This window comes from Schistocerca americana, chromosome 8 (genome assembly GCF_021461395.2).
Source record: "Schistocerca americana isolate TAMUIC-IGC-003095 chromosome 8, iqSchAmer2.1, whole genome shotgun sequence".
Taxonomy (NCBI): Eukaryota; Metazoa; Arthropoda; class Insecta; order Orthoptera; family Acrididae; genus Schistocerca; species Schistocerca americana.
The window spans coordinates 302,825,930-302,898,018 of NC_060126.1; the positions used below are offsets into that span (position 1 = coordinate 302,825,930).

The 72,089-nt window shown below is 40.3% G+C and overlaps 2 long non-coding RNA genes across 2 annotated transcripts; both read left to right on the top strand.

Moving 5' to 3' along the window:
* Positions 1-3,231: 3,231 nt before the first annotated feature.
* Positions 3,232-14,545, top strand: LOC124545469. Its single transcript, XR_006967633.1, has 4 exons — positions 3,232-3,278; positions 5,458-5,544; positions 7,062-7,198; positions 14,371-14,545. It is a non-coding gene; the product is annotated as an uncharacterized LOC124545469 (long non-coding RNA).
* A 41,867-nt stretch (positions 14,546-56,412) lies between these two features.
* LOC124545433 lies at positions 56,413-66,375 on the top strand. The gene is made up of 4 exons (XR_006967629.1): positions 56,413-56,459; positions 58,638-58,724; positions 60,241-60,377; positions 66,090-66,375. It is a non-coding gene; the product is annotated as an uncharacterized LOC124545433 (long non-coding RNA).
* Positions 66,376-72,089: the final 5,714 nt, after the last annotated feature.

Below are 72,089 nucleotides of genomic sequence, written 5' to 3' on the forward strand. Positions count from 1 at the left end.
TATTTTCCTATTCATAACGAATCCTACACCTGTTATACCATTTTCTGCTGCTGTTGATATTACCCGATACTCATCTGACCAGAAATCCTTGGCTTCCTCCACTTCACTGACCCCTACTATATCGAGATTGAGCCTTGCATTTCCCTTTTCAGATTTTCGAGTTTCCCTACCACGTTCAAGCTCCTGACATTCCACGCCCCGACTCGTAGAACGCTATCCTTTCGTTGATTATTCAATCTTTTTCTCATGGTAACCTCCCCCTTGGCAGTCCCCTACCGGAGATCCGAATGGGGGACTATTCCGGAATCTTTTGCCAATGGAGAGATCATCATGACACTTCTTCTAATACAGGCCACATGTCCTGTGGATACACGTTACGTGTCTTTAATGCAGTGGTTTCCATTGCCTTCTGCATCCTCATGTCGTTGATCATTGCTGATTCTTCCGCCTTTAGGGGCAATTTCCCACCCCTAGGACAAGAGAGTGCCTTGCACCTCTATGCGCTCCTCCGCCCTCTTTGACAAGGCCGTTGGCAGAATGAGGCTGACTTCTATGCCGGAAGTTTTCAGCCACCAATGCTGCTTATTTATCAAAACTTACGCAGTGGCGGCGATCGAACCCGAGACCGAAGAAGTTTTGAATATGAATCAAAGACGCTACCCCTAGACCACGGGTAGCTTACAGCTTTTTCTCTGTCCAGTTCACTCTGTTGGTCCAGGTAGTCGCTTATGGTCTGTGAAAATACATCCACATTTGCTTCATTACTCTGCAATTCACAATGAAGTGCCTGACACAGGGCTCACCGAACCACCGTCATTCTTTTTCTCTAACGCACCATTTTGTTACAGCCCGCGGGAAACACAAATACATACGAGTACATCTGTCCGTGAGTGCTCTGATTTCTCATATTTCATTACGATGATCATTGCGCCCTATGTAGGTGGGCATAATCCCAAATCTCCACACTCTGAGGAAAAAAATTGTTATTGAAATTTCGTGACAACATCCAGCCACAAAGGAAAACGACTTCCGTTCAGTGATTGCCGCACCAGTTCACGTACCATATCCGTGACACTCTCTTCGCTATTTCGTGACAGAACAAGACGAGGTGCCCTTCTCTGAACTTTTTCAGTGTCCTCCGTAGATCCAATATGAAGCGTCTCCTACACCGCAAAGGACTACTCCGGAAGAGCACGGACAAGCGTAGTGTGCGCAGTCTCTTTAGAGGCCCCGTCACACGTTTTAAGTGTTTTGTAAATAAATTAGGGTTTTCGGTTTATTTTACCCACAACATTATATGTGATAGAACCAACTTAAGTTATTCGTAATAGATATCCATAAGTAAGTAGTTGAGTTTACAGCCTTTATATTTGCGTGATTTTTTAGTATAACCGAAATTTAGTCGATTTCTTTTAGTACTCATGTGGTGGACTTCATCTTTTTAATTATTTAGAGTCAATTGCCACTTTTCGCACCGTACAGATACCTCGTTTAAATTGTAGTGGAATTTGTTTTGAGCATCTGATGACTTTATAAGACCATAAATGACAGCTCCATCTTCCCACAATCTACGAGTGCTACTCATATTGTCTCCTAAATCGGTCATGTAGACGAGGAACAACAGGGGGCCTATAACACGCTACAGTCTGGAACCGCGCGGCCGTTACGGTTGCTGATTCGAATACTGCTTCGGGCAGGGATGTGTGTGATGCCCGTAGATTAGCCAGGTTTAAGTAGTTCCAAGATCTAGGGAACTTATGAACTCAGAAGTTGAGTCCCATAGTGCTCAGAGCCATTTGAACCATTTTTGGAAGCCTATAATACTTCCTGGGGAACGCCAGGTATTTTTTCTGTTTTACTCGATGACTTTCCGTCTGTTACTACGAACTGTGACCTTTCTGGCAGGAAGTCACAAATCCAGTCACACAACTGGGACAATCCTCCGCAGTCACGCAATTTGAACAGAAGCAGCTCCTGCCCGTGGAGAACGGTGTCAATAACTTCCAGGAAACCTAAAAATACGGAATTTCTGGAAACCTGTAGCTACGGAACACTATGACAACCCCGTCAATAGCGCTCATTACTTCCTGACAGTAAATTGGTAGCTGTGTTTCACAAGCCATTATCCGTTTTTCAATAAATTGTTTGCTTTGAGGTAACTCATAATCTTCGAACAGAATATATGTTCCTAAGCACTACGGCAAATCGACGTTTACGATTTGGGTCTGTAATTCAGCGGATTAAAGCCATTTCCTTTCTTAGATATTGGTGTGAGCTGCGCAACTTTCCTGTGTTTAGGTAAGAATGACTCGACGAGAAAGCGCTTGTACATACTTCTATAAATATGAAACTACTTTATCAACATACTCTGAGAGAAACCTGTCTGGTATACAGTAAGGACCGGAGGCTTTGCTTTTATGATTTAAATTGCTGTGTTACACCAAGGATATCTGCTTGTAAGTTACTCACGTTTCCAGCTTATCTTGATTCGAATCTGGAATATTTACTTCGTCTTCTTTGGGGAAAGAATTTGCTAAATCCGCTTTTAGTAACTCTGCTTTAATGGCACTGTCATCAGTAGGGTGTTATAGTGTAATCGAGATATTCATTGCATATTTCCGCTTGCGTACTTTATATACGACCAGAATGTCTTTGGATCTTCTGCCACATTTTCGATTGAGTTTCGTTGTGAAAACTATTAAAAGTATTTGTCATTCGAGTTCGGAGTAAATTTCTAGCTTCTGTAAAACTTCACCACTCTTGGAGGTTTCGCGTTCATTCTAATTTGATATGCTTTTTTCGTCGCTTTTGCAACAGTGTTCCAACCTGTACTGTGTAATGTAGGGGATCAGTAGCATTTCTTATTAATTAATTTGGTATATGTTACTCGAGAGCCGTCGATAGTATTTCTTTTAATTCAAAGCATTATATAAATAAATAAATGAAAAACTAAAAACTTTACGTAACCAGACTTCGTATCTCGTAAACGTTTTTTTATCGAGTAGCCACGCCTCCCTCAGCCGGTGACATGTAAATTCATTTCCCTTTTCCTTGTTCGACTGCTATTAACATCCACAGGAGGGAACAACGGATAATTTTCTGTGAAGTACAAAACGCCTGGTAGCTTTTATCACTACAATTCGCACTTAACTGATGACGTTCGCTTTACGTAACAACGGAAGCTTACTAGCTTATAAAAGGCGATGTTCCTAACTCCTGGCTACTATTCGCCATGCAGAAGACACTCATTGTCATCGTCGTGGTCGCCGCCTGTGTCGGTAAGTCAATTCTCCGAACAGAACCACGTAACTTCGTTTGTAATCGACTCTTAGACGCATTTTCAATTTGTAACAGATATACCAATAACGATGTTTGACCTCTAACTACGTTTCGAAGAGGTGAACAGCTGGAAACGAATTACTTGTTGCTAATCTTTGAGACACTCCGTTCATCCATTCGTTCCTTATATGCATCCCCTTTCATCGAACTGCACTGTATGCGTTCACCAGTATACAAGCCTTTATTCATTTGTTCTTGTACACTGACTGACGGGACGGACTCAACAGCGTCATAGTTTTTGCTCTCACCTCATATTGCTTGACAGAAAATATTAAAGGTGGAACCATAGGCATAACTTTTTCTAGTAATATCTGATATGTGAAGAAAGGGAAACGTAAAGGATAAATGAGGCAAGCGTCGCGTACAGCAGAGTGACACTATGTGCACTTAATTACCTAGAAATAAACTCTGGGAAAGAAGATTTATGTTACCAGTCAGTAACTGCTAGCTCCAAAAACAGCACCCATTTGGAACAAAATGCAGCATGAAGTTGCTATGTTCACATATTCAGAGCTGTGATAGCATTCCCGTTTAGATGTTTAAGTAAGTGGAGTTCGTTTGACCAATATCTAACAGACGTTTCCTAAATTACAATAACTCAATGAACGCTGTGCTTACATATCGTTGCGATGACAAGACTATAGAAATGAATTTTCTTCCAAAATATACGGGCTATACTACGGATTATTTATTGTGATAATTTGAAGAAGCAGTTACGACATAGATATCATACAAATTTCCACAAGCTAAACAGTAAATTAACTACCTTGATATTTCGTAAATAACTTTAATGAATACATAAATTTTTGTCGTTTTGTGCTCCATGGCTGCGTTTACATTCCAGTTTCGTTAAATTAAGAGTTAGTTCCATTTTAATGGGATGCAAAGAGATGACGCGCGATTATGGTAACTGTATGGTATTGTTCGTAGCGTTCGTCACATAGCTCGACAGGCGATCCTGCGGCAGTCAGTTCTAAAGCTAAACCCATTTTGCACATATTGGGTCATCCGTGAGGCAGCGTGGCTCATGTGCTGCTTCTTAACCGGACAGGGCTTTTTACTGAGTATTAACAGCTTTACGATACAAGGTCTACATCTTTGGTGTCTCTTCCATTGTGTCGAATAATTTTCGTTCTCACGTATGCAGATAAAAGATTCCCATATTCCTCCCGCCTTGATTTGGAACGAAAAGGATATTTATTATGAAATGGACCACTACTGCTCCTAAAAAAGACAATCCTTGCGCCAGAATTACTTTACGAATATACTCTAAGACAAAAAGTGATGCATCACGAAGGGCTGGGACGGAACTCGGTTGATGTAATGTGCGTGTACAGTCAACAAATGATTGCAACTTAAGAAAAAATTCGATAGTTAATTCAAGAGGAAAAGCTTCATAAGTTAAGGAAGTCGTTTACGCTTTTGTCCACCTTTGGCGCTATGTAAGCAGTTATTAGTATTGACATTGTTTGATAGAATGGTTGGATATCCTCTTGAAGGATATCTTGGTACATGCAGTCCCAATTGCTCTTTATATCTTCAAAATGCCGAGTTACTTGGAGGGTCTTTCCAATAATGGTCGAAACTTTCTCAACTGGGGTGAGATAAGGTGACCTTACAGTGTAACGTATGTTTTGGAAAGCACGAAGGCAAGCAGCTGAAAGTGTCACCGTGTGCAGGAGGGCATAAAGGGCAATAAAACGGGCTTAGAACATGCTGTAAAGTTGGGTGGATGACACTCAAAGGGGTCCTGCTATGATATGATATGGCACATCCATCCATGCGTGTCTGCAAGTACGTCTCCACTGGTCATTAAGTTAAATTACTCTTATAGACACAGAAGTGAATGTAATTCCCATTGAATGGATGACAGTTTGGTAAATTATTACAGATTCTGGAACTGTTTTCTCACATCTCAGAGGTCAGTTGACCATAGTAAATACAGGAAAAGCATCGAGATATAGTACTGTGAGACTTTTGATGTGTAAAGTGAACATTTAGTAACTGTTTAGGTCTCTCATCTAAATAAGTTCAATTTTCTGTTGTGAATGATGAATGTACTGGTGCAATTGCGTTGTATGAAACATATTAAAACTACAAAACAATTCCTTTGCGCAGGAGCCATCTCTGCACAGGTGGTATGTCCCAAGGAGTGCCTAGGGCTGGCAGGAGGGCCTCCGGTTGCAGAAGACGAACTGCAGTCTGGTTTGTATATTAGCACTACATATGTCTGAAAAATATACTAAAAGAAATATTTTTTAAAATTAATTGAGTATTCCAAAAATTATGCGATTTTTATGCTCATATTCTTTTCAATTCTTCGTTGCTATTTTTATACAATTAATAAGTACTGATATTTGTTGGTGCTTGTGGTAGTTTAATATATTTACTGCTAAGTTTTAAATATATTTCCAAGGTCATATTTTATGATGAAAAATTACATATGTTACTTTGCTTTTAATCAGCGATTTTATTTTCAAGCGATGAATTTATGTCAATCCTTACAGTTTGAGCACGACTATTAATTAAATAAAATTTGCAGCACCTTTAAAACGTAAAGAAGTGCCCTAGAAAAAAATGTTGACACTAACTTGTGAAACTATATTTGCAAGAAAGTAAAATTCTGACATAAAAGAATACCAAATAGTAAGGCAGACAACACACTTCAGTTACTTATCTTATAGTTGGTAATTATTAGTGTCCGCAAATCGGTCTAAGCTGTTTCGAACAAACACAGCTGCCTCGTGGTATTGATTATAACATGGGTTAAATGGTTATCACAGGTAACAATTAACACCATCAATAGCCGAATAAGTTGCACACTTAACAGGTATTACCTGAGCCCGGTTTGTCGTAATCGTTGCTATGAATTAGTAGATACACTAGTGGAAACTCACCGAACTACAACCAAACTAACTCTTGACGTATCCGCCTCTTACAAGTAAGGCCGTTTGTCGTAAGATATGACTTACAATTTTCGTACAAAAACCCATTTACCCAAAGACGGCACTAACCTTACCTTATCCAGCTGAACCGCAGTGACCAACATACGTCTTTCCTTATTGCCACATTTCAGTATTTGACAGTAAATAACGTGCAATGCGAAACCACAATGCAGTTCTTATCGTACTCTTGCCAACAAAAGGTAACACTTAAATACGCACGACTCTCTCCGTCGGAGGTTCGCGTCCTCCCTTGGGAATGGGTGTATGTGTAGTCCTTACCGTAACTTATTTTAAATTATATTCAGTAGTGTGTAAGCCTAGGAACCGATAACGTCAGCAGTTTGGTCATATAGGAACTTACCACAAATTTCCAAAAAATAGAACATCCTTGCTCAGTCCCGGTTCCTTAACCGTTTAAACAGAACCACAGAGTGATGTGCGTAATTGATTCCCCGTCAGTACACTCTCTCAACTAATCATGCAATCCCTGATATAGGCTATCAGTACAAGCTATCAGGCTAATTCCGCAAATCCAGAGATCTCAATGCACAATTGATAGTAAAAAACACCAGACAGACAAACTAATGATAACTTATACTCCGGGCAATTTGCATGCAGAAAAGAAAGTAGAGCTGGTAGAATGTAGCTGATTGTAGCTCCTGCTTTCAGCATCCGTAAGTGGATTACCACGTCATCGGGTAGCTGAATAAAGCGATTGTAAACACTTTTACTTCCAGGAAAATACTCAGCAGTAACTAACTCAACTTTCCTGCTCAGGACGCGATGGGAGGGACCTGCCCCGTCAAAGTCTACGAGCGCCACTTCCCGCCTCAGCGACCAGAGCAGATAGCAAGCCGATACCCCTGGAAAACAACGTTAGCGAAGTGTATAATCCAGCGTCTTGGTATTATCTGGTAATTAGTTTATCACTAAGTGCATGTGGTTTTTTTTAGGAGTAGTCTGAACTTTACTTGTTACTCATTGAAGGCGTTGTGTCCCAAACTCGAAGGTAAATTTAAATACCCTGACGGAAAAAATGTCACAATACCAAGAATAATTAATGTGGAGGACGGTGGAGCTGTTGTGTGATGATGCTCCATATGGGTTCGATTGGAGACAGATGTGATGATAGAGCAGGCTGGGGCAACATGTCGACACTTTGTAGAGCATGTTGAGTGAAAACAACTGTATGTGGGAAATACACCCTGGAACGCTGTTCATGAATGGCAACACAATAGGTTCAATCTACAGGTTGACGTACAGATTTGCTGTCAGAGTGCGTTGGATAGCCATAAGAGTACTCCATCTGATATATGAAATCGCATCGCAGACCATAACTCTACGTATAGGTCCACTGCGTCTAGAAAGTAGACAGGTTGGCCGCAGGCCCTCAAATGATGTCCCAGTAACCAACACACAGCCGTCACTGGCAAAGAGACAGAACCTGCTTTCACCAGAAAACACGACAGACTGCCACCGCGCTGTCCAATGGTTTGGGCACAGCGGAATGCACGCTACAAGGCGTCTGGCTCAGAGCTGTCCTTGAAGTAACAGATTTATAACAGCTTTCTATGGCGCTATGATGTCAACCGCCGCTGAAATATGCCCCAGAACTACACGCCGAACGTATGGTCTTCGTCGTGCCACGTAGCCATCCGGAGACCGATCTTCTTGCGACTGTTTAATCTCGTGACGACCGATTTCAGCAGTAGCGCAGAGTGGCTACGTTCCTGCCAAGTCTTTCTACAGTATCGGAGACGGAGCATCCAGCTTCTAGTACTATATTACACGACCTCGTTCAAACCTAGTCACCATAAACGCGTCCTTGACTAACAGCAGCACACCGTGTCCACTATCAAAAGTAACTAGTGCTCACGGCTGCTACAGCGTGTATTTAGAGTAGCTCTGATGTCTCACAACTATTTCTTGGTGTTGCGACTTTTTCCGCCAGTGAAGGTTAGCCGAGGCTCGCACGATGCCGTGTGGTATATTTTGGAATATGGTACGCCTAATAGTGTCGATACCTATTGCTTCAGAAGGGATTCTCATTACAGCTTTTCTTATTTCACGTGCTGTAACGTGGTTTAAGTAGTAAGGATCTGGGTCATTTAACCTTAATTTTCTATCAGAAAGTAGTTTTTATTAGCATTTGGGCTGATTAAAGCTGAAAAAACTTGTTCACCTTGTCAGCTGGCTTTTTCTGTCCTTCACCCAAGCTACGGAGATTCTTCCACGTAACCTAAGCTCTCGTACAGTGCCACCTAAGGTATGCCATATTTTTGCATTGCAGACTTATTGCTTTCCCCGGTTGAGCAATTTTCTGTATCCTTCGTAGCACCAGCTAGCATCATACCTGTGGATGAATATTTGACATAACTGAAAGTTTTGTATTATTCGTATATGAGCCATGAACTTATTAATAAGTTTCTGGATCTCTGCTCAGTTGTTGGTTCACTGATTATTTGATGTTACAGCGTTTATGAGCACTACGCTCCAGAGATCCACGGTCGATATGATTAATGTTCCCATAAGCTGCGTGGCCGGCCATAGGTGGCCGAGCGGTTCTAGGCGCTACAGTCTGGAACCGCGTGACCGCCACGGTCGCAGGTTCGAATCCTCCCTCGGGCATGGATGTGTGTAATGTCCTTAGGTTAGTTAGGTTTAACTGGTTCTAAGTTCTAGGGGACTGATGACATCAGATGTTTAGTCCCATAGGCTCAGAGCCATTTGAGCCAATACTATTTGAGTAATACAACCCAGTACGTTTTCCTTGTCGGCAAGTGTTTACCAGAGACAAGTGCATTGTCAGGAACATCTCTGGGGAGCATGATTTCACAGCTTTTATTCTCTATATACGTAAGTGATCGGACAGGCTACAGAGATTTACGTCTTTCTGCTGATGATTCTGTGATGTACGGCAAGGTGTCGACGTTGACTGGCTGTAGGACGACGCAAGATGACGTAAACAGAATTTCTAGTTGGTGTGATGAGTTGCAACGTGCTTTAAATTTAGAAAGATATAAGATAATGTGATCGAGTAGGAAAAAAAACAATTCCTGTAACTTTAGAATACAGAGTTAGTCATCGATTCAACATCTAGGCGAAAATTTACAAAGCAATATGAAATGGAACGATCAGGTCAGGTTTTTAGCAGGAAAAGCGAATGATCGACTTCGGTTTATTGGAAGGATTTTGGGTTAATGTAGCTCATTTATAACGGAGGCGGCATTTAGAACGCTGGACCCTTTCTTGTGTACTGCTCATGTGCTTGGGATACTCACCAGGTCGGGTTTAAGGAAAACATCGCAATAATTCAGATTCGTGCTGTTAGATTTGTTACCGGACGGTTCGATCAGCAGGGAAATATACTTTGTGGACTCAAATGAGAACCTCGGAGGGCAGACGGCGCACTTCCCTCGAGGCACCATCCCAGAAATTTAGAGAACTCGGTTTTAAGGCTGACAGCAGAACTATTCTATTGCCGGCATCGTACGTTTCGAGCAAGGACCACGAAGATGAGACAACAGAAGCTGGGTCTCGTGTGGAGGCTTGTAGACAGTAGTTTTGCCCTCGCTCAATTTGCGAGTGCAACAGGGAAAGATATGTCTAGAAGTGATGCTGTGTAAATGAATAAGAGGCTGAACCTTTACTGTGAAATAATTCTCAAGACTTATTTTGTATAAACGACTCAGTATGTGCATATGCTGAAGTGAAACCTGAGAAACATTTCTCGCAGAAGTGGTCTATCACTGCATGTGCTTCATAAATTGGCTATAGTGTCTTCTTTTTTAAAAATCTAGTAGTCACGAAAATGATTACAGCGATGTTTGAAATGCGCACGTGAAACTCTCTTGAATCGATCTTGATCGATGCTGAAAAATATGCAAATCGCGACAGGAATGACTCGAAAAAAAAATTATGTTATAATATGTTATGTATAAAGTGTATCCATAAGATCGTTTATCAGTCCAGTTACAATGAGTTCCTCGTATTCACAATAAAGTGAATGTAATCGCGTTTGAAAGGCTATTTATAAAGGAATCCTGGAACCGTATCTGTGTAACTCTGACTTCATTTCATTATGGTAAATGCAGGCACAACACCTAGCTGTGTCAAAAAATGTTGCCCAGGAGACGTAACAACACCGCAGCTCCTGTTGAAGGCTTGAACAAAACTCAGTTAAATTCATATAAGTTTTAGTGCATTGTGAAGGCTGTGATTGTCTTAGACGTTTCTGCAAACGGTATCTGATATAAGCCTGGTTTAGGTCCAGTGTAATAAATATCTCTGACTTATCGTAGCACGAAAACATGAATGGAAGTCTCGTAGTGAAATAGACTGGAGGATTACTTTGTAATTCAGGTCTCTTTAATCAGCTGCTGGCCAAACCCTTCCACATCTTTTCAGAACGGAATTACCAATGGTATCGTAAGCTCACAAAATTTACATGTTTGTGCTTTGTAAAGCTACCCTCTGGCTCGAATGTTTTATCAAATAACAGCCCAAAGTTTGCGATACTGCTAAATGACTTCCCCCTCTCACGCGGAATTTGAAGTTAAATAGTGGTATTTAATCGGAGTCGCTTAGTAATAACATCTCGTCCGAATTTTCCATCTTACATGTACCCACATCTGAAACCAATGATGGAATTTTTCAAGTTGAATCGTTATTCCGGTAACAATTCTCGCTGACTAGGGAAATTCAACAGCGTGAGTCCAAGCATACACAGCTTTTTTCCGCATATAACGCAAATGAAGGGAACAGTAGCAGTAAATCCTGCTATCCTACTGCACATATCAGACATAATAATTAAAACAGTTTCCGTTCCGTGCAGCTAGTCACTAAGACATTGCACATTTTCCCTTACGTACCAACTGGCAAACTCACTTAACATGGTTGGTACTCACTCACCCGAAACTTTTCTGCACTAATTCTATTCTCATTACCGCCCTTACCCAATGTTGTCTCTACCTACAGCTTATTAAACTCGATTCTATCTTGTTCATCAACAGCACCACGAAAACAAAAAGTTAAAAAAACGTACAGATAATCTTAGCTGTTGTGGACTTTTACTAACAGCCTACATTTTAAACAGATGACGTGTAACTAGCGTTCAGAAGTTGAAAATATTTAATATGACTGTCGTTGTAGCAAGTCGTATGGACTACTAGTATACTACTACAACTACATTCATCACTACAACTTAAATTTCTGAATTAACTTTAAATGATAAAAGTTTAAAAGTACTGTAGAATATGGCAGAAGCATTCTTGGGAACCAGTATACATTTTTTTCAAAATTTTTAAATATGAAGTACATGACTAGATTATAGTACTTACTAGAGATGGGGGATGCGCTCTTGAACTAATTCATAGAGTTGAATCTTTCAAAGGAGTGAACAATCAGTGATTCAGAAAAAAAGAACGGTAGCTCCAAACGTTTCTCACAGCAGAGAGAGAGAGAGAGAGAGAGAGAGAGAGAGAGAGAGACGGAGCATATCAGCGGGGCCTTTGCTGGTCAGAGCACACTGAACGCCACACAACACAGCCAGCGGCGGCCTCTGCCCTGCTTCCACCTTGGCTGCCTGCATTGTGCAGTGCCCCATTGGATTTTGTGTTTCACATATGCCCTGCCGTCCATGTGGGTCGTCTGCCGCGCGCAGTGTCTGGCGCAGCTTAACTTCGCATCGCACTCTGTCGGCGATCGTTTCAGTCGCACGTCCTGCCCTCTGGGCAGTTGATGCGAGCAACAGGACAGAGAGCCACCTAGCGGATAACATAGGAACTACTTGCAACAACCTGCTCACAAGAGAACAGACGATTTGTTTCGGAGCGGGTGAGTTCACCGCTCCCCCCACCCTCGGAACTCGCCCGCTCAACGCTCACCCCACCGTCTCGACTCTAGCCAGAGCGTTGAGCAAAGCGACTCAGGTGTCACTCTGCTCTCTGCGGTCTTAGCTCACGCAGTAATACAGCTCGCGGCTCGACCCGCTCGACTCAGCGCCTCTGCATCGGAGTTCGTCCCTACTGGATATTGTTCTTCATAGTAATACCGCTATGTATATTACATAATTATGTTATGTATACATCAATTGTTTTTATTTTATTTTTATTTGTTTAAACTGATTAGATTAGGTTCCTGATGACTCCTCTTACTATAGGATTTTTATTATGGACACTCGAATTTACGCTTTAATTACGAACGAACCGATAAACGTATCACAAAATGTGATACACCAATATTTTCCTTGTTTTATTCTGCGTAAGGCTATATGCAGCACTTTCGTTTTACAGTCAAATTTATATATATATTTTTTTTCTTATTCTGGTACGGATTTTGCGATTTTAGGCGTCTTCGGAAGGAAACGTTCACTTTAAAAATATATGGCTTGCGATGAATTTGTATGAGGTTAATGAAATTTTAATACATTATAGCCAAATATATTGTTAATGCAAATCTCAAGTTACAACATTTTCCGATCACCCAAAAAACCAAGATAGTGCAAAATAAATCAATAATCAAAAACTTTGTCATATCGTGGAAATTTCAATAAACAATACAAAATTCTTACTCATTATCTGTGTTACTTAAAAATAGGATCAAATAAGATCAAAATACAGGTGTAGTACTGGAATAAACCAAGTTTAAAGGACAATGTGCCTTCCATTTATTTTCTATTGTAAATGAGTGGTGAGTCATGAAAAAGAGCTAATTCATTTCAGGGAGTGAACAGTTCTGATCCAATCTCTGAAAAGAACAGTTTTGCCCATCTCTAGTACTTACGAGAGATGGGTGTAAAGTACACCTTCCCCGTTGGTGCCGGAGGAATTTAGATGTAGGGAGGACGGTTCCAGTTCTTCGAAGAATGAAAGTAATGTGAACTTGTCTACAAACGTCATTTCAGTAACAGACACGGCTGTAGTCATACATTCCTCGCCCGACGTCGGCAGCAATGCCGGTTGATACTTCGTTTAAACTTCCGACATAGTAACATTCATACTTATTTTTAATTCTGAACTCAGTTTTACTTTCCTCGAAGCATTAAACGTAACAGCTCTGAGGCAGACACGGTGAAACAGACCACTTCAAATAGAATGCCGGCCACGCATCTTAACATAGAATTAATAGAATGTAAAGCTATTACAAAATATAAGGCACATAGTGTTCTCAACCACACTCCGCTGCCACTACAGAACTCAACCAAGGAGAGTGGTAGTAGTGGTAGTACTGAGTCGGTTTTATATATATATATATATATATATATATATATATATATATATATGTGTGTGTGTGTGTGTGTGTGTGTGTGTGTGTGTGTGTGTGCGTCTGTGTGTGTTAGGTTTCGCTATATTTATTAAAATCCACTGCTTGGTATTAAAACAACCTCGCAGTCATTCAACTCCTCAATAAGATAAGCTTCAGAGACGGTAAACAGGAAAAGAAATCATACAATGGGCTTTTGAACATCATAATAAATTAAAATCCGGCACCACTGGAACGGTACCATGTCCATCGCGGCATAATTCTTGACGTTTCCACAATGTAAATCATGAATCCTTGCCTATTGTCAGTTTGAAATAGTTAATTGTTAACTCTTCACCCACGACGATAATACAACACTTACTTGAACCGTAATAGTTTTTCTGTGATGCCTCCTCGACACATAGACTTTCTGTTGTGTCAAACTAAGAAGAGATATTAAAAGACTATGCCTTGGACAAAAACGTTTACTGATATATGCCGCCTTTCGCAATTGAAAGCTATGCAGTATTCATACACTTTGCCAACAACGATGGGTGAGAACGAAGCAAACAACCCCATTTATAAAATACTGATTGACATTTGTGCACGATGAGTGTACAGACGGTCTGTTGCTGTTCCTATCTCTCTGCTATAGACGTGCACAGCAACAAAATAGCTAAGGAGACACTTCCTGCAAACGTAACATACAGGTCCTTGTGTATTCTCTGCAATTCGTATGCTACATTCGTTGATATAAAAAGTTAATTGTGGAACGTGATGATGGCTCGAGATATGATAGAAACAAAGTAATAACCAAGTTATTTTTTCTTGTCCTCCTCTCTAGCGTCCACCGCTTCGTCCATCTAGGGGCTAAACCACGACGCAAGAAGGTGGATGAGCTCTTACCAACCAACAACCTCACTGACGTACAACGGCTACTGACAATTCCAGGCCTGTTGCTGTTCACCACCGTAGTAATGATAACATCTTCACTAATAAATGCAGACTATTTGCTACGATATCTGTCGCTCTTTCAATAATAAGAGTAATAACAGCACCATATGCAGAAATAACTCGCACGAATATTAATTTCCACAATTCTATTGGAAATAAAGTACTTCTTTTCCTCATGATGATTTGATTTATTTTGTCAATTCATCCCAGAACTTCAGTCTCAATAAAGAAGCTCTACCTTTCACATTTTTCCTAACTGCCTACAACAAAGTATCCTCGTTTCCACACTAGTTCAGTCATAAACGACTGATCCTTGCTTTGTGCAATACGGAGTTAACAAAATAGAAGTTGTGACTGTGATTAACAATAACACTGGTCAATCATTACTAAGGTATTAAAAAATTGTAATGACACACATAGATACCTATATTTCACCCAGTACAACTAAAGAAGCAGCGAAGTGCCATAGAAACAGTACAACTAAAGAAGCAGCGAAGTGCCACAGAAAGAATACGACCGTTTGATGAAAGATATTATCCAGCAACAAAATACAAATTTGCATGAAAAAGAATTCGTTAGAAAAGAGAAAATTTTGTTTACGATGAATATACACACCAAGGGCATTAGTTACAGGGTCGTAAAAGGTAGGAGAACCAAAATAATGCCAATCAGAGAGTTCAGATAGAAAAATGCAACTAGAACGCCATCTGAAATCACTATTTCGTAAACAGCAGCACATCTTGCCTTGTTAATTCGCTTAAAGTGCTATTTCAGTTGACAGATCGCAATTTCATTCATGGGACCTTCTCCTCAAACTAAATACATAGGGTTTTCTATCAAACCTAAGCCCCAGTTTGGTACTAGGTCAGTTTGGGGAACCATGTAACCCTGACTGCTGCTATTATCGGAAATAATCGGAATGACGGTATACAATTAATAGTAGCTATTAGCAACGGATTATCCAGTCTCTGACGACGCCCTAATTCACACTCTATCTCTCTTCTGTCCTCTGAAACCCTACTCCTTTCTCATATTTTCATAAAGTCAGAAACTTCCTCATAACAAATCTGAAATACAAATCGTCAAGTAGGAAGGTATTTACTGTATTGTACTGTAAAAATCATCCGACATTACGGTAAACAACATTGTGAACAAAGTATATGAGATAGGATAATTGGCGATTTGGGAGAAGAAGATATTCCAGGTCTTGTAAATGAAACCGTTTTAAATCCAAACTACACTGCAAGGCCAGCTTATGTAAGAGAGTCGCTAGAAGCTGCACCATAATGACACTCGGCGCCCAATCTCATGGCAAAACCACTTGGACTCCGATACCTTTTGAGGAAGGTCTGAAGCAGACACACACAACCTGCACACTCTCCATGTCTATGTTTATCAGGCGAATACAGCATTCACTATTGAAGGTACCTGGCGACTTGGCAGAAGATTTTATTCAGTGCATTCATTCTGGGATTAACACATTCATGCTAGGACTCTATTTACAAATTTTAACATCTCGCTTGCCAGACTCAGACCTGTGGTGTTGCTGTCACCTGTGGGAGCCACACGGCATGGCCCAAAGGTGAGTAAATTGTGTTTATCATGGTGTTGCATGTGAACTAATAAATTCACCTTGGTTCTTTGAACGTAAGTACTCCTTTTATATATGTATAATAAAAATGGGGGTTCCTATTCAAAAAAACACAGTTGATATCGTTTGACCTATGGCAGCGCCACCTAGCGGGCCAACCATAGCTCCATCTCGTTTCCCACTTCAAGCTAGGCGAGCTTCGTTCTTTGTAGTTTTAAGGACCACCCTTATATATATATATATATATATATATATATATATATATATATATATATATATATACGTTAGTTCATACATTCTTTGTGTGTTTCCCTTGCATTATCTAGGCACGGACTCGTGTTTCAGTAACTGTGTTCAACAGCGATTAGAATGGACAGGGACTGTGATTGCAGTGTTCGGATGAGGGCTGAGCTGGCATCGCTTGGCTCACAGCTGCAGGTGGCGCTGACTTAGGTCCTGCCGCTTGAGGCTGTTGCCAACAGGCACCACTGTGGGAAGCCGGACTTGGGTATCATGGGCATGTCAACCTCGTCCTATCTGTCCCCAGGTCGGTCTGCCGCTGTGGTTGCCCCGGTTGCTGCCCGCAGTGGGGCTGAGCAATCACAGAGGGTGGGCTTATTGGTAGTTGGGAGCTCCAATGTCAGGCGCGTAATGGTGCCCCTTCGGGATATGGCTGCTAAGGAGGGGAAGTAATGCTGTGTGCATTCCGGGTGGAGTCATTCCTGATGTGGAAAGGGTGCTTCCGGATGCCATGAAGAGCACAGGGTGCAGCCAGCTGCAGGTGGTGGCACACGTCGGGACTAATGACGTATGTCGCTTTGGATCTGAGGAAATTCTCTCGGGATTACAGCGGCTATCTGATTTGGTGAAAGCTGCCGGTCTTGCTTACGAGATGAAGGCTGAGTGCACGATCTGCAGCATCGTTGACAGAACAGACTGCGGACCTTTGGTGCAGAGCTGGGTGGAGGGTCTGAATCAGAGGCTCAGACGGTTTTGCGACCGTGTTGGTTGCAGATTCCTTGACTTGCTCCATAGCGTGGTAGGGTTTCGGGTTCTGCTGAATAGGTCAGGAGTTCACTACACGTAGCTGGTGGCTACAAGGGTGGCGGAGGCTGTGTGGCGTGGACTGGACGGTTTTTTAGGTTAGAAGGCCTCGGGAAAGTACGGGGTGGGCTGCAATCTCAAAGGGTGAATGGCAAATACAGGACGTGCTTGGATCAAACAACAGTCGGAATTGTAGTTGTAAATTGTTGTAGTTGTGGTGGGAAAGTCCCTGAGCTTCAAGCGCTAATAGAAAGCACAGAAGCTGAAATCGTTATAGGTACAGAAAGCTGGCTAAAGCCTGAAATAAGTTCTGCGGAATTTTTTACGAAGTCTCAGACGGTGTTTAGGATAGATAGATTAGGCACAATTGGTGGTGGAGTGTTTGTGTCTGTCAGTAGTGGTTTGTCTTGTAGTGAAGTCGAAGTAGGAACTCTGTGCGAATTGGTACGGGTGGAGGTTATTCTTAACAGTCGAACTAAGTTAATAATAGGCTCCTTCTACCGTCCCCCAGACTCCGATGATATAGTTGCTGAACAGTTCAGAGAAAATTTGAGTCTCGTAACAAACAGATACCCCACTCATACGGTTATAGTTGGTGGGGACTTCAAACTTCCTTCGATATGTTGGCAAGAATACTTGTTCAAAACCGGCGGTAGGCAGAAAACATCTTCCGAGATTGTCCTAAATGCTTTCTCCGATATTTATTTCGACCAGTTAGTCCACGAACCCACGCGAATTGTAAATGGTTGCGAAAACACACTTGACCTCTTAGCCACAAACAATCCAGAGCTAATAGAGAGCATCATGACTGATACAGGGATTAGTGATCACCTATTTCTTCCAAATCCACCAGAAAGAAACGCAAAATAATTTTATTTAAAAAAGCAGATAAAGTGTCACTAGAAGCCTTTCTAAGAGACAATCTCCATTCCTTCCGAACTGACTATGGAAATGTAGACGAGATGTGGCTCAAATTCAAAGACATAGTAGCAACAGCAATTGAGAGATTCATACCTCATAAATTGGTAAGAGATGGAACTGATCCCCCATGGTGCACAAAACAGGTACGAACGCTGTTGCAGAGGCAACGGAAAAAGCATGCGAAGTTCAGAAGAACTCGAAATCCCGAAGGTAGGCAAAAATTTACAGAAGCGCGAAGCACGGACTTCAATGCGAGATGCCTTTAATAGGTTCCACAACGAAACATTGTCTCGAAATTTGGTAGGAAATCCGAAGAAATTCCTGGCCGCATGTAAAGTACACAAGCGGCAAGACGCAGTCAATACCTTCGCTGCGCAGTGCCGATGGTACTGTTACCGACGTCTGTGCCGCTAAAGCGGAGTTATTGAACGCAGTTTTCCGAAATTCCTTCACCAGGGAAGACGAATGGAATATTCCAGAATTTGAAACACGAACAGCTGCTAGCATGAGTTTTTTAGAAGTAGATACCTTAGGGGTTGCGAAGCAACTCAAATCGCTTGGTATGGGCAAGTCTTAAGGTCCTGATTGTATACCGATTAGGTTCATTTCAGATTACGCTGATACAATAGTTCCCTACTTAGCAATCATATACAACCGCTCGCTCACCGATAGATCTGTACCTGCAAATTTGAAAATTGCGCAGGTCGCACCAGTGTTTAAGAAGGGTAGTAGGAGTAATCCATCGAACTACAGAACTATATCATTGACATCGGTTTGCAGTGGGGTTTTGGAGCATATACTGTATTCAAACATTATGAATCACCTCCAAGGGAACGATCTATTGATACGTAATCAGCATGGTTTTAGAGATCATCGTTCTTGTGCAACGCAGCTAGCTCTTTATTCGCACGAAGTAATGGCCGCTATCGACAGGGGATCTCTAGTTGATTCCGTATTTCTAGATTTCCGGAAAGCTTTTGACACCGTTCCTCACAAGCGACTTCTAATCAAGCTGCGGGCCTATGGGGTATCGTCTCAGTTGTGCGACTGGATTCGTGATTTCCTGTCAGGGAGGTCGCAGTTCGTAGTAATAGACGGCAAATCATCGAGTAAAACTGAAGTGATATCAGGTGTTCCTCAGGAAAGCGTCCTGAGACCTCTGCTGTTCCTGATCTATATAAACGACCTGGGTGACAATCTGAGCAGTTCTCTTAGGTTGTTCGCAGATGATGCTGTAATTTACCGTCTAGTAAGGTCATCCGAAGACCAGTATCAGTTGCAAAGCGATTTAGAAAAGATTGCTGTATGGTGTGGCAGGTGGCAGTTGATGCTAAATAACGAAACGTGGGAGGTGATCCACATGAGTTCCAAAAGAATTCCGCTGGAATTCGATTACTCGATAAATAGTACAATTCTCAAGACTGTCAATTCAACTAAATACCTGGGTGTAAAAATTACGAGCAACTTCAGTTGGAAAGACCACATAGGTAATATTGTGGGGAAGGAGAGCCAAAGGTTGCGTTTCATTGGCAGGACACTTAGAAGATGCAACAAGTCCACTAAAGAGACAGCTTACACTACACTCGTTCGTCCTCTGATATTGCTGCGCGGTGTGGGATCCTTACCAGTTGGGATTGACGGAGGACATCGAAAGGGTGCAAAAAAGTTCAGCTAGTTTTGTATTATCACGTAATAGGGGAGAGAGTGTGGCAGATATGATACGCGACTTGGGATGGAAGTCATTAAAGCAATGACGTTTTTCGTCGCGGCGAGATCTATTTACGAAATTTCAGTCACCAACTTTCTCTTCCGAATGCGAAAATATTTTGTTGAGCCCAACCTACATAGGTAGAAATGATCATCAAAACAAAATAAGCTGTTCGGGAGTGGAATGGCAGGGAGATAGTATGATTGTGGTTCGATGAACCCTCTGCCAAGCACTTAAATGTAAATTGCAGAGTAATCACGTAGATGTACATGTAGATGTAGATGTACCTACACAAACCTAGCAACAAACTCTCGGACCTCTGATACCCAGAATCAGTGATGTTTTTCGTTCCAAAGATTGACAAACAGGCTGTTAAGCAGGAAGACATATTTTGGCTCTTCAGTGTCTGTATAATTTTTATGACTATAACGAATTCGCATTTACAAACAAATCATAAAGCTAATACGTATATTATTCTGCTTACAATGTAATGACATTGATGTCTGTATATGTATTGCGCTAGAAAATAAACTTTCTACTGTAGTAGCAATAAAACGTATGTGTGGATGATCAAATGTGAAACTTAAGCAAGTACACCAAAGAACGAAACTCTTCTTTAATAACCATTGACATGAAAGTCTGAAGGCCCTGTTCGCAGTTTTTCTTTGGTTTTCAGCTAAACATGATCCAAAGACGGTGTAAGAGAGAAAATATTAATCCAAGGTTAAAAATAACCCTACCTCTGGCAGCACATCTTGCGTAAAACTACACTTATTTGTAAGAACGCTACATTGAAAGATGTGCCTCAACCACAGCTAGATGTAATAAAAAATTTATATATACACTTTTTTCTCAGACTCAAATATGGACTGCACTCATGTATATTCACTAGATTGTAATCCGACGAACAAACAACTTGATCTTCCGTGGCCCGTATTCCATCCTACTTGTTATGTAATCAAAGACAACACAATACTATATCTATTGTATGTAAGAGAAGTTTTTGGCTGAACATATAAACTGATATAAACAGAAGGCTACAGAATGTCAAAAGTACTGTTAACAGTGTAATATTTCCATACAAAAAAAAATTGACATACTTATTCGCTTTCTTATAACTCTGTAATAACTGGCTGCATTCAGGAGAGGTTTCGTAGGCTGCATGTTTATCGACGTAATTGTCCACTTTTTTTTATAACAGCTCATAAATGTATCGGACGCTCTTTAGAACACTCATCTTGTTCCTACGTCTTGAGCCTAGCAGACTGAAGTGATTTGGGGGAGGGAACCAAACAGCTAGGTCATCGGCCCCATCAGAGTAGGGAAGGATGGGGAAAGATGTCGGCCGTACCCTTTCGTAGGAACCTACCCTGCATTGGCCTGAGGCGATTTAGAGAAATCACGGAACATCGGAAGGAAGATGGCCGAGAGCGGTTTCCTAAATTTACCTTGGTTGTTGTTTAAAGTCTGGCACCATAACGTAATGTTGCTTCACAAACATCGATTTCAGCAATTGCAGTAGACTGATAGATTTATTATTTCCATTGTTGTGTATGTACTGCTATCATTATTGTTTAGTGCATGATTAGTAATGTAGTGACATGAATGAGTTTGACTGGGTTCTTTAAATTGTTATCGTAGCATCATGCTATGCATTCACTTCTGCAGTGCAATATCTGCATCAACCAACCTATTATTAGTGTTTTACGTCTTTCTAATTCATCCACGTAATAGTAAAAGATTATTAGTACGGTTAGTTAAAATTTGGTTGAACCATTCTTGTTACACCGCTTGCGAAATACGTTATCTGTCAAAAGAGCCATGTTCTTCATTTTTCACATGTTCTCCGTGTCCCACACGTTTTGCGTGTTTAGAGTGACGCATAAAGCGATGGCGTAAGTCGTGGTGCTAATTTACCTTACCCAATGTGATAGCATTACGACGCAGTTGAGGTTGACACGTTTGTCTCCTCTGATGTGGAAGAATCAGTTTCAGCAGTTGTGACTGAACCATATGTTGCTGTGTCAGCAACTGTTGTTTCTTCTTCTGCTAAGGTCGATGCATTTGTTGTGGTTGAAGAAGTTGTTAAAATGGCTCTGAGCACTATGGGACTTAACTTCTGAGGCCATCAGTCCCATAGAACTTAGAACTACTTAAACCTAACTAACCTAAGGGCATCACACACATCCATGCCAGAGGCAGGATTCGAACCTGCGACCGTTGCGGTCGCGCAGTTCCAGACAGAAGTGCCTAGAACCGCTCGGCCACAGTGCCGGCCGAAGAAGCTGTCCCCTCTGATGTTGTCTCCACAGCTCACTCAGTTGTTTCACTGGGATCAGTCCTTTCTGTTGTTGATGAAGTAGGTACTGTGTTGCTGAACGGAACTTCTTGGCAGTCACCCATGGGTCTTTACCGGCAGACGCGACAACAACGGGGAGAACCAGAGCACTTGTAAACGGTAGCCCCTTTGGAAGCAGATGAATACTCTTTATCATTTGACAACCTGCTATAGCCACAACACATGGGTGACACTTGTCACCATGTCAAATGACAATGAAAAGTCCTCTCTGGATTTTGCTAACACATGGATATTACCACACGTAGATTGAATATTCCAGAAACAGTGAAGAGTGTCGTGTGTACACAGTTCCAAGTCGCAAAAGTCACTTAAGGATCGTATAAATGGCCAGAAATCGGACGTAGTAAACATTTACAGAGTCAGTGAGTAGTAATTATGGACGCAGTAAGCGCCATCGTCTAGGACACAGCAGTTGAAGAAGGAACAGTATTACTTCACCTATGAGTGGCCAGTGCTACATCTGATAGATGAGTAGCATGAGTAGCAGACTAACAAATGTCACACACCCACCCACACACACACACACACACACACACACACACACACACACTTATATATATATATATATATATATATATATATATATATATATATATATATATATATATTTCATTTAGTGTAATGTTCACGACAACACATCATCTCAGTTAGCAATGTTTTGGACAGTACCTGTCCCTGCGAGAGTTGTGCGAAGAGGCCAGTGGTGTAATAACTGGTCAGGTAGAATCTGATTTAGCAGTTAGGCCAAGTGGCCATTGATTTATTAGATGACAGAACAGGTCCAAGCTAAGCACCCTAGGTAGTGCATTTTATATAGATTAGAACAAGAGACAGATGGCTCGTCTCTTCACAATGGGAATGCCATTTGTAATTATATGAAATCACAGTAAAGAAATTACGACAGTAAAATGTTGGTTCGAGGAGTAGCTCAGGAATGTACAGGGTGTGGAAGTTATCAATGCAGATATTTTTATATGTGGTACCTTTATACGTACATACATCAATGTGTTGGTTTTTTCTTCTGCATCAGTCTACCCACGAACAATAATTCATGTTTTCTCCATGGTCGCAACTGCACAACAAAGTGGACTATGCCTTTCGGTATATTCTATCCGTTTTGCTTCCACACGTACACAAATCGATAATTGACCTGTTACACAGGGTGAAAATGAATGTTAGTGGCGTACTTGTACAACACTTCCGGGGAGGTACTACTATCGTGACAGAAAAAGTAAGAATAATAATAGCCGTAATTATTAGTCTACAATCGACTTAAATACTGATTCAATATTCTTCAGTACACCGTCCTCAGTCACCAGTAGACATGTCTGCACTTACACCCATTTACCTTGTATAGCAGATGGTCAAACACCTCACATATAATCATGAACAAAGATACTTTTTTTAAGGAGTGCGTATTATCTTTCTACTTTCACATGTCTCCATCCTTATCAAAGATTCTTTTCTGTTTCCGCAATCCACCATACGACGAGTGGTGGAGTGTACTCCGTACCCTTGTCAGTCGTCTCCTTTCCCGATCCACTCAAACACAGTCCGAGAGGAAAATGATTGTGTATGTGCCTTCGTATGTGTGCTAATTTCTCGTATATTATCTTCACGGTCCTTGTGGGCAAAATACTGTGGCGGCAGTAGAACCGATCTTCTGTCACCTTCAAATGTTGGTTCTCTAAATAATCTCAATAGTGTTCCTGGTACATAATGTCTCCTTCCCTCCCAGAATCCTCATTTTAGATCCTGCACCTTGTCCGGAACACTTAGGCGTCGCTCGGGCCTGTTAGTAAAATATCTAATTGCCCGTCTCTGAATTGCTTCGATGTCTTCCTTTAATGTGACCCAGTATGGCTCCAAAAACAGGAGCAGTACCCAAGAATAGGTTGCACTAGCGTCCTATATGTGGTCTCATTTACTTATGTTTCTACCAATAAACAGAATTCGACCATTCGCCTTCCTCACAACAATTCTCACATGCTCGTTCCGTTTCATATCGCTTGCAGCATTGCGCCTATGTATTTAAACGACGTGACTGTGGCAAACAGGGCACTATTAACGCTGTATCCCAGTATTGTGATTTATCATCCACATTCACTTTCATTTTTCTACATTTGGAGCTAGTGCCATTCATCACGCCAACTATAAATTTTGTCTAAGTCATATTTTGTCCTCCTACAATCACTCGCGTTCGACACTTACCTTACACCACAGCATCGTTTGCAAACAACCGCAAATTGATGTTCACCCGGTCCGCCAAATCATTTGTATATTATGTAGAGAACAACGGTGGACCTGTCGCACTTCCATGGAGCACTCCTGACGATATCCTTGTTTCTGATGAAAACTGGGCGTCGAAGGCCACATCCTGGGTTCTATAACTTAAGAAATATTTGGGGCACTCACGTATCCGTGAAACTAATCCATATGCTCGTACCTTCTTTAACAGGCTTCGAAGGGGTACCGGTCCAAACGTTCTCCGGAAATCTAGAAGTAAGCGATTTGCCTGTTGCGCTTCATCCTTAATTCGCAGCATATCATGTGAGAAAAGGGCAAGCTGAGCTTCGCACTAGCGATACTTTCGGAAAGCATGCTGATTCGTTGAGATAAGATTCTCAGTCTCCAGAAAATTTATTATCAATTGAAGACATTAAGTCTGTATATGAGTCTACGATCATTTTATTTTGAGCACTTTTATTTTGACAAGTCCTTCTTGATCACATATATTTCTATCCACTTTACGACCGGTTTCGGCTTATTGCCATCTTCAGACCTGTTTTAATTATAAATACTGTCTAAGCGACGAGGTTCAATTAATTAAGATTAAATCTATACAAGGCTTAGTGATATATGAAATAGAAAATATTTACAGCCATGTACCACATTCATACATAGCGTTAAAATATTCTGATATAAATCATAGTTAAGTTAACCATGTGCTCGATAACACTCAGATTACGTCAGTATTTAAACAAAATCCTAATGCCAGCAGACGGCACCTTAGCCAGAGTACGTAGTAAACCAGTGCCGCCAATATAAAGATTAAAATTCAGTATGCATTGTCTTTAGTTAAAAAAATTTCTCCCTTGGCTAAACGAGCGTCTGTAATTAAAAACATATACTGATATACTCGTTGTTGAAATCAATAAAAAGTACCAACTATATTCAGTACAACTCTCGCCTGGTTAGGGCCATTTTTTATACTGGCATTCATAAAAGTTTTACGTTACCTAACCAGGCTAAGGGTTGTATCGCATATTATTTGTACTTTTTATGAATTTCAAGTGAGAGTCTAATTTCACATATAGTATATCAGTATATTTTTTTAATGATAGGCGCTCGTTTAGCCAAAGGGGGAAAAACTTTCAACTAAAGACAATGCGTACCGCATTTTAATTTTATATTGGCGACTTTGGTTTACTATGTACTCTGGCTAAATTTCCCACTGTCGGCATTAGGTTTTTGTATAAATACTGACGCAGTCTGAGTATTAGCAAGCACATTTTTAACTTGACGATGATTTATATCAGAATACTTTGACGGTATGTATGACTGTTATACATGGATATAAATATTTAACATTTTATATTACATGCATCTCTAAGACTTGAATAGATTTAATCTTAATAAATAGAACTTGGCCACTTACACAGTATTTATATTTACAACATATCCGAAGATCTCAATAAGCCGAAAACCCTCATAAAGTGTAAAGAAATCTGTGTGATCAAGAAGGACTTGTGAAAATAAAAGTGCTCAAAAATTAATTATATAAGAACTGAGAATGTGTTCTAGGATTTTGCTGCATACCGATGTCAGGGATAGCAGTCTGTAACTTTAGTGGTCCGTTCTTTTGTCCTTCTTAAATGTAAGAATTAACTGCGCTCTTTTCCAGTAACTGGCGACTTTTCGCTGGGAGAGAGATTCGCGGTAGATGCAAGCTAGGTAAGAGGCCAGTGCTATGGAATACTCTTTTACCCGCTCAGCGATTTTACATTAAGACCAAAATTTTCATGAGTTCTTTGTCATATGGTTTGCAAATGTATGGCGGTGGTAGTTGTTGTATACTTCAAGCATAGATCTTTTCACAGACGCTTCAATCTTTACTATCCTTTGCTAGCAGTCATTTACATGTTGTCTTTTGAACTTAGAGCTTCCTCAAATTTTCTCGAATCTTGTTATCAAACCATGGTTGGTCTTTTGTCCTTAACCCACTTACTAGGCACATAATTATCTAGATTACGTTGTATATCCGTTTAAAGGTAGTCCCAGTATGATTGACGTTGAGCAGTTATAAACAAAATGATACCAGTTCAAGTCAGTATGTGTTGCAGTGCCGGAGAAACAGAAGACATATAGGCCAGCAGACTGAGATCCATGCCAGAGGTTGCCCCAAGAAGCAGACGAGCAGAGGAGGCCCGCTGGTAGAACGAGCCACATGGCGCCAAGACATTTGAAATCCCATGTGTAAAAAGACGTCCTCCAGCAGCGATAGGAGCGGTATACGTTCTGAGAATCCGCTAGTAATAGTTTCAGGAACATTTCAGAGTAACAAAGGGGCAGTGCTGGAGTTACTGAGAATATGCATGTTGCATTTGAGGTAGCTAAAGGTAAGGACCAAGAGTTATTATTTAGATAGCTCAATTATAAAATTACTGGTGATACAAGACCTAATTTGGTAGTCAGAGGTAACAGAGAAAAAACTTCCGATAAACGTACAACAGATTGTTACACGGGTATAATATTTCAAGCCAGACAACATTCAGGGGAATTGTAGCCTGAAGGGGAAATGGGATGAATTAGCAATCAAAGTCCCTTAGGGTTGCAATAAGAGAGTGACTGAAAATGTAAATTTAAGCGCCATAATAGAATTGGTTTATGCACTAGCACGAGCAAATTTCCTTCAGTGATTGGAAAATGACAGACTACGGAGCGCAGCATGTTGGAGAAGGGCGAGAACATTAGTTTAAGTGACTCATTTCATTTCGTGCTGTAAGACGAAAGTGCGAATATGCCAAAGGAAGAGGAAAGTAAAGTGACAACAGTAAAATGTTGGGAGGCTAACAGTAAAGAAACGTGATAAGTAACATTACAGTTGTGGGAATCAGAGTCATGTATGCTGATACTGTGATCAAAGTAAGATGGGTGCAGACACATACTAAGGCTGAGTTAGCTAGATAATTTCTAGAATTCTGCTACTATTGTGACGAGTCAGAGCAAACAGATGCATAGTTGAACTATTAAAAAGTCAGAGACGTCACCGTAAGGCCTCTGAGACTTCCAGATGTTATTTATGTACTAAATACTGGCAAGCAGCACACCGGTGTGAAGAGAAACTCGGGAACACTCCTGAGAAAACGATGGGATATTCAATAGCTGCCTCGTGTGGCAGTCGTGCGTGGCCACTGTCAAAAATGGCACAATGTTAGGGTAGTAACATGCACAGCAGAAAATGACTGAGGTGACAGAGCCATGGGATACCTTCTAATATCGTTTCGGACCTCCCTTTGGCTGGCACAGTGCTAAGGCAGCTGGACCTGGCATAGACTCAAAATGTCGTTGGAAGTCCTCTGCAGAAATATTGAACCATGCTGCCTCTATATCCGTCCATAATTACGAAAGTGTTGGTCATGCAGGGTATTGTGCAAGAACCAACCTCGTCAGTATATGTCGTAAATCTTTTACGGGATTTAAGAAGGTGGCCCTAGTGCAAGATCATTCTTTCGAATTGTCCACAATCTTCTTCAAGCTAATCACGAACAACTGTGGCCCGGTGAATGGCGCATTGTCATCTATAAAAATCCCATCGTTATCCTGGAACATGACGTCCATGAATGGCTGCAAATGGTCTCCAAGTAGCCAAACATAGCCATTTCCTGTCAATGAGCAGTTCAATTTGACCAGAGGATCCAGTCAATTCCATGTCAATACAGCCCATACCATTATGGAACAGCCACCAGCCTGCAGAGTGCCTTGTTGATAACTCGGGTCCATGGCTTCGTGAGGTCTGCACCACTCGAAATCAACCGTGAGCTCTTACCAAATGAAACTGAAACTCATCTGACAAGGCGACTGTTTTACAGTTCTGCTTTTCTTCGAAATATCTCGATGGTCTCCGTTAATCCTAACTGGTAATGACCCCTCACCGCGTAGAGGTACTCCAAAAGAAGACGGACAAGCGTAGTGTAGGAAGTCTCTTGAGCAGATATGCAACTTTTTCAAAGTGTTTTTCCAATCAATCGCAGCCTTTGGTTCGCTTATCACACATTTGCTGTTGTTCTTTTGAGTTTAAGCTGTACGCAATTGTAATTCCTAGATATCAATCGAATTTACGGCCGTCAGATCTTATTTTTCGTTTAACAGAAGTTTTACCGGATTCTTTTTAGCACTCATGTGGATGATCCATACGTTTCATTTTTTATAGTCAATGGCCACTTTTCGCATCATAAAGATATTTTTTTAAGTCGTTCCGCAATGTACTTTGATCTTCTGATGACTTTGGTAGACGCCAAACGACAGCATCATCTGCAAACAACCTGGAGGGCTTCTCAGATTGTTTCCTAAATCATTTATATTGAAAAGGAACAGCAGATGTCTATAACACTACCTTCGGGAACGCCAGAAGTCAGTTCCGTTTTACTCGATAACTTTCCGTCGCTTTCCTGCGAACTGCGAACTTTCTGGCAGGGAATCAGGAATCCACTGACGTAAGCGACACGATATCCGTAAAGATGCAGTTTGATTAGGAGCCGCTTTTTAGGTACAGTGTCAAAAACCTTCTGCAGATCTAGATATACGGAATCAATTTGGAATCCCTTGTTTATAGCACTGACCATTTCGTGTGAGTAAATAGCTAGTTGTGTTTCACAACAAGGATGTTTCCTAAATCCGTGCCGACTGTGTCAATAGACAGTTCTCTTCGAGGTAATTCGTTATGTTCGAAAACAATATACAATCCAAATTCCTGCTGCATATCAGAGTTAATGATTTGGGCCTCTAATTTACAGGATTACTCCTATTACCTTTCCTGAATATTGGTGAGACTGTGCAACTTTCCAGTCTTTGGGTAAGGTTCTTTCGTGAAGAGACGGAATGTACATTGCACATTAGAGGTACATAGTACATTAGGGGTCTACTGCACCAGCGTACTCAGAAAGGGCCCTGCACAGCAAGACTTGCTTTGATTGATTTAGGCTTCTACACTAATCGGAGGGCATCTACTTCTAATTTTCATATGTTGACAGCTGTTCTTGATTCGAATTCACGAATATTTACTTCGTTTTCTTTAATGAAGGAATTTCGAGGATTAAGTCTAATAACTCCGTCTTAGTGTCGCTTTTATCGGTACCATTAGCATTTTCCAGTAAAGATACTGATTGTGTCTTGCCGCTAGCGTTCTTTACGTACTAACAGAATCACTCTCGAATTTATGCCTGGTTTCACGAGAAACTTTCGTTGTGGAAACTGTTATTAGCATCTCGCATTGAACTCTGCGCTAAGTTTCGAGCTTCTGTAGAAGATCCCAAATTTTTGAGATTTTGTTTTCATTTAAATCTGGCATGTTTCTTCCGTTGTTTCTGCAACAGTGTTCCTACCCGTTTCATGTACCCACAGGAATCAGCTCCATCAGCTCCATCGTTCGTTAACTAATGTAGTGTAAATCTCTGATTTGCAGATACTATTTCTTTGAATTCCAGCCTCATTTGGAAGGATTAGAACTTGTGTTTCAGGAATGCGTCAGGAGAACACAAACGTTTACTATTCGAGTCGGCTTGTGAACTAACAGATGGAAATAATATACAGAGAGTGCGTTTAGCACAATTCTGAATGATGTTTTATCCGTACCTCCGTATTAAACATGTATTTTAGGTAAGATATAGAGGGTAAACTGAAGTCAACACCACCTATAACGGTATGAGTCGGGTAGGTGTTATTATATTATTTGAGTTGGGCAGTCGCTAAAGGGATCCAATTAATACCTTATTCCGGTTGCCACGAATGACCTCTACCCAAATTAATTCAATTTCGGTACAAGATTAAATACTTCTAACAGCCACAGACATGCCACCACCAACTGTGTTTAGCCTATCCTTTCAAAAAACCGTAAAGTCCTTATCAATAATATCGTCCCACATTGCCTTCTGCGTCTATTTCACACAGTGGTGTTTGTCTGTTAGCACTGACAACTTAACGAAAACGTCGCTGCTCGCTGTCGTTAAGTGAAGGCCGACAGCCGATGTATCGTTCGTGGTGATCGGTAATGTCTGCAGTTTGCTATTCTTGGCAAGCTCTTGACACTGTGGATCTCGGTACATTAAATTCGCTGACGATTTGTGAAATGGAATGTCCCAGGCTTCTAAGTCCAAGCTCCACTCCGTGTTTAAAGTTTATTAATTCCCGTCGTGCGGCCATAATTACGTCGGAACAATTTTCACATTGTAAGACGTATGCGTTGCCGGCGATGGGCGAGGCATGGCAGAGTCTCTGACCAGAGAGTAGTATGTAGTTAGTTGTTGCTTGTCGTCAGTCGGCTGTAGTGTTCAGTTGTCTGCAGTAGTCTTGAGTTGTCTGCGTTAGTCTGCAGTAGTCGACAGTAGTCGGCGCGTGCCTGCGCGTGTCGGCAGTCTCCTCTGGTCTGGACTCTGGAGGATGAGTATTTTTGTAGAAGGTAAACAAGCAGCCTTGCGCATATCTAGTAATGTGTATTAACTGTCATTAATTTCTTTAAAAAAATGCCCCCAATAATAATTTTTATAATATAAAGTAATTTTTTAAAGACAAGCATTCATTTCAATTTAAAGAATATTTCCAATGCATGATCATTCCTTTTAAGAATCAGAAAAAAATATACGCCAGCATTGCTCGAAGCTGTGCCGAAAAATTTCTACATAACAGCAGATATATTCGCATTTTTATTGAGGTAAGAGTTTTTCCTTTTTTATTCAGAATACAGGGTCGAGGCGCAGCGCTGCTGTCGTAATAAAATTTACCAGTTTACTGAATTTTTTTTATTCTTTCGGTGTTTAGGAATATTTTCTGTTTCGAACTTAACATTAAATGAGAAAAGAATGTCAATGCATTTTTGCACAGAAATCATAAATGGGAGCCAATTTTATGGGGAGGCTACACTTGGTTCTTGGTTCCTTTTAAATTATTTTGTGGGGAGGCTACACTTGGCGACATCCGGCCAGGATCGTATATCCTTGTGAATCTTCTGATAAGTAGTCATATATCTGCTATTATTTACTTAAATGTAGTTTGCATCTGAAGCAACGCATTTACTAATTTGTCACTCTCTCTTGCACAGAACATCGGCAATGTGTTGCTCTTTGTTGTAATTGTGTTTGTTGCATTTTTTTTTGCTTTGTCTTAGTTTCATTTATGCTTAATTCTGATTTGTGAAATACACAGCGAAAAACTGTTAACAGTACATCACGATGTATAATGAGTGAAATAGCCGACTCGAATAATTTGACCGATAGTACTTGCAACACTCAGAGTAATAGTGACAGTCCTCCATTTACAGACAATCATTGGGTACCGACCACTAATATTGACTTTGATCCAAGTGATGACCACATAAATTCAATTGTGTCATCTGTTAATTTAACGACAATTGATGACGCGCGACGTTCTGTTACAATGGACGCTGCGCACCTTGATACACCCGGTTTGCAAAATTTACGTAATAAACAGACAAAATTTTCTAACGAAAATGAACAGTGTAATCAGAATACGTCAGATTTATTTGATTCCGAGGTAGTGACTAACAGTGCACATCCGATTAGCAAACATTTTCAAGAATCACAGAATATCCAAATGGATACACAAAACGTGACAATTGCAGATACACCATCACACAGCACAGAGAATAGAGTTGGTAATTTTAGCTTGGATCAAATTATGGCATTGTTGCTACAAATTAATGAACATAATAAAAAACAAGACGAAAATTCCAAACGACAGAATGAAAGACAAGACAACAATCACAAACAACTTAGTGAAAATTTCAAACAACTTAATGAAAAACAAGACAACCTTAATGAAAATTTCAAACAACTTTGTGAACAGAACAAACAACTTAGTGAAAATTTTAAATAAGTTAATGAACACAACAAACAACTTAGTGAACAGATTACAGCCGTTGCCGAGCAATGTCATGATACTAAAGAACAATTACATGAGGGAATTAAGGCTTGTGCTAGGAAAAAAGTGAAGAAATTAGATCAGTTGCTCAAGAATTAAGGAATATGCAAACAGCTACAACAGAATCACTTAGAGACGAAATTAGTGCAGTCGGTAAACAATGCTCTGAAAACGCAACACAGTTACGCGATGAGTTTAAACTAATGACAGCAGAACTTTCGCCCACACTGGATGCAGAAGTAGATGCGAAATTCGACCAACAGAACAGTCAAATTGACGAACGCTTTAATCACCACCTACAAATGAGTGAAACGCGTTACCGTAATTTCATACAGGAACAAAATAAAGTAAAACGACACACACAGTAGACTTTCAGACAGTGACCGACAGACTCGAACAATTAGAACTAATACAGGTTTCCGATGTCATCAAAGCAGACATTAAAAATTTGAACGAAACCACTCGTAAAATACAAAAACAAATTAATGCTTGTGACACTAAAAACGATGATCAGGTAAAAATACTGACTGAAAAATATGATGAATTGGCCAGTCGTATTGACGTTATCGAAAGTAATAATGACACCAAATCAGACGATACGTCACCAGTTTCGTTTAATCAAACACCTGAATTCCAAAATTTACTGCAGACGATCAGTGAGATAGATTTGTCCAACAATACATTACGTAGAAAATTGTCAACTTTACAGCAAGAGGTGACAGAGATAAAAAATATTTCAGTCAATAATACGTCACAGCATACGGCATGTTCCGAACATTTGTCACACTCACACAGCCAGTATAATTTAGGTAGTTTACAGAGAGTACGTGACTTAAATTCCAAACAATCAGAGACAAATAGATTCTCATACAATCCTGAACCTGTTCAGACATACAGAGACGATTAATTTGATTACAAGCATTTTCTATCCGTGAGAAAATTTAAAGTGTTTAAAAATGACAGAACACAGGTACACACTTTGAAGTGGATACGCCGATTTATTTTTGTACTTTCACCAGCTTGTCCTGCAATGCTGAAACTAGAATTGGACTGGATACAACAATTTGCTTTTGAATTTTCATCGGCATTGCTTGTAACGCAAAAACTAAAATTTATTTGCAGCTTGTAATAGACCTCAAGGGATTCATTATGCTTTAATGAATATGTGCTGTAGCGTGCACAGGGCCCCGAGCCGTAGTAGTGCCATTTCATCATTAGTTTTCTGCACTGCTGCCTTCTCTTCTACTATCCTTTATATCTATTAAAACAGCTCTTCAACTATCGATCAATCTAGAATTAAGAATGAGTAAAGAAAACCTGATAGAACAAATTTTACCGAAAGTGACAGTTCTCTTTAGACACTCCCGAAATGACAACTACCGCCGTAATTTTAATAACAGATGAAATTGTAATCATCAGTATGTACAACATTTTTAGCATTCGTCAAAATTGTCAGCAACCACATTTTGGTAACAATAGAGGTTTTTCACCGCAACAGCATCAAAGCCAGCCAGTTAGCATACCTAACCAACAATGTAATGTACAAGGTCTTTCGCCGCCTACACGTATAGCATCAGCTTCAACAAATAGTAACGCACAGCAACAAGGGAATCAGTACCTACAGAAAACACACTATCTCAATTCCTATCGCAATGAACCGTATAGAAATGACTATCATGACAGACGTAAAAGTAATGAACACAATTTTCAGCGTACGTTTAATAACAGTCGGTCTTATCAGCAGCAAAATCATCCGCAACAACATATTATCATGAATGAACCAGACAGTAGATATCATCCCGAACGTAATACGTCAGGAAGAAATAACAGAACAGTACAAATAGTTGAAATGCCACAGCATCCTCCTGAAAATAATAGCGCGTCAGATAGAATTTGACTAGATACAGTACAGGTTGCATCTTCCAGTAACGTAAGCACTAATTTTGACACGCAGAATGTTGTTCACGAAAATGTTATTACTTTTGACGACATCCGATACACACTTTTGCATTGAAAGAGAGAATAACAACGTACGTAGACGACATTCTTATTGCAGAAGCTAACTGGTCTGAGCACAATCTGATTCTTGAACAACTGTTACGAACTTTTCGTGCAGAAGGACTCACAGTTAATCTCAGTAAATCGCACTTTGGTAATACTTCTATAAAATTTCTTGGACATATAATTTCAGCAGAGGGCATTACGCCTGACCCAAAAAAACTTCAAGCTTTACGTGACATTACTGTTCCTACGACGAAGAAACAACTACGCAGCTTTTTGGGTTTAATTAACTTTTTTCGTAAATTTATTCATTACTCTGCTTTAGACACCCCTATATTATGTCAACTGACAGGTAAAAACACTATTTGGTCCTGGGATAAGCAAGCACATTCTGAATTTATGAACCTGAAACATGCTTTGTTGAGTGCACCACTTTTATCTCACCCAGATCTTACTAGAAACTTTTCCATTGCCACCGACAGTTCTAACACCGCTTTAGGCGTACACATTTTTCAGGACGTTGAAGAAGATGGTTCTACAGTAATTAAAAATATCGCCTTTGCGAGTCGCATTCTGTCACCTGCTGAACGCAATTATTCTGTTACAGAACTTGAAACATTATGTGTTGTATGGGCATTTACGAGATTTCGGCATTTCCTTTATGGAAGCCATACGACCGTTTATACAGACCATAGAGCGATACAGTTTTTACTTTCCGCCAAGTTTACACACGACAGATTAAGCAGATGGAAACTTTATTTGCAGGAATTTAATTTTACAATTGTTCACATTCCCGGCACACAAAATATTGTACCAGACGCACTATCCCGTTCTCTCAGCAACAATCAGCAAGACATCGCAACCAACTTCTGCAAAGCAAATTTCAGCGTCATGTACATTCAACGAGTTGCATTTGAAAATTTCGTTTCGTCGTCATTACAAGACATAGCACAAGAGCAGAGTAAAGACAACGTGTGGAAAGAAATGAAACACCTTTGGCAAGATAGGAATAATGTTACCATTAGAAACCATTACACTGTACGCAATGCCATTCTGTTTCGCCGCTCTCATCCTGACAGCAACAATTGGTTATTATGCATTCCAGGCGAACTTGTTAACAAATTAATCTGGTATACTCATTTAAGTTACGCACATTACGGAGCCAGAAAATGTTTTCTTATATTGAGACAGAACTGTTACTCTACCAACATGGAGAAACGTGTTCGACGAGTTTTAGCGTCACGTAAAATCTGCCAGAAAGCTAAATCACACACGACTTCACATATTCCTCCATTACATCCCATTTTACCTGTTAAATTGAGACCTATGGCCGCTGTAGACATTTTTGGTCCGATTCCCAGAACTAATAGAGGTTTTTGCTACATCTTTGTCGCTGTTGAACTCACTTCAAAATTTGTTACCTTCACTCCGTTACGCAAAGCTACTGCTAAAACTGTTTCGAAAGCATTTGTAAAACATTTTCTATTTCATGTAGGGCATATGTTGAAAGTAATTTCCGACAATGGATCACAGTTTCGATCTGCTATATGGACACGTATGTTACGAGCTAGAAACATTTCTCCGATCTATATATCCAGGTACCATGCTTCTTCGAACCCTTGTGAACGATTAATGAAAGAAATTGGTAAAGAATATACTGCCATAAAAAACATATTGATTGGGACACACACATACTCTCATTCCAGGATGTAATTAATTCCATACCAAATGAATCTACTATGCTATCTCCGTCTGTTATACTGAAAAATGTTGAACCACCTAACAAAATTAAAGAATTAGTAAAATTTCCTACATCTCGTCGACTACGACACCATGAAATAATTGACATTGCGCTGAACAACATCAAACGGCCCGCAGAGCGCCGGAGAAGACAGCAAAAACAGGTTTGTACACGCCTGTCTATCACATTGGACAGAAGATATTAGTGCGTACACACTATTTATCCAACAGAGGAAAGAGAAGATGCAGTAAATTTGAGCTTTATACGCAGGTCCATATCGAATTCGCAGCATTCCTCACCCCAATGTAGTACACGTGGAAACTTTGAGAACCAGAAAGAGTATGGGCAATCACCATGTCTCCAACAACAAACCGTGTATTGAATGAACATACTTTATGATTTATCACACTGTAATGCCATTTCCTAATTTTTTTATGACCACTTATGCAATTATATTTATGTAATTACTTACTGACGATTATCGTAATTTTTTTGTCAAGTGCCCGGCAAGGTAAGGTTAGCAGGTCGCTTTTCTTGTCGTTACACATCAGACCGTGCGTATTTTTCTAGATGAACTTACACATTTTATTACCACTTATGCAATTATATTTATGTGACTACTAACTGATGATTAACGTATTTTTTCTTGGCAAGTACCCGGCAAGGTAAGGTTAGCAAGTCGCTTTCCTTGTCGTTACACATCAGTCCGTGCACAATTTTTCAGATAAACTTACGTATTTTATGAATAATTATGCAATTCTATCTAGTGACATATTAATTTTATGAAATTCTCTCTCCATTAAAGTCTTCAATTCTCGCCTCTATTAAGTACACAACATACAAGCTGAACACAAAGAAAGTCATTTCTTGTCGTTATATATAAGACTGTGCATATTTTCCATTTTTCATGTATGTATGATTGTTTTACTATTTTGTTCATATGCATTATGAAATATTTAAGATGTAAGAAACACTAGTTGACTTTGACATTTTGCCTTATGATATCTCAACATCGTGACTACTTAACATTTTTTTTTTTTTTTTTTTTTTTTTTGCTGCTACATTGTGATACTCTGTGTACATTTTTGCCTCTGAACACTGTCTATGTTTTTGACATATTACGTTTTCTGTCATCATGCTATGCTGTGTGCTCAATTGTGTTACTATAAACCAATTTTTATTTAAGGGGTATATGATTTAAATACGAGACATTAATCATCGTTCATCATTTTCAGAAAGCAATAACGTATAATAGAAATAAATGAAAGAAACGCAGTGGATTACTATGAAATGGGAATTTCATCTTCGGAATGAACGAAAAAAGATGCAATACCTCGTCACGAAGAGTAAATGGATCAGAATTAACAAGCATTAACGAGAATATACTATACACATCGTAGAATTGCAGTCTTAACTATTTTTTTCTTTCAGAATACGAGGCGATTGTTGCAGGCTGTCAGACAGAACTACACATCTTAGTTTTAGTGAAGAAATATGATAGAAATAAGGAACTCTATACTATGAATAGTTGTATGATGAAGTGTCTTTTTGCAGATGATAATGAATGGTGATGAATAGCGATGAAGAGTATGCTACAATGGATAATGAAGTTTTTCTTTGCAGGTGATGATAATAATGGAGTTATAGTGATATGGATAATGAAGTTTTTCTTTGCAGGTGATGATAGTAATGATAATGAAGTTTTTCTTTGTAGATGAAAATAATGATGAAGTTTATACATTTACTGTTAGTTAAGAAATGCTATGTCGTTATTTAGGTATTTGTTGCAGTTCCTTTTGACAGTATGTCTTATGTCGCATGTTATGATGACTGAAGGTTTTGGAAAGGACGGCTAGAGAACATATATATTTAATACACATTTCATTACCTGTTAATTCGAAGTTCACTACTCTTCAGCATAATATGCGTTTCTTCTTTCAGTTTAATAATCCATTTTGTATTTTTTGCAGGAGAAATTATTCATGAAATTAATGTGCTATAAGCAGTTGATCATTAAATCTGTGTCATTTATGAATGTGATCACATATACTCTACTTGTTTCATAACCTTGCTACAGTTGACTCATGACGAATGACGTTACACATCTTCATTTGCAGTAGTAACTCAAAAGCAAATATTGTTATGCTCCAGTAATTAATTATCGATCCCAACGCAATGCATTGCTAGCACAAAAAAAATATTATTACCAGTCCCAAATAATGCTACCAGTTTAAGAGCGTTCTGAGTAATACTGAATAATGTTTCCTAGTCACAGACCTTGAATAATAGTTACAGTATGTTACATTTTCAATATGTCCTATGTCACTGGCATGATCAGTTCTGAGTAATACTGAACGATGCTTTGTAATAATGCATAAATACTATGCCAATAATTTCTGTAAATAATAATTTTGTTATCCTCTATAAATGCTATGCCAATAATTGACTCTCATTTTGAATGATAACTTCTGAATAATACTGAATAAGGTTTTATAAAAATATAAGAATATTTTGTAACTGGCCAATGACAGCCAACAATTATTTTAAATATGTCATATGTCACTTTAATGATGAAAAATCTTTTGAAATATTCAATACTTGCTATATGTTTAGTTACTGGCCAACGAGCGCCAATGATTACTATAACTAAGTGAATTATGTTAATACTATGCCATTCATTAGCTCCTGTTTTGAATGATGACTTCTGATGGTTTCTAAGTGGTCAATGAGTGCCGATGTTCACTGTAATCAGATTATTTATGAAAATTATTCTGTAATACTTCATACATGGTACAGAAATGTTCAGTAACTGGGCGATGAGTGCCACCAATTACTCAAATCAGTTGTTAGACTAGTGTAATTCTCAATGAAGACTTGTATGTGACTTAATGTCCTTCACCTTCTGACCTAGTTATCAGAAGTTACTGCAATATCCGTTTGTTCTGTCTATCCTCACGATCATGCAGCACTATATTTGGTTTTTGCACTAATTCTAGGTTGGTGTACCTTACAAGAACGTGATGTTGACACGACATGCTGTCCACCACCTTGAGCGATGGAGATGTTATTATGGTCCCACTGTTTGGTGTACCTAATGTACTACCAAAATGATAACATGGAATATTACTACGACATTTCAGTGTCTTGGCTACACTGATTAATACTTCAAGGAAAAGAACTTCAGATTGTCTCACTTGGTGTTGTGCTTCTGTAGAAAGATATGGACTTTCAATGCAGCTGCGTGCAACCTAAAGTGCTACAACCATGATGCAATACTTCCCTTTCCTATCCTAGTTCTTGTAAAATAGTAAAAAAAGTATATACAGTGCGTGGGCACTTTTGTCATTTTGTTAATATGGTTAGTACTCATTCCGTATACATTTGTGATTTCCTGTTCAGTACTACACTGAAAGTGCACTTTATGTCATTTGTTGATATGATTTGTACTCATTCCGTATACATTTTGTGATTTGCTGATATGTTCTGAACTACAGTGCGTGTGCACTTTTGTCATTTGTTAATATGATTCGTACTCATTGTGTACACATTTTGTCATTGCTTGATATGTTCTGTACTCAGTGCATGTGCACTATATTATATTTCATATTCTGCACTTATATATATGTATATATTCTGTGATTGTAAACTTAGTTAATTAAGAAAAATTTGTTGCTCATGGCCATTCCAATTGACTCACCATCGCTGCCAAATTTTTGCCCCCCCAGTGGAGGGTTATGTAAGACATATGCATTGCCGGCGATGGGCGAGGCAAGGCAGAGTCTCTGACCAGAGAGTAGTAAGTAGTTAGTTGTTGCTTGTCCTCAGTCAGCAGTAGTCTTCAGTTGTCTGCGGTAGTCTTGAGTAGTCTGCGTTAGGCTGCAGTAGTCGGCACGTGCCTGCGCGTGTCGGCAGTCTCCTCTGGTCGGGACTTTGGAGGATGAGTATTATTGTAGAAGGTAAACAAGCAGCCTTGCGCATATCTAGTAATGTATATTAACTGTCATTAATTTCTTTAAAAAATCCCCCAATATTAATTTTTATAATATAAAGTAATTTTTTAAAGACAATCATTCACTTCAATTTAAAGAATATTTCCAATGCATGATCATTCCTTTCAAGAATCAGAAAAAAATATACACCTGCATTGCACGAAGTTGTGCCGAAAAATTTCTACATAAGAGCAGATATATTCGCAGTTTTCATTGAGGTAAGAATTTTTCCTTTTTTAATCAGAATACAGGGCCGAGGCGCAGCGCTGCTGCCGTCATAAAATTTACCAGGTTACTGTTTTTTTTTTTTTCTTTCGGTGTTTAGGAATATTTTCTGTTTCGAACTTAACATTAAATGAGAAAGGAATTTTGTGGGTACATTAAATGTGAATGCATCTCTGCACAGAGATCATAAATAGGAGCCAATTTTGTGGGGAGGTTACATTTGGTTCTTGGTTCCTTTTAAATTATTTTGTGGGGAGGTTACAACATTCATCACTAGAGTCAAAATGACAGCTCCGCATTCACACTGCCCTTTCACCCCATGTGTACGTGGTACTACCGCCATCTCTATATGCGCATATCGCTTTACCATGACTTTTGTCATATCGAGTGTATTTACAAATTAGTTACAGGGAAGCTACATCCAAATGTGTACCAGCTGACAAGCATGATGTGCGAAGATTGAAAAGTGTGACACATGGCACTTAGAACATGCTTGGGATGGTGAATTTGACGCTTAAAATAGCCATAAATGTTTTAGGAGGAAACAAATTTCAAACCTGAAGAAGGGAAGAAACGTCCGTTATAATAGTTTAGTAGGAACATATTTTCTCACAAGAGACATAGTGGTCATTATCGATATGGATAGACAGTTAGAAGTGACTGAGAGTAATATACCCTTGTGGAAGGTACACGACGCTAAGATACTGAAAGAGCAAACGAAACCACGAAATGTTACTGGACAATTGGGAGCACGAATTGGCCATCAGGACCATAGGAATGTAATTAATGAGAAGAGGCAATGGGACGAGTCGCAGCAAAGGAATTTCAAATGGTGGAACATTGTCAGCGAGAATTACGGACCAATGCAGTAGGAAACAATCGGATCAAGGGACGGGAAGGTCATGTGGAATCGAATAAAGGAATACTGCATTAGTCCAGAAGGCGAAGAAATGATAGTGTCGAAACAGAAGCCCTACTACCAATCATACAAGGAGAATGAATTATAAATGATAAGAGTGCAAGCGAAGAGGAGTGTGATATAAGATCTGTACTGAATCAATATGCTGGGAAAAAACAGTAAGATGTAGAAACCTCAGACGTGGTCCAATATAATTATGCTCACATCGCGCAAGTCACGCACGCTTCGCGAGCAGGGCACATACAATGAAACGGAGAACATGAATGACAAAAGCTATGCCGTCCGGAGTGGCCGAGGGGTTCTACTCGCTACAGTCTCGAACCGCGCGACCACTACGGTCGCAGGTTCGAATCCTGCCTCGGGCATGGACGTGTGTGATGTCCTTGGGTTAGCTAGGTTTAAGTAGTTCTAACATCTAGGGGACTGATGATCTCAGAACTTAAGTCCCGTAGTGCTCAGAGCCATTTGAACAATTTTTACAAACGTTCTGTTGTGCAGATCTGAAAATGGTTCAAATGGCTCTAAGCACTATGGGACTTAACATCTGAGAACATCAGTCCCCTAGAAGTTAGAACTACTTAAACCTAACTAACGTAAGGACATCACACACGTCCATGCCCGAGGCAGCATTCGAACCCGCAACTGTAGCGGTCGCTCGGTTCCAGACTGATGCGCCAAGAACCGCTCGACCACACCGGCCGTTTGTGCATATCTCATTGTGCTTCATTTAAAGGGTGACAGATTGTCATTTACTGATACTATGAGGCATATACATCCGGTATCAGCAGAACATAGTGTTCAAATTATGCACTGAGGTGACATAAGTCATGCGGTAGCGATATGCACAAATCCAGATGGCGGTAGTGTCACATACACAAGGTATGAAAGGGCAGTGCGCTGTTGAAACTGTCACTTGTACTCCTGTGATGCATGTGAAAGGGTGTCCGATGTGGTTATGGTCGCACGACGGGAATTAACGAACCTTAAACGCGGAATGGTGGTTGGAGCTAGAAGCCTGGGACAATCCATTTCGGATTTCGTCACGGAATTTAATACATAGAGATCCACAATGTCAAGAATGTCACGAGAACACAAAATTTCAGGTATTACCTCTCACCACTAAGAACGCAGTGGCCGACGCTCTTCACTTAAGGACCGCGAGCAGTGGCGTTTGCAATAGTTGTCAGTGCTAACAGACGAGCAACATTGCATGAAACAGACCCTGAAATCAGTGTGGGGCGTCCAACGAACGTATCCGTTAGCACAAAGCGCCGAAAGTTCGCGTTTATGGCCACGACACGCCATCACTTGCAGCACCTCTCCTTGGCTCGTTATCTTATCGCCTGGACCCTAGACGACTGGAAAACCTTAGCCTGGTAGTTTGTCGGCAGTTCTGAATACCACATGTGGCATCGGATTGTCGTGGATGAGAATCACTTTGTCCACATTTTGTATCCCCCGGCGCCTTCGTCTGATGGCAGCCCAGAAGGCCGCTAACATCACTTTCCTGACCGATGGCTCTCAACAGACTTTTTTTTTTTGAGCTCCATGAGATCTTCGCACTCCTTGGAGTACCGATCCATATGATTCAGTGAAGACATCATTCGTTTGCCTTTCGTCATGTTATCCGACGCTTAGCAGCAGGAAACCTTCCCATCCATACCTTAGGATCTGTGAATGGTATAAAATGGGCATATCACCCTCGTACTAAGGGTTGCACTGACTAATGTAGTAAAGGAGACCGAGAGAAAGCAAAATTGTAGGTACACGTCAATAGGCAGAAGACATACTATTAAAATAGAAGTGTATGGCATAAACTTTCAATTAAATTTAGGTGAGGTGTCCTCCTATTGAATACCAAATCATCATGTTAGCATGCGCAGTGATGACTTGGCTCTGGATCATTACTTGAAGTTATTATGCCTGGGATGTTCAAGTGCACGGGTTTCCGCAGGATTATATTACCATCATCAAGGATCGTCAAAGTTATCAGTATCACCTGAAAGTTGGTAACGTAAGTAAATCTTAGAACTATTCATGAAAACTTAGTAGCGCAAAGAGAGCTGATTTGAAGGTTGTTCAACAAGACAAGGATAAACTATAGCAGCTAAATATTAGTAAAACGAATTGCAATATGTTGATTAATGGGGTCACACACAATGTGGAAAGGTTGCAAGTAACGAGATCCATAAAATCATAAATTAAAGAATCCTTAACTTTGTATGAGAATTTAGCAAAATATTGTTCGGAACCTTGGACGAAGAGAATGTCGCTTATTACAAAATGCACATGCATATGATCGAATATAGATCAGAACAACTGTGGAAATTATCAAAGAGCAAGTGACTGTAATAAATTCCCCTTGTCTAGTCTGAACTGGATGGTAAATTCGATCGGCAGAAATGGGAAGTTGCAAAAGAATAGAATGACAGAAATGGAACAGTTCACACGTACTGTCTGAGAACTACAGACGTGACTCTGAAAAGAACTACACCTCATTGAGCGAGATAAGTATAGAATATGAACAGTTGGTGAGTGCTGTAGTTCACACACAGAAAGACCACCTGCACCACATGTAGTAAATTCACTAGAGAATGTTAAAAACCTAAGGTTAATCCAAGCTGAAGAGAGATGTAAGGTTTCCATTATATCTAATTGTAGATTTTATAGGTATAGTCTAATGAATGTCATGGATCTTGATGTTTAAGGATATTTAATTGATATTCCCTTAAGTGAGAATTCTAGACAATTAAAATTTTATGTTGACCATTTGTTACAACAGCAGGTAAGGAACAGAAATTATGTATGGAGAGAGACAAAAGGAAGAAAATTTATAATGAAACTTTTGTGGAAATTACGATTTATGACCGAGAAAAGTGAAAAGACCTACAACGAGACAAGCATTATCCTAATAATTGTATTAAATAAAAACTAATTCATTAGCTAAAAGTTAATGGACACATTTATGTGCCAACAAATGGTTGTATGTAGTTTCTAGTGAGGAAGATAATACCATATTTTGTAATACGTGTTCATTTCAAGCTGTTGAAGTAAATGAAATCTGGATGAATGGTGAAAGGTGGGGTCCTCATATATTCAGTTGGACAAAGTGGTACAACAAATTATAATTGGAAAGAAGTAATACCAAATGTGGCCTTGAGCATGGATGTTGTGAGGGCCTGGAAACAAACATTACTGCCTGACAGGTACGATTATATTTGGCTTTGATATATGTAACATCGAATCTGTTGAATTAAGAAAACCCGTCAAAAGAGTAGAGAAAATTTCCAAAACCATAGGTAAGGAGTAGAACGAAATGGAAAGCCAAGAAAGGGTCTAAAAATGTCCCATTGCTACATATACTAAGTACAACGTTAGTTATAATAGATGTTGTATCTTTGCGTTGTTCCAAATGTGATTGTTGCAGCATTTGTATAAGAATTTATTTGATGATATTTGAGGTGGTGACTATTGTTTTCTCTTTCTAAGAGGACGACTGTAGTGAGTTCATCAGAGAAATCGAATTACCGTTGCGAGCAGGAGGACAAATGACAAAATAGTGACGTAAGAAAGACTTCGTAGAGAAACAGATGACAGAGTAATCCTAAGAAACTGACGATAGTGAACAAAATGTAGCTGCGTTCTTTCAGGATCATATAAACAATCCATGTACAACTTTTATGGTGCTACAGCTACTCTGTGTAGGGCCCTTTAATGTATTTCTGTGGGGAGCTGTCAGGACCGGGACTATTTTAGTTAAAAGTGAGAAAATAAGTGGGGCTGTTCCACTGGGGCTCCTTCGAAGACGCCAATGGGTGTGCGGAGCACGAGAAACAAGAACGGAACAAAGCCAAGTAATTTTAAACGAGAACGCCTTCCGAAGGAAATTTTTAGGTTAGAGGGTCTCAGGAAACCACAGAAATGTCGTCCGTCTAAATGGGGGCAGGTAAAACCACAGAAAGGTAGTTGCAGAAACGATTGGTGTTGTAAATGTGAATTGTCATAACTGTGTTGGGAAAGAACCAGAGTTCCAAGCCCTAATAGAAAGGACTGAAGCTCAAATAGTTATAAGTTCGAAAAGCTGGATAAAGCCGGAAATATGTTTAGCAGAAATTATTTCAAATGATTTAACAGTGATCAGAAAGGATATATTAAATATTCTTGTGATGGCGTAATTATTGACGTCAGAAGTTGTTTACCTTGTAGTGAAATTGAACTAGATATTTCCTGCGAAGTAGTATGTCGGACTAAACTATTAATTGGATCGTTTTACCGACCACCCGACTCAGAACATATATTGCTGAACAATTCAATGAAAACTTGAGTCTCATTTCAATAGGTACGCCAGTCATGCAATTGTAGTCGGAGGTGACTTAAATCTACCATCGATATGCTGGAAAAATTATACATATAAAGCCGGTGACAGGCATACAACGTCATCCAAAGTTGTATTGAAAATTATTTTCAACGTGTAGTTCATGAGCCAACTCGATGCATAAATGGCTGCGAAAGCATACTTGACCTCTTAGTAGCAAATAATCCCGTACCAATTGGGAGTATAATGACGAATACAGGGATTAGCGACCACAAGACGGTTTCTGCTAGGCTGAATACCGTAACACCCACAACCATCAAAAGGAAACGCAAAGTACATTTGTTTATAAAAGCTGATAAAAATGCTCTTCATGCCTCTTTAAGAGGCAGTCTCCACTCCTTCCGATCTGATCATGTTAGCGTAAAAAAGATGTGGATTGATTTCAAAGAGATAGTATCGAAGGCTGTTGAGAGATATGTACCTCACAAAGTAATAAGTGATGGTAGGGGACCTCCATGGTACACAAAACGGGTGAGATCGCTGTTGCGGGAGCAACGAAAACAGCACTCCCAATTTAAAAGAACGCAAAATCATCAAGATTGGCAATGTTTTGCAGAACTTCAAAATATAGCCTGTACTTCAGTGCGAGATGCTTTTAATAATTTCCACAACGAAACTCTGCCTCGGGATCTGGCAGAAAACCCAAAGATATTCTGGTCACACATAAAGCCCATCAGTGGCATGACGCAGTCAATACCTTCACTGCGCAATAACAACGGTGAAGCCACTAATGACAGTACCACTAAAGGAGAGTTATTAAACACTGCTTTCCGAAACTCCTGCACCAAAGAAGACGAAGTAAACATTCCTCAATTACGCTGATACAATAGCTCCATATATAGCAGTTATATACATCTGCTCGCTCACAGAAAGTTTCGTACCTAAAGACTGGAAAATTGTTCAAGTCACACCAATACCCAAAATGGAAATAGGAGCAATCTGCTGAATTACAGGCCCATATAACTAACGTCAATTTGCAAGAGGGTTTAGGAACATATACTGTATTCGAACATTGTGAAGTACCTCGAAGAAAACGATTTGTTGACATATAGAACGAATTCAGGAAACATGGTTCTTGTGAAACACAACAAGCTCTTTATACTGAGAAAGTGGTGAGTGCTATTGACAGGGGATGTCAAATTGGTTCCATATTTTTAGGTTTCCAGATCGCTTTCGCCACCGTTCCTCACAAGCGTCTTCTAACCAAACTGTGTGCCTATGGAATATCGCCTCAGTTGTGCGACTGGATTCGTGATTTCCTGTCAGAAACATCACAGTTCGTAGTAGTACACGGAAAATCATCAAGTAAAACAGAATAAATATCCGGCGTTCCCCAAGGAAGTGCTATAGCCCTCTGTTATTCCCGATCTATATTAACTACAGAGGAGACAATCTGAGTAGCGCTATAAGCTTGTTTGCAGATGATAGGGGGAGATAATGCCACAGACATTATATGCGAAATGGAGTGGAAATAATTAAAACGAAAGTGTTTTTCGTTGGGACGGGATCTTCGCAAAACATTTGAGTCACCCAATTTCTCCTCCGATTGCGAAAACATTCTGTTGGCACCCACCTAAATAGGAGAAATTTCATCACGATGTAAAAAGAGAAATCAGGGGTCGCACAGAAAAATATAAGTGATTATATTATCCGCGCGCCGTTCGAGAGTGGAACGGTAGGAACTTCTTAAAGGTGGTTCATTGAACCCTCTGACAGACACTTTATTGTGACTAGTAGAGTAATCACGTAGATGTAGATACATCCTCCCAGAAGTGATCTGCTTGCCTGTCATGGGTACAGCACATGGATGAAACTTATCAACCCATCAAATGAGTCGAGGATAGAGAAAAAAACTCATGACAGGAAAAAGCCATGTTCTAATTGTGGTTACTAGATGCGTAGATGCAGTGATCGAGAAAAATAACGAAGAGGCTCATGGACAACTATATTCGAGTGGAAAAACAGTCACTCTGAAAACCTATAAAGGGTGAGCTATGGGCCGTAGTTTCCGGTCATAGAGTCAGCTGAATCTGTAGTGGACGTCTTTTTCCAATCACCTTCTCACTCCAAGTACCAAGACACGGCTACCTGTCAGGATTTCTCGAGTGCTGGCCAGGCAGAGACCGGAAAAGCCAACAGTTAATTTACAAGTGCATGTTCTCGACATCCATTACGAGAAACATATTAATCGATCTTTTCAACTGTTCGACCGTGCCCCCTGTGCGTGGTAACGGCTGAGTCGTTTACCTGCGTTTACCTGCGTTTACCCGTTATTGCGCTACATCACAGTTTGTATTTGCTAATAATAATTCCTGTACTCCCTTTGTATAACTATAGATTTAGTGATTACTTTTTCTTCCAAATTCTTTGTCTCCTGTAATTTGTGAACCAATAAATTAGCCGATAACACTGATAAGTAGTTGTGTTTCATATCATTTTCAGTCTGTATTGAAATTTTATAATGGTAAATTAACCGATCAAAAGCTGTTTCGGGAAGCGAGTGTACTTGATTTAAACGCAGACTTCTACAGCAGTGGGATTTTTCTGTCACAGAGAAGAAAAGGCTGCTTGCGGGAGAGATACAGGCCACCAGTGTGTGCTCTGGAATGCCCACCTCTGTGTGCATATTCCAGATGCGAAGGGTGGAAACTCATATTCGGAAAACACATGACTTTAGGAAAGCTTTTTTACAAAAAAGACTTCATATTTTAGGTAATTCTATGGTCGCCTTTGTGTCGCGTATGTGTGTTGTGCTCTGAGTTAATATCTTCTGAGACGTATAGTTTGCTCAAGAGTCTGTGTAGCTATAGCAGTGTTCATATCTCGGATAAAAGTTAATGATGCTGCAGAATTTGTGTGTGGATGAAAGTTACTCACGATTTTCTCTGCAGTCGATAATTCGTGAAAACCTCTAGGACCTTCGTGGAGTCTGTAAAAGAGCTTCCCAGTACCATGCAGGACAGGGGGGCGAAAAACATAATGTCAGTGGTTAGCGTAACATTCACGTGATAAATTTTTGGCTACAGTGCGACGAGAGGAACTTATGCCTCTAACAGTTACAAACATTATCTATTCGACGTATGAAAAAACAGTGAAAATTTTTAAATATTAATTATTTACATAATATTCTATGATATAATTGGACATATCGATGTGTACAATACAAAGACAATGATATTTCTAGATTCCTTTTATGATCTGCGTTTGTCTTCCTTTGTTTTTACCTTTTGTTGGATGGCTTTTGTAGGTTCAGCACGCAAGACGCATATCAAACTGAGGTCTGTTAAGAAAGTGTAATTATTTGTTAATTATTACTTGAAAATAGAGTTCAATATTATTATTAATATGAGTGAATAATTATTTGTAACTGTAATTCCTCTCTCACTAAGCATTATCTGTGTTAATTATTTCTTTCTGCTGAAACGAGCGCAGCCATTGATGATAGCGATTTGAATCGCGCTTTTGTCTGTGTTTTCCTTTGAAACAAATCGAATGTTTGCTTGATGAAGTCTAAATAGTGCACAATACGAAAATAGATTTTATAGCGTTCAATAAGCATTTTAAATATTTACTTATTTGCTCCAACAATAGAAAGTCTCTATCAATTGCCTGCCGCCATCACGCAACTCTGCAGACATAAATGCCGAACGTAATACAAATGTGTAAAAATAAATGTGCACTAGTGGTTCAGAACTCATTTTATATGAAAATGATTCGTATCAGATTGGTTCTTTAAAAACAGTGCTCATTGCACGATCCTTATAAGAAATTTTTCTAGCTGATGTATGGAGCCGAAATTAATTACGCACGAGTTGCGAAGAATATTGGTTCAGGTAACATACGTCAGTGTTATGCGCGGCTGATATTCGATGGTTTTAATGATCATTTTGCTGAAGATTATTGTTTCCATCGTAATCCATAGTTGTATTGAATCTGTTGTATGAACTGTGATTTAGTGACACACAACTTACAGACAACACTTTAACACGACGTTAACATGGAGATCTTTAGCAACTTGATCAAATCTTTAGCCGGGAGAAAAATTATTTAGTAATTACCCAATGTAATAAAATAAGATTGTCATTTCCATTTACAAATTAGTTAAATACCAAACCACTGAATAACACAGCGAACGCCACATTAGTGAGGCTGATTAGTACAATACTTTTTAGTGTGTGGTGTTAAAAACAAGTCAGTGGCCCATTTACTTTCCGTGAGAGTCACTCTGTTACGTGGGACTCACACTGTTACGATGGAAACGCAAAAGATAACCGGAGGTAGTGTTTTAAGTAATCAGCGAGGTTTGTGAAAATTTTTAGAATGCATATGGCTTTCTTGGCAACTAAAGGGTTTATATTATTATTTGAAAAGAATTTCTTTAAGTACTACCTTGAGGACTGTGCATTTCCGTGTTTTGCGGACATTAAAAAAACCTCTTAAATGCTGACCGATGATATAATTCGCGTCGAGGTTAATGATATGATCTCTTGTTCTTCCTAGTGTTTTCAAATAGAGGAGAAGATTAATTAACCGGCTCTTGTATGAAGGCGAGATATATAACCTTACCTACAAATCAATAACGAAGCTTACCAATAAAGTGAGTATCTCCCCATTAACATGATACTTATTACTGAGCTTGTAACAAAAAAAAAAAAAACCTCTGAAGCACTTCGACGGTATTTATACGTTTAGCCTTTATTAAACGAAGAAATACTTTCAAATCCGGTGTTTAGAGTAAACTGGGCTTTTAATTTTTTTTTTTTTTTTTTTTTTTTTGGTCATCAGTCTACTGACTGGTTTGATGCGGCCCGCCACGAATTCCTTTCCTGCGCTAACCTCTTCATCTCAGAGTAGCACTTGCAACCTACTTCCTCAATTATTTGCTTGACGTATTCCAATCTCTGTCTTCCTCTACAGTTTTAGCCCTCTACAGCTCCCTCTAGTACCATGGAAGTCATTCCCTCATGTCTTGGCAGATGTCCTATCCTCCTGTCCCTTCTCCTTATCAGTGTTTTCCACATTTACCTTTCCTCTCCGATTCTGCGTAGAACCTCCTCATTATTTACCTCATCAGTCCACCTAATTTTCAACATTCGTCTATATCACCACATCTCAAATGCTTCGATTCTCTTCTGTTCCGGTTTTCCCACAGTCCATGTTTCACTACCACACAATGCTGTACTCCAGACGCACATCCTCAGAAATTTCTTCCTCAAATAATGGCCGGTATTTGATATTAGTAGACTTCTCTTGGCGAGAAATGCCTTTTTTGCCATAGCGAGTCTGCTTCTGATGTCCGCCTTGGTCCGTCCGTCATCGGTTATTTTACTGCCTAGGTAGCAGAAGTCCTTAACTTCATCGACTTCGTGACCATTAATCCTGATGTCTCGCTGTTCTCATTTCTACTACTTGTCACTACCTTCGTCTTTCTCCGATTTACTCTCAAACCATACTGTGTCTTCATTAGACTGTTCATTACGTTCAGCAGATAATTTATTTCTTCTTCACTTTCACTCAGGATAGGAAGGTCATCAGCGCATTGTATCATTGATATCCTTTCACCTTGTATTTTAATTCCATTCCTGAACCATCCTTTTATTTCCATCATTGCTTCCTCGATGTACAGATTGAAGAGTAGGGGTGAAAGGCTCCAGCCTTGTCTTACACCCTTTTTAATACGAGCACTTCGTTCTTGATCGTCCACTCTTATTATTATTTCCTCTTGGTTGTTGTACATATTGTATAAGACTCGTCTCTCCCTATAGCTTACCCCTACTTATTTCAGAATCTCGAACAGCTTGCAGCATTTTATATTGTCAAACGCTTTTTCCAGGTCGACAAATCCTATGAAAGTGTCTTGATTTTTCTTTAGCCTTGCTTCCGTTATTAGCCGTAACGTCAGAATTGCCTCTCTCGTCCCTTTACGTTTCCTAAAGCCAAACTGATCGTCACCTAGCGCATTCTCAAATTTCTTTTCCATTCTTCTGTATATTAATCTTGTAAGCAGCTTCGATGCATGAGCTGTTAAGCTGATTGTGTGATAATTCTCGCACTTGTCAGCTCTTGCCGTCTTCGTAATTGTGTGGATGGTGCTTTTCCGAAAATCAGATGTTATATCGCCAGACTCATATATTCTACACACCAACGTGAAGAGTCGTTATTTGCCACTTCCCGCAATGATTTTAGAAATTCTGATGGAATGTTATCTATCCCTTCTGCCTTATTTGACCGTAAGTCCTCCAAAGCTCTTTTAAATTCCGATTCTAATACTGGATCCCTTATCTCTTCTAAATCGACTCATGTGTCTTCTTCCGTCACACCAGACAAATCTTCACCCTCATAGGGGCTTTCGATGTATTCTTTCCACCTATCTGCTCTCTCCTCTGCATTTAACAGTGGAATTCCCGTTGCACTCTTAATGTTACCACTGCTGCTTTTAATGTCACCAAAGGTTGTTTTGACTTTCCTGTATGCTGAGTCTGTCCTTCCGACAATCATATCTTTTTCGATGTCTTCACATTTTTCCTGCAGCCATTTCGTCTTAGCTCCCCTGCACTTCGTCCGCAGCTCGTGGTCGTGCGGTAGCGTTCTCGCTTCCCACGCCCGGGTTCCCGGGTTCGATTCCCGGTGGTGTCATGGATTTTCTCTGCCTCGTGATGACTGGGTGTTGTGTGATGTCCTTAGGTTAGTTAGGTTTAAGTAGTTCTAAGTTCTAGGGGACTGATGACCATAGATGTTAAGTCCCATAGTGCTCAGAGCCTTCACTGCACTTCCTATAGATTTCATTCCTCAGCGACTTGTATTTCTGTATTCCTGATTTTCCCGGAACATGTTTGTACTTCCTCCTTTCATCAATCAACTGAAGTATTTCTTCTGTTACCCATGGTTTCTTCGCAGCTACCTTCCTTGTACCTATGTTTTGCTTCCCAACTTCTGTGATGGCCCTTTCTTAGAGATGTCCATTCCTCTTCAACTGTACTGCCTACTGCGCTATTCCTTATTGCTGTATCTGTAGCGTTAGAGAACTTCAAACGTATCTCGTCATTCCTTAGTACTTCCGTATCCCACTTCTTTGCGGATTGATTCTTCCTGACTAATGTCTTGAACTTCAGCCTACTCTGCATCACTACTATATTGTGATCTGAGTCTATATCTGCTCGTGGGAACGCCTTACAATCCAGTATCTTATATCTGCTCCTGGGAACGCCTTACAATCCAGTATCTGATTTCGGAATCTCTGTCTGACCATGATGTAATCTAATTGAAATCTTCCCGTATCTCCCGGCCTTTCCCAAGTATACCTCCTCCTCTTGTGATTCTTGAACAGGGTATTCGCTATTACTAGCTGAAACTTGATACAGAACTCAATTAGTCTTTCTCCTCTTTCATTCCTTGTCCCATGCCCATATTCTCCCGTAACCTTTTCTTCTACTCCTTCCCCTACTGCTGCATCCAGTCGCCCATGACTATTAGATTTTCGTCCCCCTTTACTTTTTGCATTACCCTTTCAATATCCTCATACACTTTCTCTATCTGTTCGTCTTCAGCTTGCGACGTCGGCATGTATACCTGAACTATTGTTGCCGGTGTTGGTCTGCTGTCGAATCTGATTAGAACAACCCGGTCACTGAACTGTTCACAGTAACACACCCTCTGCCCTATTTTCCTATTCATAACGAATCCTACACCTGTTATACCATTTTCTGCTGCTGTTGATATTACCCGATACTCATCTGACCAGAAATCCTTGGCTTCCTCCACTTCACTGACCCCTACTATATCGAGATTGAGCCTTGCATTTCCCTTTTCAGATTTTCGAGTTTCCCTACCACGTTCAAGCTCCTGACATTCCACGCCCCGACTCGTAGAACGCTATCCTTTCGTTGATTATTCAATCTTTTTCTCATGGTAACCTCCCCCTTGGCAGTCCCCTACCGGAGATCCGAATGGGGGACTATTCCGGAATCTTTTGCCAATGGAGAGATCATCATGACACTTCTTCTAATACAGGCCACATGTCCTGTGGATACACGTTACGTGTCTTTAATGCAGTGGTTTCCATTGCCTTCTGCATCCTCATGTCGTTGATCATTGCTGATTCTTCCGCCTTTAGGGGCAATTTCCCACCCCTAGGACAAGAGAGTGCCTTGCACCTCTATGCGCTCCTCCGCCCTCTTTGACAAGGCCGTTGGCAGAATGAGGCTGACTTCTATGCCGGAAGTTTTCAGCCACCAATGCTGCTTATTTATCAAAACTTACGCAGTGGCGGCGATCGAACCCGAGACCGAAGAAGTTTTGAATATGAATCAAAGACGCTACCCCTAGACCACGGGTAGCTTACAGCTTTTTCTCTGTCCAGTTCACTCTGTTGGTCCAGGTAGTCGCTTATGGTCTGTGAAAATACATCCACATTTGCTTCATTACTCTGCAATTCACAATGAAGTGCCTGACACAGGGTTCACCGAACCACCGTCATTCTTTTTCTCTAACGCACCACTTTGTTACAGCCCGCGGGAAACACAAATACATACGAGTACATCTGTCCGTGAGTGCTCTGATTTCTCATCTTTCATTACGATGATCATTGCGCCCTATGTAGGTGGGCATAATCCCAAATCTCCACACTCTGAGGAAAAAAATTGTTATTGAAATTTCGTGACAACATCCAGCCACAAAGGAAAACGACTTCCGTTCAGTGATTGCCGCACCAGTTCACGTACCATATCCGTGACACTCTCTTCGCTATTTCGTGACAGAACAAGACGAGGTGCCCTTCTCTGAACTTTTTCAGTGTCCTCCGTAGATCCAATATGAAGCGTCTCCTACACCGCAAAGGACTACTCCGGAAGAGCACGGACAAGCGTAGTGTGCGCAGTCTCTTTAGAGGCCCCGTCACACGTTTTAAGTGTTTTGTAAATAAATTAGGGTTTTCGGTTTATTTTACCCACAACATTATATGTGATAGAACCAACTTAAGTTATTCGTAATAGATATCCATAAGTAAGTAGTTGAGTTTATAGCCTTTATATTTGCGTGATTTTTTAGTATAACCGAAATTTAGTCGATTTCTTTTAGTACTCATGTGGTCGACTTCATCTTTTTAATTATTTAGAGTCAATTGCCACTTTTCGCACCGTACAGATACCTCGTTTAAATTGTAGTGGAATTTGTTTTGAGCATCTGATGACTTTATAAGACCATAAATGACAGCTCCATCTTCCCACAATCTACGAGTGCTACTCATATTGTCTCCTAAATCGGTCATGTAGACGAGGAACAACAGGGGGCCTATAACACGCTACAGTCTGGAACCGCGCGGCCGTTACGGTTGCTGATTCGAATACTGCTTCGGGCAGGGATGTGTGTGATGCCCGTAGATTAGCCAGGTTTAAGTAGTTCCAAGTTCTAGGGAACTTATGAACTCAGAAGTTGAGTCCCATAGTGCTCAGAGCCATTTGAACCATTTTTGCAAGCCTATAATACTTCCTGGGGAACGCCAGGTATTTTTTCTGTTTTACTCGATGACTTTCCGTCTGTTACTACGAACTGTGACCTTTCTGGCAGGAAGTCACAAATCCAGTCACACAACTGGGACAATCCTCCGCAGTCACGCAATTTCAACAGAAGCAGCTCCTGCCCGTGGAGAACGGTGTCAATAACTTCCAGGAAACCTAAAAATACGGAATTTCTGGAAACCTGTAGCTACGGAACACTATGACAACCCCGTCAATAGCGCTCATTACTTCCTGACAATAAATTGGTAACTGTGTTTCACAAGCCATTATCCGTTTTTCAATAAATTGCTTGCTTTGAGGTAACTCATAATCTTCGAACAGAATATATGTTCCTAAGCACTACGGCAAATCGACGTTTACGATTTGGGTCTGTAATTCAGCGGATTAAAGCCATTTCCTTTCTTAGATATTGGTGTGAGCTGCGCAACTTTCCAGTGTTTAGGTAAGAATGACTCGACGAGAAAGCGCTTGTACATACTTCTATAAATATGAAACTACTTTATCAACATACTCTGAGAGGAACCTGTCTGGTATACAGTAAGGACCGGAGGCTTTGCTTTTATGATTTAAATTGCTGTGTTACACCAAGGATATCTGCTTGTAAGTTACTCACGTTTCCAGCTTATCTTGATTCGAATCTGGAATATTTACTTCGTCTTCTTTGGGGAAAGAATTTGCTAAATCCGCTTTTAGTAACTCTGCTTTAATGGCACTGTCATCAGTAGGGTGTTATAGTGTAATCGAGATATTCATTGCATATTTCCGCTTGCATAGTTTATATACGACCAGAATGTCTTTGGATCTTCTGCCACATTTTAGATTTAGTTTCGTTGTGAAAACTATTAAAAGTATTTGTCATTCGAGTTCGGAGTAAATTTCTAGCTTCTGTAAAACTTCACCACTCTTGGAGGTTTCGCGTTCATTCTAATTTGATATGCTTTCTTCGTCGCTTTTGCAACAGTGTTCCGACCTGTACTGTGTAATGTAGGGGATCAGTAGCATTTCTTATTAATTTATGTGGTATATGTTACTCGAGAGCCGTCGATAGTATTTCTTTTAATTCAAAGCATTACATAAATAAATAAATAAATGAAAAACTAAAAACTTTACGTAACCAGACTTCGTATCTCGTAAACGTTTTTTTATCTGGCACGTTCGAGTAGCCACGCCTCCCTGAGCCAGTGACATGTAAATTCATTTCCCTTTTCCTTGTTCGACTGCTATTAACATCCACAGGAGGGAACAACGGATAATTTTCTGTGAAGTACAAAACGCCTGGTAGCTTTTATCACTACAATTCGCACTTAACTGATGACGTTCGCTTTACGTAACAACGGAAGCTTACTAGCTTATAAAAGGCGATGTTCCTAACTCCTGGCTACTATTCGCCATGCAGAAGACACTCATTGTCATCGTCGTGGTCGCCGCCTGTGTCGGTAAGTCAATTCTCCGAACAGGGCCACGTAACGTCGTTTGTAATTGACTCTTAGACGCATTTTCAATTTGTAACAGATATACCAATAACGATGTTTGACCTCTAACTACGTTTCGAAGAGGTGAACAGCTGGAAACGAATTACTTGTTGCTAATCTTTGAGACACTCCGTTCATCCATTCGTTCCCTATATGCATCCCCTTTCATCGAACTGCACTGTATGCGTTCACCAGTATACAAGCCTTTATTCATTTGTTCTTGTACACTGACTGACAGGACGGACTCAACAGCGTCATAGTTTTTGGTCTCACCTCATATTGCTTGACAGAAAATATTAAAGGTGGAACCATAGGCATAACTTTTTCTAGTAATATCTGATATGTGAAGAAAGGGAAACGTAAAGGATAAATGAGGCAAGCGTCGCGTACAGCAGAGTGAGACTATGTGCACTTAATTACCTAGAAATAAACTCTGGGAAAGAAGATTAATGTTATCAGTCAGTAACTGCTAGCTCCAAAAACAGCACCCATTTGGAACAAAATGCAGCATGAAGTTGCTATGTTCACATATTCAGAGCTGTGATAGCATTCCCGTTTAGATGTTTAGGTAAGTGGAGTTCGTTTGACCAATATCTAACAGACGTTTCCTAAATTTCAATAACTCAATGAACGCTGTGCTTACATATCGTTGCGATGACAAGACTATAGAAACGAATTTTCTTCCAAAATATACGGGCTATACTACGGATTATTTATTGCGATAATTTAAAGAACAGTTACGACATAGATATCATACAAATTTCCACAAGCTAAACAGTAAATTAACTACCTTGATATTTCGTAAATAACTTTAATGAATACATAAATTTTTGTCGTTTTGTGCTCCATGGCTGCGTTTACATTCCAGTTTCGTTAAATTAAGAGTTAGTTCCATTTTAATGGGATGCAAAGAGATGACGCGCGATTATGGTAACAGTATGGTATTGTTCGTAGCATTCGTCACATAGCTCGACAGGCGATCCTGCGGCAGTCGGTTCTAAAGCTAAACCCATTTTGCACATATTGGGTCATCCGTGAGGCAGCGTGGCTCATGTGCTGCTTCTTAACCGGACAGGGCTTTTTACTGAGTATTAACAGCTTTACGATACAAGGTCTAAATCTTTGGTGTCTCTTCCATTGTGTCGAATAATTTTCGTTCTCACGTATGCAGATAAAAGATTCCCATATTCCTCCTGCCTTGATTTGGAACGAAAAGGTTATTTATTATGAAATGGACCACTACTGCTCCTAAAAAGGACAATCCTTGCGCCAGAATTACTTTACGAATATACTCTAAGACAAAAAGTGATGCATCACGAAGGGCTGGGACGGAACTCGGTTGATGTAATGTGCGTGTACAGTCAACAAACGATTGCAACTTAAGAAAAAATTCGATAGTTAATTCAAGAGGAAGAGCTTCATAAGTTAAGGAAGTCGTTTACGCTTTGGTCCACCTTTGGCGCTATGTAAGCAGTTATTAGTATTGACATTGTTTGATAGAATGGTTGGATGTCCTCTTGAAGGATATCTTGGTACATGCAGTCCCAATTGCTCTTTAGATCTTCAAAATGCCGAGTTACTTGGAGGGTCTTTCCAATAATGCTCTAAACTTTCTCAACTGGGGTGAGATAAGGTGACCTTACAGTGTAACGTATGTTTTGGAAAGCACGAAGGCAAGCAGCTGAAAGTGTCGCCGTGTGCAGGAGGGCATAAAGGGCAATAAAACGGGCTTAGAACATGCTGTAAAGTTGGGTGGATGACACTCAAAGGGGTCCTGCTATGATATGATATGGCACATCCATCCATGCGTGTCTGCAAGTACGTCTCCACTGGTCATTAAGTTAAATTACTCTTATAGACACAGAAGTGAATGTAATTCCCATTGAATGGATGACAGTTTGGTAAATTATTACAGATTCTGGAACTGTTTTCTCACATCTCAGAGGTCAGTTGACCATAGTAAATACAGGAAAAGCATCGAGATATAGTACTGTGAGACTTTTGATGTGTAAAGTGAACATTTAGTAACTGTTTAGGTCTCTCATCTAAATAAGTTCAATTTTCTGTTGTGAATGATGAATGTACTGGTGCAATTGCGTTGTATGAAACATATTAAAACTACAAAACAATTCCTTTGCGCAGGAGCCATCTCTGCACAGGTGGTATGTCCCAAGGAGTGCCTAGGGCTGGCAGGAGGGCCTCCGGTTGCAGAAGACGAACTGCAGTCTGGTTTGTATATTAGCACTACATATGTCTGAAAAATATACTAAAAGAAATATTTTTTTAAATTAATTGAGTATTCCAAAAATTATGCGATTTTTATGCTCATATTCTTTTCAATTCTTCGTTGCTATTTTTATACAATTAATAAGTACTGATATTTGTTGGTGCTTGTGGTAGTTTAAAATATTTACTGCTAAGTTTTAAATATATTTCCAAGGTCATATTTTTATGATGAAAAATTACATGTTACTTTGCTTTTAATCAGCGATTTTATTTTCAAGCGATGAATTTATGTCAATCCTTACAGTTTGAGCACGACTATTAAGTAAATAAAATTTGCAGCACCTTTTAAACGTAAAGAAGTGCCCTAGAAAAAAATGTTGACACTAACTTGTGAAACTATATTTGCAAGAAAGTAAAATTCTGACATAAAAGAATACCAAATAGTAAGGCAGACAACACACTTCAGTTACTTATCTTATAGTTGGTAATTATTAGTGTCCGCAAATCGGTCTAAGCTGTTTCGAACAAACACAGCTGCCTCGTGGTATTGATTATAACATGGGTTAAATGGTTATCACAGGTAACAATTAACACCATCAATAGCCGAATAAGTTGCACACTTAACAGGTATTACCTGAGCCCGGTTTGTCGTAATCGTTGCTATGAATTAGTAGATACACTAGTGGAAACTCACCGAACTACAACCAAACTAACTCTTAACGTATCCGCCTCTTACAAGTAAGGCCGTTTGTCGTAAGATATCACTTACAATTTTCGTACAAAAACCCATTTACCCAAAGACGGCACTAACCTTACCTTATCCAGCTGAACCGCAGTGACCAACATACGTCTTTCCTTATTGCCACATTTCAGTATTTGACAGTAAATAACGTGCAATGCGAAACCACAATGCAGTTCTTATCGTACTCTTGCCAACAAAAGGTAACACTTAAATACGCACGACTCTCTCCGTCGGAGGTTCGCGTCCTCCCTTGGGAATGGGTGTATGTGTAGTCCTTACCGTAACTTATTTTAAATTATATTCAGTAGTGTGTAAGCCTAGGAACCGATAACGTCAGCAGTTTGGTCATATAGGAACTTACCACAAATTTCCAAAAAATAGAACATCCTTGCTCAGTCCCGGTTCCTTAACCGTGTAAACAGAACCACAGAGTGATGTGCGTAATTGATTCCCCGTCAGTACACTCTCTCAACTAATCATGCAATCCCTGATATAGGCTATCAGTACAAGCTATCAGGCTAATTCCGCAAATCCAGAGATCTCAATGCACAATTGATAGTAAAAAACACCAGACAGACAAACTAATGATAACTTATACTCCGGGCAATTTGCATGCAGAAAAGAAAGTAGAGCTGGTAGAATGTAGCTGATTGTAGCTCCTGCTTTCAGCATCCGTAAGTGGATTACCACGTCATCGGGTAGCTGAATAAAGCGATTGTAAACACTTTTACTTCCAGGAAAATACTCAGCAGTAACTAACTCAACTTTCCTGCTCAGGACGCGATGGGAGGGACCTGCCCCGTCAAAGTCTACGAGCGCCACTTCCCGCCTCAGCGACCAGAGCAGATAGCAAGCCGATACCCCTGGAAAACAACGTTAGCGAAGTGTATAATCCAGCGTCTTGGTATTATCTGGTAATTAGTTTATCACTAAGTGCATGTGGTTTTTTTTAGGAGTAGTCTGAACTTTACTTGTTACTCATTGAAGGCGTTGTGTCCCAAACTCGAAGGTAAATTTAAATACCCTGACGGAAAAAATGTCACAATACCAAGAATAATTAATGTGGAGGACGGTGGAGCTGTTGTGTGATGATGCTCCATATGGGTTCGATTGGAGACAGATGTGATGATAGAGCAGGCTGGGGCAACATGTCGACACTTTGTAGAGCATGTTGAGTGAAAACAACTGTATGTGGGAAATACACCCTGGAACGCTGTTCATGAATGGCAACACAATAGGTTCAATCTACAGGTTGACGTACAGATTTGCTGTCAGAGTGCGTTGGATAGCCATAAGAGTACTCCATCTGATATATGAAATCGCATCGCAGACCATAACTCTACGTATAGGTCCACTGCGTCTAGAAAGTAGACAGGTTGGCCGCAGGCCCTCAAATGATGTCCCAGTAATGAACACACAGCCGTCACTGGCAAAGAGACAGAACCTGCTTTCACCAGAAAACACGACAGACTGCCACCGCGCTGTCCAATGGTTTGGGCACAGCGGAATGCACGCTACAAGGCGTCTGGCTCAGAGCTGTCCTTGAAGTAACAGATTTATAACAGCTTTCTATGGCGCTATGATGTCAACCGCCGCTGAAATATGCCCCAGAACTACACGCCGAACGTATGGTCTTCGTCGTGCCACGTAGCCATCCGGAGACCGATCTTCTTGCGACTGTTTAATCTCGTGACGACCGATTTCAGCAGTAGCGCAGAGTGGCTACGTTCCTGCCAAGTCTTTCTACAGTATCGGAGACGGAGCATCCAGCTTCTAGTACTATATTACACGACCTCGTTCAAACCTAGTCACCATAAACGCGTCCTTGACTAACAGCAGCACACCGTGTCCACTATCAAAAGTAACTAGTGCTCACGGCTGCTACAGCGTGTATTTAGAGTAGCTCTGATGTCTCACAACTATTTCTTGGTGTTGCGACTTTTTCCGCCAGTGAAGGTTAGCCGAGGCTCGCACGATGCCGTGTGGTATATTTTGGAATATGGTACGCCTAATAGTGTCGATACCTATTGCTTCAGAAGGGATTCTCATTACAGCTTTTCTAATTTCACGTGCTGTAACGTGGTTTAAGTAGTAAGGATCTGGGTCATTTAGCCTTAATTTTCTATCAGAAAGTAGTTTTTATTAGCATTTGGGCTGATTAAAGCTGAAAAAACTTGTTCACCTTGTCAGCTGGCTTCTTCTGTCCTTCACCCAAGCTACGGAGATTCTTCCACGTAACCTAAGCTCTCGTACAGTGCCACCTAAGGTATGCCATATTTTTGCATTGCAGACTTATTGCTTTCCCCGGTTGAGCAATTTTCTGTATCCTTCGTAGCACCAGCTAGCATCATACCTGTGGATGAATATTTGACATAACTGAAAGTTTTGTATTATTCGTATATGAGCCATGAACTTATTAATAAGTTTCTGGATCTCTGCTCAGTTGTTGGTTCACTGATTATTTGATGTTACAGCGTTTATGAGCACTACGCTCCAGAGATCCACGGTCGATATGATTAATGTTCCCATAAGCTGCGTGGCCGGCCATAGGTGGCCGAGCGGTTCTAGGCGCTACAGTCTGGAACCGCGTGACCGCCACGGTCGCAGGTTCGAATCCTCCCTCGGGCATGGATGTGTGTAATGTCCTTAGGTTAGTTAGGTTTAACTGGTTCTAAGTTCTGGGGGACTGATGACATCAGATGTTTAGTCCCATAGGCTCAGAGCCATTTGAGCCAATACTATTTGAGTAATACAACCCAGTATGTTTTCCTTGTCGGCAAGTGTTTACCAGAGACAAGTGCATTGTCAGGAACATCTCTGGGGAGCATGATTTCACAGCTTTTATTCTCTATATACGTAAGTGATCGGACAGGCTACAGAGATTTACATCTTTCTGCTGATGATTCTGTGATGTACGGCAAGGTGTCGACGTTGACTGGCTGTAGGACGACGCAAGATGACGTAAACAGAATTTCTAGTTGGTGTGATGAGTTGCAACGTGCTTTAAATTTAGAAAGATATAAGATAATGTGATCGAGTAGGAAAAAAAACAATTCCTGTAACTTTAGAATACAGAGTTAGTCATCGATTCAACATCTAGGCGAAAATTTACAAAGCAATATGAAATGGAACGATCAGGTCAGGTTTTTAGCAGGAAAAGCGGATGATCGACTTCGGTTTATTGGAAGGATTTTGGGTTAATGTAGCTCATTTATAACGGAGGCGGCATATAGAACGCTGGACCCTTTCTTGTGTACTGCTCATGTGCTTGGGATACTCACCAGGTCGGGTTAAAGGAAAACATCGCAATAATTCAGATTCGTGCTGTTAGATTTGTTACCGGATGGTTCGATCAGCAGGGAAATATACTTTGTGGACTCAAATGAGAACCTCGGAGGGCAGACGGCGCACTTCCCTCGAGGCACCATCCCAGAAATTTAGAGAACTCGGTTTTAAGGCTGACAGCAGAACTATTCTATTGCCGGCATCGTACGTTTCGAGCAAGAACCACGAAGATGAGACGACAGAAGCTGGGTCTCGTGTGGAGGCTTGTAGACAGTAGTTTTGCCCTCGCTCAATTTGCGAGTGCAACAGGGAAAGATATGTCTAGAAGTGATGCTGTGTAAATGAATAAGAGGCTGAACCTTTACTGTGAAATAATTCTCAAGACTTATTTTGTATAAACGACTCAGTATGTGCATATGCTGAAGTGAAACATGAGAAACATTTCTCGCAGAAGTGGTCTATCACTGCATGTGCTTCATAAATTGGCTATAGTGTCTTCTTTTTTAAAAATCTAGTAGTCACGAAAATGATTACAGCGATGTTTGAAATGCGCACGTGAAACTCTCTTGAATCGATCTTGATCGATGCTGAAAAATATGCATATCGCGACAGGAATGACTCGAAAAAAAAATTATGTTATAATATGTTATGTATAAAGTGTATCCATAAGATCGTTTATCAGTCCAGTTACAATGAGTTCCTCGTATTCACAATAAAGTGAATGTAATCGCGTTTGAAAGGCTATTTATAAAGGAATCCTGGAACCGTATCTGTGTAACTCTGACTTCATTTCATTATGGTAAATGCAGGCACAACACCTAGCTGTGTCAAAAAATGTTGCCCAGGAGACGTAACAACACCGCAGCTCCTGTTGAAGGCTTGAACAAAACTCAGTTAAATTCATATAAGTTTTAGTGCATTGTGAAGGCTGTGATTGTCTTAGACGTTTCTGCAAACGGTATCTGATATAAGCCTGGTTTAGGTCCAGTGTAATAAATATCTCTGACTTATCGTAGCACGAAAACATGAATGGAAGTCTCGTAGTGAAATAGACTGGAGGATTACTTTGTAATTCAGGTCTCTCTAATCAGCTGCTGGCCAAACCCTTCCACATCTTTTCAGAACGGAATTACCAATGGTATCGTAAGCTCACAAAATTTACATGTTTGTGCTTTGTAAAGCTACCCTCTGGCTCGAATGTTTTATCAAATAACAGCCCAAAGTTTGCGATACTGCTAAATGACTTCCCCCTCTCACGCGGAATTTGAAGTTAAATAGTGGTATTTAATCGGAGTCGCTTAGTAATAACATCTCGTCCGAATTTTCCATCTTACATGTACCCACATCTGAATCCAATCATAGAATATTTCAAGTTGAATCGTTATTCCGGTAACAATTCTCGCTGACTAGGGAAATTCAACAGCGTGAGTCCAAGCATACACAGCTTTTTTCCGCATATAACGCAAATGAAGGGAACAGTAGCAGTAAATCCTGCTATCCTACTGCACATATCAGACATAATAATTAAAACAGTTTCCGTTCCGCGCAGCTAGTCACTAAGACATTGCACATTTTACCTTACGTACCAACTGGCAAACTCACTTAACATGGTTGGTACTCACTCACCCGAAACATTTCTGCACTAATTCTATTCTCATTACCGCCCTTACCCAATGTTGTCTCTACCTACAGCTTATTAAACTCGATTCTATCTTGTTCATCAACAGCACCACGAAAACAAAAAGTTAAAAAAACGTACAGATAATCTTAGCTGTTGTGGGCTTTTACTAACAGCCTACATTTTAAATAGAAGACGTGTAACTAGCGTTCATAAGTTGAAAATATTTAATATGACTGTCGTTGTAGCAAGTCGTATGGACTACTAGTATACTACTACAACTACATTTATCACTACAACTTAAATTTCTGAATTAACTTTAAATGATAAAAGTTTAAAAGTACTGTAGAATATGGCAGAAGCATTCTTGGGAACCAGTATACATTTTTTTCAAAATTTTTAAATATGAAGTACATGACTAGATTATAGTACTTACGAGAGATGGGTGTAAAGTACACCTTCCCCGTTGGTGCCGGAGGAATTTAGATGTAGGGAGGACGGTTCCAGTTCTTCGAAGAATGAAAGTAATGTGAACTTGTCTACAAACGTCATTTCAGTAACAGACACGGCTGTAGTCATACATTCCTCGCCCGACGTCGGCAGCAATGCCGGTTGATACTTCGTTTAAACTTCCGACATAGTAACATTCATACTTATTTTTAATTCTGAACTCAGTTTTACTTTCCTCGAAGCGTTAAACGTAACAGCTCTGAGGCAGACACGGTGAAACAGACCACTTCAAATAGAACGCCGGCCACGCATCTTAAACATAGAATTAATAGAATGTAAAGCTATTATAAAATATAAGGCACATAGTGTTCTCAACCACACTCCGCTGCCACTACAGTACTCAACCAAGGAGAGTGGTAGTAGTGGTAGTACTGAGTCAGTTTTATATATATATATATATATATATATATATATATATATATATGTGTGTGTGTGTGTGTGTGTGTGTGTGCGTCTGTGTGTGTTAGGTTTCGCTATATTTATTAAAATCCACTGCTTGGTATTAAAACAACCCCGCAGTCATTCAACTCCTCAATAAGATAAGCTTCAGAGACGGTAAACAGGAAAAGAAATCATACAATAGGCTTTTGAACATCATAATAAATTAAAATCCGGCACCACTGGAACGGTACCATGTCCATCGCGGCATAATTCTTGACGTTTCCACAATGTAAATCATGAATCCTTGCCTATTGTCAGTTTGAAATAGTTAATTGTTAACTCTTCACCCACGACGATAATACAACACTTACTTGAACCGTAATAGTTTTTCTGTGATGCCTCCTCGACACATAGACTTTCTGTTGTGTCAAACTAAGATGAGATATTAAAAGACTATGCCTTGGTCAAAAACGTTTACTGATATATGCCGCCTTTAGCAATTGAAAGCTATGCAGTATTCATACACTTTGCCAACAACGATGGGTGAGAACGAAGCAAACAACCCCATTTATAAAATACTGATTGACATTTGTGCACGATGAGTGTACAGACGGTCTGTTGCTGTTCCTATCTCTCTGCTATAGACGTGCACAGCAACAAAATAGCTAAGGAGACACTTCCTGCAAACGTAACATACAGGTCCTTGTGTATTCTCTGCAATTCGTATGCTACATTCGTTGATATAAAAAGTTAATTGTGGAACGTGATGATGGCTCGAGATATGATAGAAACAAAGTAATAACCAAGTTCTTTTTCTTGTCCTCCTCTCTAGCGTCCACCGCTTCGTCCATCTAGGGGCTAAACCACGACGCAAGAAGGTGGATGAGCTCTTACCAACCAACAACCTCACTGACGTACAACGGCTACTGACAATTCCAGGCCTGTTGCTGTTCACCACCGTAGTAATGATAACATCTTCACTAATAAATGCAGACTATTTGCTACGATATCTGTCGCTCTTTCAATAATACGAGTAATAACAGCACCATATGCAGAAATAACTCGCACGAATATTAATTTCCACAATTCTATTGGAAATAAAGTACTTCTTTTCCTCATGACGATTTGATTTATTTTGTCAATTCATCCCAGAACTTCAGTCTCAATAAAGAAGCTCTACCTTTCACATTTTTCCTAACTGCCTACAACAAAGTATCCTCGTTTCCACACTAGTTCAGTCATAAACGACTGATCCTTGCTTTGTGCAATACGGAGTTAACAAAATAGAAGTTGTGACTGTGATTAACAATAACACTGGTCAATCATTACTAAGGTATTAAAAAATTGTAATGACACACATAGATACCTATATTTCACCCAGTACAACTAAAGAAGCAGCGAAGTGCCACAGAAACAGTACAACTAAAGAAGCAGCGAAGTGCCACAGAAAGAATACGACCGTTTGATGAAAGATATTATCCAGCAACAAAATACAAATTTGCATGAAAAAGAATTCGTTAGAAAAGAGAAAATTTTGTTTACGATGAATATACACACCAAGGGCATTAGTTACAGGGTCGTAAAAGGTAGGAGAACCAAAATAATGCCAATCAGAGAGTTCAGATAGAAAAATGCAACTAGAACGCCATCTGAAATCACTATTTCGTAAACAGCAGCACATCTTGCCTTGTTAATTCGCTTAAAGTGCTATTTCAGTTGACAGATCGCAATTTCATTCATGGGACCTTCTCCTCAAACTAAATACATAGGGTTTTCTATCAAACCTAAGCCCCAGTTTGGTACTAGGTCAGTTTGGGGAACCATGTAACCCTGACTGCTGCTATTATCGGAAATAATCGGAATGACGGTATACAATTAATAGTAGCTATTAGCAACGGATTATCCAGTCTCTGACGACGCCCTAATTCACACTCTATCTCTCTTCTGTCCTCTGAAACCCTACTCCTTTCTCATATTTTCATAAAGTCAGAAACTTCCTCATAACAAATCTGAAATACAAATCGTCAAGTAGGAAGGTATTTACTGTATTGTACTGTAAAAATCATCCGACATTACGGTAAACAACATTGTGAACAAAGTATATGAGATAGGATAATTGGCGATTTGGGAGAAGAAGATATTCCAGGTCTTGTAAATAAAACCGTTTTAAATCCAAACTACACTGCAAGGCCAGCTTATGTAAGAGAGTCGCTAGAAGCTGCACCATAATGACACTCGGCGCCCAATCTCATGGCAAAACCACTTGGACTCCGATACCTTTTGAGGAAGGTCTGAAGCAGACACACACAACCTGCACACTCTCCATGCCTATGTTTATCAGGCGAATACAGCATTCACTATTGAAGGTACCTGGCGACTTGGCAGAAGATTTTATTCAGTGCATTCATTCTGGGATTAACACATTCATGCTAGGACTCTATTTACAAATTTTAACATCTCGCTTGCCAGACTCAGACCTGTGGTGTTGCTGTCACCTGTGGGAGCCACACGGAATGGCCCAAAGGTGAGTAAATTGTATTTATCATGGTGTTGCATGTGAACTAATAAATTCACCTTGGTTCTTTGAACGTAAGTACTCCTTTTATATATGTATAATAAAAATGGGGGTTCCTATTCAAAAAAACACAGTTGATATCGTTTGACGTATGGCAGCGCCACCTAGCGGGCCAACCATAGCTCCATCTCGTTTCCCACTTCAAGCTAGGCGAGCTTCGTTCTTTGTAGTTTTAAGGACCACCCTTATATATATATATATATATATATATATATATATATATATATATATATATATACGTTAGTTCATACATTCTTTGTGTGTTTCCCTTGCGTTATCTAGGCACGGACTCGTGTTTCAGTAACTGTGTTCAACAGCGATTAGAATGGACAGGGACTGTGATTGCAGTGTTCGGATGAGGGCTGAGCTGGCATCGCTTGGCTCACAGCTGCAGGTGGCGCTGACTTAGGTCCTGCCGCTTGAGGCTGTTGCCAACAGGCACCACTGTGGGAAGCCGGACTTGGGTATCACGGGCATGTCAACCTCGTCCTATCTGTCCCCAGGTCGGTCTGCCGCTGTGGTTGCCCCGGTTGCTGCCCGCAGTGGGGCTGAGCAATCACAGAGGGTGGGCTTATTGGTAATTGGGAGCTCCAATGTCAGGCGCGTAATGGTGCCCCTTCGGGATATGGCTGCTAAGGAGGGGAAGTAATCCTGTGTGCATTCCGGGTGGAGTCATTCCTGATGTGGAAAGGGTGCTTCCGGATGCCATGAAGAGCACAGGGTGCAGCCAGCTGCAGGTGGTGGCACACGTCGGGACTAATGACGTATGTCGCTTTGGATCTGAGGAAATTCTCTCGGGATTACAGCGGCTATCTGATTTGGTGAAAGCTGCCGGTCTTGCTTACGAGATGAAGGCTGAGTGCACGATCTGCAGCATCGTTGACAGAACAGACTGCGGACCTTTGGTGCAGAGCTGGGTGGAGGGTCTGAATCAGAGGCTCAGACGGTTTTGCGACCGTGTTGGTTGCAGATTCCTTGACTTGCTCCATAGCGTGGTAGGGTTTCGGGTTCTGCTGAATAGGTCAGGAGTTCACTACACGTAGCTGGTGGCTACAAGGGTGGCGGAGGCTGTGTGGCGTGGACTGGACGGTTTTTTAGGTTAGAAGGCCTCGGGAAAGTACGGGGTGGGCTGCAATCTCAAAGGGTGAATGGCAAATACAGGACGTGCTTGGATCAAACAATAGTCGGAATTGTAGTTGTAAATTGTTGTAGTTGTGGTGGGAAAGTCCCTGAGCTTCAAGCGCTAATAGAAAGCACAGAAGCTGAAATCGTTATAGGTACAGAAAGCTGGCTAAAGCCTGAAATAAGTTCTGCGGAAATTTTTACGAAGTCTCAGACGGTGTTTAGGATAGATAGATTAGGCACAATTGGTGGTGGAGTGTTTGTGTCTGTCAGTAGTGGTTTGTCTTGTAGTGAAGTCGAAGTAGGAACTCTGTGCGAATTGGTATGGGTGGAGGTTATTCTTAACAGTCGAACTAAGTTAATAATAGGCTCCTTCTACCGTCCCCCAGACTCCGATGATATAGTTGCTGAACAGTTCAGAGAAAATTTGAGTCTCGTAACAAACAGATACCCCACTCATACGGTTATAGTTGGTGGGGACTTCAAACTTCCTTCGATATGTTGGCAAGAATACTTGTTCAAAACCGGCGGTAGGCAGAAAACATCTTCCGAGATTGTCCTAAATGCTTTCTCCGATATTTATTTCGACCAGTTAGTCCACGAACCCACGCGAATTGTAAATGGTTGCGAAAACACACTTGACCTCTTAGCCACAAACAATCCAGAGCTAATAGAGAGCATCATGACTGATACAGGGATTAGTGATCACCTATTTCTTCCAAATCCACCAGAAAGAAACGCAAAATAATTTTATTTAAAAAAGCGGATAAAGTGTCACTAGAAGCCTTTCTAAGAGACAATCTCCATTCCTTCCGAACTGACTATGGAAATGTAGACGAGATGTGGCTCAAATTCAAAGACATAGTAGCAACAGCAATTGAGAGATTCATACCTCAAAAATTGGTAAGAGATGGAACTGATCCCCCATGGTGCACAAAACAGGTACGAACGCTGTTGCAGAGGCAACGGAAAAAGCATGCGAAGTTCAGAAGAACTCGAAATCCCGAAGGTAGGCAAAAATTTACAGAAGCGCGAAGCACGGACTTCAATGCGAGATGCCTTTAATAGGTTCCACAACGAAACATTGTCTCGAAATTTGGTAGGAAATCCGAAGAAATTCCTGGTCGCATGTAAAGTACACAAGCGGCAAGACGCAGTCAATACCTTCGCTGCGCAGTGCCGATGGTACTGTTACCGACGTCTGTGCCGCTAAAGCGGAGTTATTGAACGCAGTTTTCCGAAATTCCTTCACCAGGGAAGACGAATGGAATATTCCAGAATTTGAAACACGAACAGCTGCTAGCATGAGTTTTTTAGAAGTAGATACCTTAGGGGTTGCGAAGCAACTCAAATCGCTTGGTATCGGCAAGTCTTCAGGTCCTGATTGTATACCGAATAGGTTCATTTCAGATTACGCTGATACAATAGTTCCCTACTTAGCAATCATATACAACCGTTCGCTCACCGATAGATCTGTACCTGCAAATTTGAAAATTGCGCAGGTCGCACCAGTGTTTAAGAAGGGTAGTAGGAGTAATCCATCGAACTACAGAACTATATCATTGACATCGGTTTGCAGTGGGGTTTTGGAGCATATACTGTATTCAAACATTATGAATCACCTCCAAGGGAACGATCTATTGATACGTAATCAGCATGGTTTCAGAGATCATCGTTCTTGTGCAACGCAGCTAGCTCTTTATTCGCACGAAGTAAAGGCCGCTATCGACAGGGGATCTCTAGTTGATTCCGTATTTCTAGATTTCCGGAAAGCTTTTGACACCGTTCCTCACAAGCGACTTCTAATCAAGCTGCGGGCCTATGGGGTATCGTCTCAGTTGTGCGACTGGATTCGTGATTTCCTGTCAGGGAGGTCGCAGTTCGTAGTAATAGACGGCAAATCATCGAGTAAAACTGAAGTGATATCAGGTGTTCCTCAGGAAAGCGTCCTGAGACCTCTGCTGTTCCTGATCTATATAAACGACCTGGGTGACAATCTGAGCAGTTCTCTTAGGTTGTTCGCAGATGATACTGTAATTTACCGTCTAGTAAGGTCATCCGAAGACCAGTATCAGTTGCAAAGCGACTTAGAAAAGATTGCTGTATGGTGTGGCAGGTGGCAGTTGATGCTAAATAACGAAACGTGGGAGGTGATCCACATGAGTTCCAAAAGAATTCCGCTGGAATTCGATTACTCGATAAATAGTACAATTCTCAAGACTGTCAATTCAACTAAATACCTGGGTGTAAAAATTACGAGCAACTTCAGTTGGAAAGACCACATAGGTAATATTGTGGGGAAGGAGAGCCAAAGGTTGCGTTTCATTGGCAGGACACTTAGAAGATGCAACAAGTCCACTAAAGAGACAGCTTACACTACACTCGTTCGTCCTCTGATATTGCTGCGCGGTGTGGGATCCTTACCAGTTGGGATTGACGGAGGACATCGAAAGGGTGCAAAAAAGTTCAGCTAGTTTTGTATTATCACGTAATAGGGGAGAGAGTGTGGCAGATATGATACGCGACTTGGGATGGAAGTCATTAAAGCAATGACGTTTTTCGTCGCGGCGGGATCTATTTACGAAATTTCAGTCACCAACTTTCTCTTCCGAATGCGAAAATATTTTGTTGAGCCCAACCTACATAGGTAGAAATGATCATCAAAACAAAATAAGCTGTTCGGGAGTGGAATGGCAGGGAGATAGTATGATTGTGGTTCGATGAACCCTCTGCCAAGCTCTTAAATGTAAATTGCAGAGTAATCACGTAGATGTACATGTAGATGTAGATGTACCTACACAAACCTAGCAACAAACTCTCGGACCTCTGATACCCAGAATCAGTGATGTTTTTCGTTCCAAAGATTGACAAACAGGCTGTTAAGCAGGAAGACATATTTTGGCTCTTCAGTGTCTGTATAATTTTTATGACTATAACGAATTCGCATTTACAAACAAATCATAAAGCTAATACGTATATTATTCTGCTTACAATGTAATGACATTGATGTCTGTATATGTATTGCGCTAGAAAATAAACTTTCTACTGTAGTAGCAATAAAACGTATGTGTGGATGATCAAATGTGAAACTTAAGCAAGTACACCAAAGAACGAAACTCTTCTTTAATAACCATT